Source organism: Triticum urartu, chromosome 2, assembly GCF_003073215.2.
Source record: "Triticum urartu cultivar G1812 chromosome 2, Tu2.1, whole genome shotgun sequence".
Taxonomy (NCBI): domain Eukaryota; kingdom Viridiplantae; phylum Streptophyta; class Magnoliopsida; order Poales; family Poaceae; genus Triticum; species Triticum urartu.
Genome location: NC_053023.1, coordinates 609,393,463 through 609,465,551, shown reverse-complemented (window position 1 = coordinate 609,465,551; position 72,089 = coordinate 609,393,463). Strand labels below are relative to the sequence as shown.

General features: G+C 44.9%; 1 protein-coding gene across 2 annotated transcripts; it reads left to right on the top strand.

The window, feature by feature from the left end:
- The first annotated feature begins 48,853 nt into the window (after positions 1-48,853).
- On the top strand, positions 48,854-57,042 carry LOC125539157 (xyloglucan galactosyltransferase XLT2-like). Of its 2 annotated transcripts, none has more exons than XM_048702528.1 (4): positions 48,854-49,295; positions 50,279-50,359; positions 51,112-56,156; positions 56,390-57,042. In XM_048702528.1, exons 3-4 carry the CDS (start codon positions 54,698-54,700, stop codon positions 56,596-56,598), a joined length of 1,668 nt encoding a protein of 555 aa, XP_048558485.1. In that variant the 5' UTR covers positions 48,854-49,295; positions 50,279-50,359; positions 51,112-54,697; the 3' UTR covers positions 56,599-57,042. The 2 variants fall into 2 exon arrangements, with proteins under 2 accessions (XP_048558485.1, XP_048558484.1); XM_048702527.1 differs by having other exon boundaries at positions 48,854-49,485.
- The last annotated feature ends 15,047 nt before the right edge of the window (positions 57,043-72,089 follow it).

The following is a 72,089-nucleotide window of genomic DNA, read 5'->3' as shown; positions in this document are numbered from 1 at the left end:
GCCCAGCCCATTAATCTCCCAATTGCAAGTACAACCTCTATGTTGTTCCTTGCGTGACTAACGCATGCAGAAAGACGAACTTCAAAGGAAAATAGATAGCTTCCAACTCAACCACGTGAGCATCTACAACAAGTTCAACTACATGATGATGTCAACACCAAAACCCAATGTAAGTGATCACATATTAGAGACGATTTACTCAGAGTCATGAGCTAAAGAAACTTTACAAGATGTGAACACATTGAAATGCTTAAATGAAAAATGGTAACCCCATTTTGAGCTTAACGATGAGTATAAACTATGATTAAGTATTCTTACTTGACTCCTAAGTCAATATACTCTAACATAGGTGACCTAGTCGCCGACCCTTTCCTAAATTAAGTTCTCTAGTGTTTTCTTGTCTTGTAAATTCCCTTGTGTCTTAGTTGATTTGTTTTTTTAAAACAAATTTCATCTAGTTGTTCTTTTCTTGTCTTAGATAGTTTCTATCTTATGTTAATTCCTTGCAAATCTTATCCGACTTCATTGCAAATCCTTCCGAGATCCAATTGCAAAGTGAGCTGAGTTTGATAGATTCTTATTTCTGTTTTGAACTCGGTCCGTGTTGGGGATATAACCCTGTGATATAATCCGCCCTGAGAGGGCCGAGTTAGGTTGCTGGCAACTTAAGACGACGGGCTTTAGACATGCCCAGGTGATCAAGACACAAGGTAAAAGAGGTGACTTGCAAGATGGGCCTGATTGAACACAAGGTTAGAAGACGGCGCATGGCTCAGAAGTGTAAGCCGCCCAATGGCGACTTGCCGTAGAAGGCAAGGCGACTTAGAGCCAGGATCAGTCATGAAGCATAACCCGACCCGGACTCTTGTAAGCCGGAGACCTCGACCTGTATATAAAGGCGAGTTCCCGGTGTAGAATAGACAGGTTACAATCAATCGATAGCTAGGTCAAGCGAATCCGCTCCTTTGTAATCGATACTCAAGCAATAAGCAACAAGAGCAGGAGTATGCTTTTACCTCCACCTTGAGGGGATGAACCTGGGTAAACCCGTGTCTCTCGTCCCGCTCAACCCCGACAAGCTAATCACTGTTGCGATGGCTCCACGCTTAAGTCCTTTCACAAGGAAATCTGTCGTGACAAAACCACGATAATTGACGCCCACCGTGGGGCCAGCGCACGGTGGTTTTGAGTTCTTGAAGGGCACTTTCCCAGGGATCGAGGGGTACGCCATTGGCAGGATGAGCAAGAGTCGTCGTGGCAAGCTCTACATCAACGACGCTAGCTGGGGCCCCGAGGCCGACTCAATCGAGTATGGGTACCGGGTCCCTTCGCCGAAATCCACGTCTTCATCAGCAAGATCGATGGGTCAGAGTCTGAGCCGGACCTCAGCTCCGACAACATTGAGCCAGCTCGGCGCACGCAACCCACCCGGGTCCAAGCCAGGTGGAGGCATGCTTTCGTGGGCTTCACGCAAGGGATGGAACTTGCAAAAAATTCTGCCTCTAGGGGAGAGACTCTCATCTACTCAGGTGATGAGTCCTCAACTGGAGTGACGGAGTCAATCTATCAGTTTCAAGACGGCGGGCTTGGGGCTATTCCGAGGGCCACGGTATTCCGGACCCCTATGAGATTCCATACATGGCTGCTATCTTCATGGCTGGCATAGGTGAGGGAGTCCTGGATTAGGGGGTCCTCGGACAGCCGGACTATGTACTTTGGCCGGACTGTTGGACTATGAAGGTACAAGATTGAAGGCTTCATCCCGTGTCCGGGTGGGACTCTCCTTTGCGTGGAAGGCAAGCATGGCGATTGTAACCGACTCTGTGTAACCCTAGCCCCCTCCGGTGTCTATATAAACCGGAGGGTTTAGTCCGTAGGAGGAGAACAATCATAATCATAGGCTAGCTTCTAGGGTTTAGCCTCTACGATCTCGTGGTAGATCAACTCTTGTAATACTCATATCATCAAGATCAATCAAGCAGGAAGTAGGGTATTACCTCCATCGAGAGGGCCCGAACCTGGGTAAACATTGTGTCCCCCGCCTCCTGTTACCATCAGCCTTAGACGCACAGTTCGAGACCCCCTACCCGAGATCCGCCGGTTTTGACACCGACATTGGTGCTTTCATTGAGAGTTCCACTATGCCATCACGATAAAGGCTTGATGGATCCTTCGATCATCGGCAACGACGCGATCCAGGGTGAGGTTTTTCTCCCCGGACAGATCTTCGTATTCGGCGGCTTCGTACAGCGGGCAAACTCGCTTGGCCATCTGGAGCAGATCGAGAGCTACGCCCCGGGCCATCAACTCAGGTTTGGAAGCTTGAACTATACTGCCGACATCCGCGGAGACTTGGTCTTCGACGGATTCGAGCCCATGTCAGGTGCACCGCACAGTCATGACGAGCATGACTTAGCCCTGCTGTCGGACGGTGTTCGGGAGATCACACCTGCGGCTACTCCGGCCCTCAATCCGGAGCAGATCGTGCCGTCCGAGGACGGGTGGATGGACCCCGCCACGGAGGCAGCACACTCAGCAGCGATAGAGCCGGATACTGACTTCACCTCCTATGAGACCTGTGTCATCGGACCCTTGGATTCGTCCCCGGCCACAGGCTCCGAACCGCTTGCGTCCGTGCCTATCAAATCTGATTGGGCACCGATCATGGAGTTTACCTCCGCGGATATCTTTCAGCACTCGCCCTTGGGCGACGTGCTAAATTCATTGAGGTCTCTCTCCTTGTCAGGAGACCCTTGGCCGAACTATGTCCGGCTTGAGTGGGAAGCGGACGACGAAGAAATTCATTCCCCACCCACCACCCATTTAATAGCCACTTTCGACGACTTAACCGACATGCTTGATTTTGGCTTCGAAGACATCAATGGTATGGACGACGATGCAGGAGAAGAACAGGAACCACCGCCCACAGGGCACTGGACAGCCACCTCATCATATGATATATATATGGTGGACACCCACAAATAAAGCGATGGCAATAAGGCAACAGAGTATAATCCCCTCGAGAAGCAATCTAAGCACCGGCGTCATCGACGCCGCTCTAAGACCCGCCATAGCAAAAGTAGCGATACCGGCACAAGAGACAATAATGCTGCGGATAATCGCCATAACTTGTATAACGGATGCTTTTCAAAGGTTGAGGTAGATGGTTTCCGAAGTTTTTCTTGGTTATGTGTTGAAGGATGGATACAGCTGGATGTAGGATTTTCTACAATTGGGTGAGATATTATGCTTCCCCTGTATCCCCAACACCTGATTGCATAACCGGAAAGGTTCGGGAGTTTCATAGGTGGGAATTCTCGTAGCTCTAGTTCTTCTTCCACGGATATTGGTTTGAGATTGGGATTTCTAACCGATTATTCGTTCTTGACCCGTACCTTGTTGATTTATTTCTCTAACTAAATTCTAAGTGGCTTCTCAATTTATGGATATGTGACCATTTCAAGAGGAATGCATTCGTTCATTTTGTTTGGATGTGAAGACTATATGTTGCAATTTTCATTCTGTTGGATTCAGCTTCAATGTTTGTCTATCAATGTGCTAATGGATGTCAACCTCTTCAGGATGGCTCCTCCAACGCGCACGACTCCGAATCCTGATCCGCCACCACCTCCACCTCCTCCGGAGGCATGGCAAGCTGTGATGGCCGCAACCAATGCAAACACACAGTTGATCATGCAAATTCTCCAAGAGCGCAATCAAGGCAACCAAGGGAACCAAGGCAACTATCAGAATCACTCTGCTACACTCAACCAGTTCCTTGCTAACGGGCCAAAGACTTTCAGCAATTGTGTTGAGGCAACCGATGCTGATGATTGTCTTGTGGATCTGTGCAAGCATTTCGAGTGCAGTAACGTCAGGCCTGAGGACTTTGTCAAGTTCACTTCCTTCCAACTCAAAGATCAAGCTGTAGAGTGGTTCCAGTAGTACAAGGACTCCAGAGGTGGACGTGTTATCACTTGGGATGAATTTCGTCGAGATTTCAGAGCTCACCATATCCCTCAGAGCGTGGTTGAAAGCAAGCCTGAGGAATTCCGCAATCTGAAGCAAGGCTCTTTGTCTGTCTATGACTACAACAAGTTGTTCCAGAAGCTCGCCCGCTTTGCCAAGCAGGACGTCCCTAATGAGAAGAGCATGATATACCAGTTCAGAGGTGGTCTCAGAGAAGAAATCCAGCTCGCTCTTGTTCTCTTTGAGCCCTTGAGGTACGATGAGTTCTACAACATGGCACTGAAGCAAGAGGCTGCTCAGTTGAGGTGTGATGCTTCCAAGAAGCGAGTCAGAGATGCTACTCCTTCTTCCTCTACTCAAGTGGCCAAGCAGCAGAAGTATTGGCTTCCTCCTCCTCCGTTCTGTCAGCCGTATCAGCAGAAGAGCAAAGGTGGCAGTGGATCTTCCCACCCCCCCAACCCTGGCTTTCAGAACAAGACTTCGTCTCAACCTCCAAGATCAAGTGCTCCGTACCACCGTCCGCTTTCAGAGGTCATGTGCAACAAGTGCCAACAGAAGGGTCACTATGCCAACAAGTGTTTCAAACAGAGACGTCTCCCTCCTCCTCCTCCTATCAGATCGGCAAGTACAACTGTGGTCAAGCATAACCCCAAGCACACCAAGGTCAATTTGCTGAACGCAGCTCAGGCAGAGGAATCGCCAGATGTGATTATGGGTAACCTTCCTGTTAACGATGTTCCTGCAAAAGTTCTTTTTGACACTGGTGCATCGCTTTCTTTTATTTCAACTCCATTTGTGGCCAAGCATGATTTTGTGACCGAAAGGATTCCTGTTCCGTTGAAGATTGTGTCTCCAGGCAAGCAAATGACTTCTAACAATTGCGTTCCGGATGTCTCTATCACGTTGGGCGATTACAAGTTTCTCTCTTCTCCGGTGGTTCTTGGCAACTCGGATATTGATCTTATTCTCGGAATGGATTGGCTTTCTAAGCACAAGGCACATCTTGATTGTGCTGCAAGGCAGATTCAACTGACTCATTCGTCTGAGGATGTAATTGTCTTTGCCGCTCGTGATGATACCATCCGTTTGTTTTCTCTCAATGAGAAGGGTGAACTGGATGCTATCTCGCAAATTCCAGTTGTTTGCGAATATCAAGACGTCTTTCCAGAAGAGCTCCAGGAATGCCTCCGCACCGGCCAGTTGAATTCGTCATTGATCTTGAGCCCGGTACGGAACCTGTGTGCAACCGTCCTTACAAGCTCGGACCTGAAGAGTTGAAGGAGCTGAAGAAGCAACTCGATATTCAAGAGAAAATGGGTCTCATCCGGCCTAGTTCTTCTCCGTGGGGTTGTGGTGTTCTTTTCGTGAAGAAGAAGGATGGAACGGACCGACTTTGTGTTGATTACCGTCCATTGAACAAGAAGACCATCAAGAACAAATACCCACTTCCCAACATCAACGAGCTGTTCGAACAACTCAAAGGTGCCCAAGTATTCTCCAAGCTTGATCTCCGTATGGGTTATCATCAGATTCGAATCCGTGAGCAAAATATTCCCAAGACGGCTTTCAGGATAAGCTATGGTTCATATGAATACACTGTCATGTCTTTTGGCCTCGTCAACGCTCCTCCGACTTTCTCTCGCATGATGAACTTCATCTTCAACGCCTACACCAATGACTTCGTTTTGGTCTACCTCGACGACATTCTGGTTTTCTCGAAGAACAAGGAAGATCATGCCAAGCACTTGCGTTTGGTACTCGATAAGCTCAGAGAACATCAGTTCTACGCCAAGTTCTCCAAGTGCGAATTTTGGCTCGATGAGGTTCTTTATCTTGGTCATATCATCTCTGCCAAGGGCATTGCCATGAATCCTGAGAAGGTGTCTGCAATTGTGAATTGGGAACCTCCTCAGAACGTGAAGCAACTCTGTAGCTTCCTCGGTCTCGCAAGCTATTGCCGAAGATTCGTTGAAAACTTTGCTAAGATCGCGAAGCCTCTCTCTAATCTTCTCCAGAAGCACGTCAAGTACGTTTGGTCTCCGGAGTGTGACATTGCTTTCAACACTTTGAAAGAGAAATTGATCACTGCTCCAGTTCTGACTCCGCTTGATGAATCCAAGCCGTACGAGGTCTTTTGTGATGCCTCTCTCCAAGGTCTTGGCGCAGTGTTGATGCAAGAGAAGAAAGTTGTTGCTTATACCTCTCGCCAGTTGAAGCCCAATGAGAAGAACTACCCCACTCATGATCTCGAGTTGGCGGCAGTTATGCATGCTCTTTTGACTTGGAGACATCTTCTATTGGGAAGAAAAGTGGACATCTTCACTGACCACAAGAGTCTCAAGTACATCTTCACTCAGCCTAATCTCAACCTCAGGCAAACTCGATGGGTCGAAATGATTCAAGAGTATAATCCGAGTATCGAGTATACTCCAGGCAAGGCCAATGTGATTGCTGACGCATTGAGCAGAAAGGCTTACTGCAACAGTCTGATTCTCAAGCCTTATCAACCCGAGCTTTGTGAAGCTTTCCGCAAACTTAATCTGCAAGTTGTTCCTCAAGGTTTCCTCGCCAACCTTCAAGTCTCTCCTACCTTAGAAGACCAGATTCGCCAAGCCCAGCTTCTTGATGCTATGGTGAAAAAGGTGAAGATTGGGATTGCCAAGAGTCAACCCAAGTACAAGTGCTACCGTCTTGATGACAAGGACACTCTCTTCTTTGAGGACCGTATTGTTGTGCCCAAAGGTGAACTCCGTAAAGTGATCATGAACGAGGCTCACAATTCTCTCCTCTCCATCCACCCTGGGAGCACAAAGATGTATCAGGACCTTAAGCAGGCTTATTGGTGGACTCGAATGAAGCGCGAGATTGCTCAATTCGTGAATGAATGTGATGTCTGCAGAAGAGTGAAGGCAGAACACCAAAGGCCAGCTGGTCTCCTCCAACCTCTTGCCATTCCAGAATGGAAGTTTGACCACATTGAGATGGACTTCGTGACTGGGTTTCCAAAGTCCAAGCGTGGCAATGATGCTATATTCGTTGTCATCGACAAACTCACCAAAGTGGCTCACTTTCTGCCTATCAAAGAGTCAATCACTGCAGCTCATTTGGCGGAACTCTATACCTCTCGGATTGTCTCTCTACACGGTATTCCACAAGTGATCTCTTAAAACAGTGGCAACATCTTTACCTCCAAGTTTTGGGATTCTTTTCAGAAGGCCATGGGCACCAACATCCGTTTCAGCACAGCTTTCCATCCTCAAACTAGTGGTCAAGTCGAGCATGTCAACCAGATTCTTGAAGATATGCTCAGGGCTTGTGTGATCTCAATGGGAGAATTGTCTTCCTTATGCTGAATTCTCCTACAACAACAGTTTTCAAGCAAGTTCGGGCAAGGCCCCATTTGAAATTCTGTATGGCAGGAAGTGCCGTACCCCTCTCAACTGGTCTGAAACCGGTGAACGTCAACTTTTGGGTAATGACTTAATCACAGAGGCAAAGGAAATGTGCAAAGTCATTCGTGATAACCTTAAAGCAGCCCAATCCCGTCAGAAGAGCTACTATGATAGTAAGCACCGTGATTTGGCTTTCGAGATCGGAGATCATGTTTACCTCCGTGTCTCTCCTATGAAAGGTACTCGTCGCTTCGGTATCAAAGGGAAGCTTGCCCCCAGATACGTGGGACCTTTCAAGATTGTCAGCAAGAGAGGCGATCTCGCCTATCAACTCGAGCTTCCTTCAAACTTTGCAAATGTTCATGATGTGTTCCATGTCTCTCAGCTCCGGAAGTGCTTCAAGACTCCTGACCGCACCGTCAACTTCGAGGACATTGAGCTCCAAGAAGATCTTTCCTATCGTGAGCACCCCATTGCTATTCTTGAAGAGACTGAACGCAAGACTCGCAATAAGTCAATCAAATTCCTCAAAGTCAAGTGGTCACATCATTCCGACCGTGAAGCTACCTGGGAACGCGAGGATCACCTCCGTTCTGAGTACCCGGCGTTCTTTCAGTCCTAGATCTCAGGACGAGATCCTTTTGTAGTGGTGGAGTGTTGTAACACCCCGGATGTAACTTACCCAATTTGTACTCCAACTCTTGCCGTTTCCGGCGTTAAGTTATTTTATTTTCTCGGGTTTGGGTTTTTGTCTCCATGTGTTGTTGTCATTGTCATGCATCTCATATCATGTCATCATGTGCATTGCATTTGCATACGTGTTCATCTCATGCATTCGAGCATTTTCCCCGTTGTCCGTTTTGCATTCCGGCGCTTCATTCTCCTCCGGTGGGCATTTCTACCTTTCTTTCATGTGTGGGGATTAAACATTTCCGGATTGAATCGATACTTGCCAAGCGGCCTTGGTTTACTACCGGTAGACCGCCTGTAAAGTTTCGTATCATTTGGACTTCGTTTGATACTCCAACGGTTAACCGAGGGATCGAAAAGGCCTCATGTGTGTTGCAGCCCAACACCCCTCCAATTTGGCCCAAACCCCACCTAAGCCTTCTCCATCATCTAGATCGTTCGATCACGATCGCGTGGCCGAAAACCGCACCTCATTTGAACTCTCCTAGCTCCCTCTATGCCTATTTAAAGAACCCCCGAAAATCTCCTTCTCCTTCCTCCCGAAAACCCTAGATCCACCCCTCGCGCCGCGCCGGACCTTGTCCGTCCGGACCGGACGCGTCCGTGCCGCCACCGCCGCCCAATCGCGCGCCGCCGCCCACCGCTCCGGCCCGGGAGGCCCGTAGCCGGCCCCCGCGAGCCCATCGCCTTGCCGCCCGAGCGCCCGAGGAGCCGCCGCCACCCTCCTCGCTTCTGGCCACCCGAGGCCATCGGCACCGCCGCCCGCCATCGCCGCCGGCCGGCGACCTCCCGCCGCTCGGGCTGCGCCGCCCCGCCGCCCGGGTCCGCCGCCCCCACCGTCCGGCCTCCTCCCCGCTCCGGCGAGCCCCGTGGGCCACCCCGGCGACCCCTCCGGCCTCTCCCTCAACTTCGGCGAGCTACGGCCGGTCATCCTCGGGAGACGTGCCTCCTGCTACAGTAACTTCCGGCGAACATCGTAAATCGCGCCCGATCTGGATCTGGATCTGAGGGTTGACTTTTTACCCAAACCCTAGCTCATGTGCTCATCTTCATCTTGCTATAACTTTGCATCCGTAGCTCCGATTCATGCATATAGCATATCAAAATGTTCATCTCAGAGAGTACATCATTTCATTCCATTGCATCATTTTCATTTGAGTTCATCTTGAGGCCCGAAATGCTGTTAGAAGAGGGCTACTTGAGTTAATTGTCAGTTCTGCTACTCCATTTGCATATTTGTCATTTTTGCCATGATTATTGTGTGCATGTTATACCCATGAGCTCTACATATGTTTTGTTAAGGGTTTTGCCATCTTTCCATAGGTGCAACCCATGTATTTTTGTGATGTGTGTGGTGACTAGCACAAGCTTGCGAAGTGGGGCACTTGGTAGTGCTGATTTCAGGGACTTAGTAATTTTACCAAGTCCTTGATCTGTTTATCTCATATGGTCATATGTTCTTGTTGTTTCCTAGTGTTCCGTGCCTCTTTTGAGGATGATCAGTAAGGATGTTTTGTTAATCTTGTAGTGCTCTATCCATCCATGTCCTTGTTTGCAATTATGGAGCACCCTAGATTGAGTCAATCGAGCTCTACTTTTGCTACTTTGTGAATCTGGGCAGATTGTCAACTTGTTTGCAATTTTGCCGATGATGTTGTAGTTGATCCGTGCATGCTATGCTATTGTTCTTGCCATGTCTAGCTTGCATTTTGTGTATTCTTGATGGGCGTATGCTTATTTTATCATGACTTGCTCCGTAGTGAGTGCATCGAGCTCGTAAACATGCCTACTTGATATCTGTTTTCAGCATGCTCCAGTTTTCACTAAGTCTGATCTGATTATGTTTTTGCCATGTTCACATGCTTGCAATTGTATTTTATGATCCCTTTTGGCTCAAGGTCATTAAGGGACTTTTGTTAAGCTATTTGAGTAGCTCCATGCCATGCTTTATTTTGCCATGTTCAGGTCATGTAGCATGTAGTTTTGTTGCTCCGAAGAGGGCTACCTGATCTGAAATTCCAGACAAGTGTTAATTTCACTAAGTCTGAGATCTGTTTGCCATATGCATTTTTTCCATGCTTGTTTGAATCTGTTAATGGATGAATTGGCCGTAGTCAGTGCTAGACTTTTGTTAAGCATCTTGAGTGCATCCCTGCCATGTATTGTGTTGTCATGTTTGGGTGCTGTAGCATGTTCATCTCATTGCATTTAGATGGATACTTGCTGTAAATCGCAGACCGGTGTCATATTTGAATCGCTTGCCATTTCCAAACCGTAACTCCGATTCCGACGTTCTTTATATCGTTTTCAAGCGATTTCATCTCATCTTTCCAGTGGCACACTTGGATTCCTAAGTTGAGGCCAGGTTCATGCATTCCTTGTCACTTCTTGCATATGCATCCCGCATCGCATCCCACATAGCATACCATCCTTGCATCGTATTGTTTTATCCTTGCACGTGGTTGATTGTGTCCTTGTTGCTTGTTTGTCTTGTTTGGGTAGAGTCGGGAGACGAGTTCGCTAACGAGGAGCCTGTTGAGTTTGCTTTCGAGGATCTAGTCAACTCTGACAACTATGCAGGCAAGATGATCATACCCTCGAAATCACTACTATCTTTGCTATGCTAGATTTCTCGCTCTTTTGCTATGCCAATGCTACGATGCCTACCACTTGATTTCAAGCCTCCCAAATTGCCATGTCAAACCTCTAACCCACCTTGTCCTAGCAAACCACTGATTGGCTATGTTACCGCTTTGCTCAGCCCCTCTTATAGCGTTGCTAGTTGCAGGTGAAGATTGGAGGCCGTTCCTTGTTGGAACATTTATTTACTTGTTGGGATATCATTATATTAACTTGTTATCTTAATGCATCTATATACTTGGTAAAGGGTGGAAGGCTCGGCCTCTCGCCTAGTGTTTTGTTCCACTCTTGCCACCCTAGTTTCCGTCATATCGGTGTTATGTTCCCGAATTTTGCGTTCCTTACGCGGTTGGGTTATAATGGGAACCCCTTGATAGTTCGCCTTGATTAAAGCTTTTCCAGCCATGCCCAACATTGGTTTTACCATTTGCCACCTAGCCTCTTTTCCCTTGGGTTTCCGGAGCCCGAGGGTCATCTTATTTTAGCCCCCCGGGCCAGTGCTCCTCTGAGTGTTGGTCCAAATAGAGCCACTTGCAGCGCCACCTCGGGGCAACTCGAGGGTTGGTTTTAGTTGTATGTAGTGTTCATCTGAGTGTGCCCTGAGAAAGAGATATGTGCAGCTCCTATCGGGATTTGTCGGCACATTCGGGCGGTGTTGCTGGTCTTGTTTTAACCTGTCAAAGTGTCTTGAAGAACCGAGATACCGAGTCTGATCGGAACGTCTCGGGAGGAGGTCCATTCCTTCGTTGACCGTGAGAGCTTGTCATGGGCTAAGTTGGGACTCCCCTGCAGGGATTTGAACTTTCGAAAGCCGTGCCCGTGGTTATGGGCAGATGGGAATTTGTTAATGTCCGGTTGTAGATAACTTGAACCTTAACTTAATTAAAATGAATCAACTGAGTGTGTTACCGTGATGGCCTCTTCTCAACGGAGTCCGGGAAGTGGACACGGTGTTGGAGTAATGCTTGCGCAGGTTGTCCTCTAGTTTTACTCGCTCGCGCTTTGCCTCCTCTTCTCGCTCTCTTTTGCGAACAGGTTAGCCACCATATTTGCTAGTCTCTTGCTACAGCTCCACTTATATTTTACCTTGCCTTACCTATAAGCTTAAATAGTCTTGATCGCGAGGGTGCAAGATTGCTGAGTCCCTGTGGCTCACAGATTACTATTACACCAGATGCAGGGCCTGATGATTCCACTCCAGGAGATGCGCTCGAGCTCAAGTGGGAGTTCGACGAGGACTCTCAGCGTTATTATGTTTCCTTTCCTGATGATCAGTAGTGGTGCCCAGTTGGGGGTGATCGGGACCGTGTCGCATGTTGGGTTATCTTTTATTTTGGCGCCGTAGTCGGGCGATGAGTGTTTGGTTGATGTAATGTTATTTATGTACCTTGATTGACGTGGCGAGTGTAAGCCAACTATGTTACCTTCCCTTTATTATTATATTACATGGGATGTGTAAAGATTACCTTACTTGCGACATATGCCTTCAATGCGATTATGTCTCCAAGTCGTGCCTCGACACGTGGGAGCTATAGTCGCATCGAGGGTGTTACGAATAGACATACTATCATCCTCGGGAATATCAAGTATAACAAAGTCCGTTAAAATAGTAACATGTGCAACCACGACAGGCACATCCTCACAGATACCGATAGGTATAGCAGTTGATCTATCAGCCATTTGCAAAGATATTTCAGTAGGTGTCAGCTTATTCAAGTCAAGTCTACGATATAAAGAGAGAGGCATAACACTAACTCCGGCTCCAAGATCACATAAAGCAGTTTTAATGTAATTTCTTTTAATGGAGCAAGGTATAGTAGGTACTCCAGGATCTCCAAGTTTCTTTGGTATTCCACCCTTAAAAGTATAATTAGCAAGCATGGTGGAAATTTCAGCTTCCGGTATCTTTCTTTTATTAGTAATGATATCCTTCATATATTTAGCATAAGGATTTGTTTTAAGCACATCAGTCAATCTCATACGCAAAAAGATAGGCCTAATCATTTCAGCAAAGCGCTCAAAATCCTCGTCATCCTTTTTCTTGGATGGTTTTGGAGGAAAAGGCATGGGTTTCTGAACCCAAGGTTCTCTTTCTTTACCATGTTTCCTAGCAACAAAGTCTCTTTTATCATAACGTTGATTCTTTGATTGTGGGTTATCAAGATCAACAACAGGTTCAATTTCTACATCATTATTATTACTAGGTTGAGCATCATCATGAACATCATCATTAATATTTTCATTAGGTTCATGTTCATTACCAGATTGTGTTTCAGCATCAGGCATAGATATATCATTTGGATTATCAGGTGGTTCAACAATAGGTTCACTAGAAGTTTGCACAGTTCTATCATTTTTCTTCTTCTTCTTTTTAGAAGAACTAGGAACATCAATATTATTTCTTTGAGAATCTTACTCGATTCTCTTAGGGTGGCCTTCAGGATACAAAGGTTCCTGAGTCATTCTACCAGTTCTAGTAGCCACTCTAACAACATAATCATTTTTCTTACTATTCATTTCATCAAGCACTTCTTTTTGAGCCTTAAGTACTTGTTCTACTTGAGTGGTAACCATAGAAGCATGTTTGCTAACAAGTTTAAGTTCACCTTTAATATTAGCCATATGATCACCCAAGCGTCTAATCATATAAGCATTTTCTTTTAATTGTCTACCAAAATAAGCATTGAAGTCGTCTTGCTTAAACATAAAGTTATCAAACTCATCCAAGCACTGACTAGCAATTTTAGTAGGAGGAACTTCAGTTTTATCATATCTATAGAGAGAATTTACCTTTACTACCTGTGTCGGGATATTGGGATCAGGAGGTTCTTCAGTAAATAAATAATTAAGATCATATGTTTCTTCAACAGGCGGTATATTAAGACCATGTATTTCTTCAATAGGAGGCAAATTCTTAACGTCTTCAGCTTTAATACCTTTTTCTTTCATAGATTTCTTTGCCTCTTGCATATCTTCGGGACTGAGAAATAGAACACCTCTCTTCTTCGGAATTGGTTTAAGAATGGGCTCAGTAATTGGAGCAGAAGTTGGCTCAGGAGCTGGCTTAGGAGGTGCCCAATTATTTTCATTTGTCAACATATTATTCAATATAATTTCAGCTTCATCCGATGTTATTTCCCTGAAAAGAGAACCAGCACAACTATCCAGGTAATCTCTGGAAGCATCGGTTAGTCCATTATAAAAGATATCAAGTATTTCAGGTTTCTTAAGAGGATGATCAGGCAAAGCATTAAGTAACTTGAGAAGCCTCCCCCAAGCTTGTGGGAGACTCTCTTCTTTAATTTGCACAAAGTTGTATATTTCCCTCAAAGCAGCTTGTTTCTTATGAGCAGGGAAATATTTAGCAGAGAAGTAATAAATCATATCCTGGGGACTACACACACAACCAGGATCAAGAGAATTAAACCATATCTTAGCATCACCCTTTAATGAGAATGGAAATATTTTGAGTATATAAAAGTAACGCGGTCTCTCATCATTAGTGAACATGGCAGCTATATCATTTAACTTAGTAAGACGTGCCACAACAGTTTCAGATTCATAGCCATAAAATGGATCAGATTCAACCAAAGTAGTTATATCTGGATCAACAGAGAATTCATAATCCTTATCAGGAACACATATAGGTGAAGTAGCAAAAGCAGGGTCGGGTTTCATTTTATCTCTAAGTGATTCTTTGTTCCATTTAATCAATAACCTCTTAAGCTCATATCTATATTTGCAAGCTAAAATAGCTAAAGAAGCATCTTGATCAAATAAATAACCCTCAGGAATAACAAGTGATTCTTCATCATCACTTTCATCTTCATAATCAGATTCAATAATTTCTTTTTCTCTAGCCCTAGCAATTTGTTCATCAAGAAATTCACTAAGGGGCACAGTAGTATCAGGCATAGAAGCAGTTTCATCATAAGTATCATGCATAGCAGAAGTGGCATCATCAATAACATGCGACATATCAGAACGAATAGCAGAAGCAGGTGTAGGTGTTGCAAACTTACTCATAACAGAAGGTGAATCAAGTGCAGAGCTAGATGGCAGTTCCTTACCTCCCCTCGTAGTTGAGGGATAGATCTTGGTTTTTGGATCTCTCAAGTTCTTCATAGTGTCCAGCAGATATAAATCCCAAGTGACTCAAAGAATAGAGCTATGCTCCCCTGCAACGGCGCCAGAAATTAGTCTTGATAACCCACAAGTATAGGGGATCGCAACAGCTTTCTAGGGTAGAGTATTCAACCCAAATTTATTGATTCGACACAAGGGGAGCCAAAGAATATTCTCAAGTATTAGCAGCTGAGTTGTCAATTCAACCACACCTGGAAACTTAGTATCTGCAACAAAGTGTTTAGTAGCAAAGTAATATGATAGTGGTGGTAGCGGCAACAAAAGTAAAGACAGCAAAAGTAGTGTTTTTGGTATTTTGTAGTGATTGTAACAGTAGCAGCGGGAAAGTAAATAAGCGAGAACCAGTATATGGAAAACTCGTAGGCACCGGATCAGTGATGGATAATTATGCTGGATGCGGTTCATCATGTAACAGTCATAACATAGGGTGACACAGAACTAGCTCCAATTCATCAATGTAATGTAGGCATGTATTCCGTATATAGTCATACGTGCTTATGGAAAAGAACTTGCATGACATCTTTTGTCCTACCCTCCCGTGGCAGCGGGGTCCTATTGGAAACTAAGGGATATTAAGGCCTCCTTTTAATAGAGAACCGGAACAAAGCATTAGCACATAGTGAATACATGAACTCCTCAAACTATGGTCATCACCGGGAGTGGTCCCGATTATTGTCACTTCGGGGTTGCCGGATCATAACACATAGTAGGTGACTATAGACTTGCAAGATAGGATAAAGAACTCACATATATTCATGAAAACATAATAGGTTCAGATCTGAAATCATGGCACTCGGGCCCTAGTGACAAGCATTAAGCATAGCAAAGTCATAGCAACATCAATCTCAGAACATAATGGATACTAGGGATCAAACCCTAACAAAACTAACTCGATTACATGATAAATCTCATCCAACCCATCACCGTCCAGCAAGCCTATGATGCAATTACTCACGCACGGCGGTGAGCATCATGAAATTGGTGATGGAGGATGGTTGATGATGACAACGGCGACGAATCCCCCTCTCCGGAGCCGCGAATGAACTCTAGATCAGCCCTCCCGAGTGGTTTTAGGGCTTGGCGGCAGCTCCGCATCATAAAACGCGATGATTTCTTCTCTCCTATTTTTTTCTCTCCGAAAGCAAATATATAGAGTTGGAGTTGGCGTCGGAGGGTTTCCAGGGGGCCCACGAGGTAGGGGGGCGCGCCCTAGGGGGGGGGAGCCCCCCACCCTCGTGAGAAGGGTGTGGGCCCCCTGGTTTTCATCTTTGGCGAGGATTTTTTATTGTTTTTTCTAAGATGTTTCGTGGAGTTTCAGGTCATTCCGAGAATATTTGTATTCTGCACATAAAACAACACCATGGCAATTCTGCTGAAAACAGCATCAGTCCGGGTTAGTTCCATTCAAATCATACAAGTTAGAGTCCAAAACAAGGGAAAAAGTGTTTGGAAAAGTAGATACGACGGAGACGTATCAATCGCTCGTGTCAAATTCATGGCACCCCCGATAAACCAGCCAACCACACCAACAAAGAATGCTGGGTGTTCAAACAGGCCGGCAAGTTGAATGCCAAAAACAAGGAAAAGGGGCTGCATAGCGACGAAGAGGAGGAGCCCGGACGCCGAACACAGGAGGACAGAAGAAATTTCCTCCCCAAGTGAAAACGGTGAACACGATATACGCAACCCATATTCCCAAGCGGGAATGGAAGCATGCACTAAGGGACGTCTATGCGATGGAGCTAGTCGCCCCGAAGTTCAACCCATGGTCTTCTTGTCCGATCACTTTCGATCGCAGGGACCACCCTACCAGTATCCGTCATGGCGGTTCTGCCGCATTGGTCCTTGACCCCATCATTGACGGATTTCACCTCACTTGAGTCCTTATGGACGGCGGCAGCAGCCTGAACCTGCTCTATCAGGATACAGTGCGCAAAATGGGTATCGACCCCTCGAGGATCAAACCCACAAAAACCACCTTTAAAGGTGTCATACCAGGTGTAGAGGCCTGTTGCACGGGCTCAATCACACTGGAAGTGGTCTTCGAATCTCCGGACAACTTCCGAAGCGAGGAGTTGATCTTCGATATCGTCCCCTTCCGCAGTGGCTATCACGCACTGTTCGAACGAACCGCATTCGCCAAATTCAATGCAGTACCGCATTATGCATACCTCAAGCTCAAAATGCCAGGACCTCGCGGGGTTATAACAGTTAATGGAAACACAGAACGCTCGCTCCGTACAGAGGAGCACACTACGGCCCATGCAGCAGAAGTACAAAGCAGCGTTCTGAGGCAAACCGCCAATTCGGTGATAAAGCCCACAGACACCTTCAAACGAGTCCGGAGTACCCTACAACAGGATCGCCCGGCACGTTCAGAGCTCGCCTATTAATTCGGTATCCATCCTAGTCCCAGTCAAGTGGAGAAATTTGTGCCGCGCGTACATAATTACGCACTCAAGATACCATGGGCATAGGCAGAGGCATGGCTATGGCACGACCCACAATGCGGCTCAACTGCCTCAGGACCCATATATCTTTACTATTTTCTTCCTTTCAGGACCCTATTCTCTGAAGGCCCTCTCCGATAGCCTAATTATCGGACCCATCACGGGAAGGAAACACCAAGGAAGCAAGAAGCTTCGACGTACAAAGGAATCCCCAGGTGGTCTCTGATAACGATCGCTATACCTGTTTTACATACCCACATGCAGCTTGCCCTTAGATAGGACATGTCAAATAGTCCTATTTTTGCTTATTGCACTACTTGTATACATACGCTTTGATGTATCATTTAAATAACAATGTACATCGTTAGCTTATTATTGAATTTCTTCATCTTTTTTCCCTGTCTGCTTATTTACGACAAGTTGCACCCGTACATTCTGGTACGTCCAGTGCGCTAGGGGCTTCAGTGTACCCCATAACACGACAAGAAAAGTCCGAACACTTTCGACAGTGCGGCACCCCAAACTTATAGCATTATATTCATCAGCTCCGAATCATGTCTTGGGTCAATAGTTGGGTTTGCCCGGCTCCCATGTTTTGGTACCTTACGTTCCGCTATATTGGCTAAGGTAGCACTGGGAGAACTACTGCGATTGTGTCCCGGTTCTTCCGGAGGAGCACCTCAGTAGAGAAAGCCGAAAACTGACTATCATGATGCGGCGAGAGCCGGTCGCTGTTCGAGAGGTCTCAAATCCTTAAAGGGTTTTCCGCTTTGGGCGAGGAATCGGCCTTGTCCGATTTAGGCGTATATAGCGCCCCAAGTTCGGCCTTCCGAATACTAGGGGCTTCGCCAAAATTTAAAATTGTAGACTTCTATGGCTAAGTGAGAGTGTTAAAGATGTATAGTCCGATTTCCTTGTTCGCTGCGCTAAACACCCCCTTAAAGGACCAATTTTTTTATAAAGAGTGTTTAAGATTTATCCCGAACACCTCAGTACTAGTTACATGGGGGCAGAAGCCGACGACTGGCCAACTCTCAGATTTTATAAACGGCCGCGTAGAAGGTAATATTTTAAATCGACAAGCGGTATATAGCGCACATGAACTCGTTTTCATATTACAGGATCACATGAGTACATTCATTCAAATATTACATCCTTAGCACATTCCTCCGCCACAAGGCGGACACCCTTCAGGACACTGTCATAATACTTTTCGGGGTGGTGATGCTCCTTGCTCTCTAGTGGCCCCTCCTTCACCAGCTTTTCGGCATCCATCTTCCCCGAGTGCACTTTCGCACGGGCAAAGGCCCTGTGCACCTTCAACGTAGACGTACCGCTTTATGACTTCAAACCGCGGGCAGACATTCACAAGCCGCTTTACCAGGCCGAAGTAGCTGTTAGGCAGGGGCTCGCCAGGCCACATCCAGACTATGAGACACTTCACGGCCAGTTCGGCCGCCTTGTGAAGCTCGACCAGTTGCTTCAGCTGGTCGCTCAAGGGCATCGAATGTTCGGTCCCAGCATATTGAGACCAGAACAACTTTTCCGTCGAGCTCCCTTCCTTGGCCCGATAGAACTCCGCGGCATCCCATACGCTGCGTGGTAGATCTGCGAACGCTCCTGGAGAGCTCCGAATTCGGGTAAGTAAAAGGAAAGTCTCCTTCACATGCTTGCTTTGCATAATGAATGCCTTACTCGCCGCTATCTCCTTGACCGCCTGAATCTCCTGGAGGGCCTTTTGGGCCTCGACCTTGGCATTTTGTGCATTCTCAAGGGCCTTCGCAAGCTCGGACCCCTGCGTCTTAGAGTCACGCTCCAAGGACTCGTATTTCTTGACAAAATCCGGGAGCTCTTGCTGAACCTCACCAACTCGGACCTCTTGCTTCTCGCGCTCGATGCGCTCCTTGGCCGCTCTGTCTTCGGCCTCGGACAACGCCTTCTTCAGGGCCGCCACTTCGGTCGTGGCCACTAGCAAAATTCAGGATGATCCTATGATCCAATAACCACTTTCTTCTTTATCAATATACAGACGGGGTATCACTTACCTTTGTTCTCTTCGAGCTGCCTCTTGGTAAGGCCGAGATCTTCCTCGGACTGCTCAAGGTCCCGCTTCAGTCCGGAGACCTCCGCAGTACGAGCGGCAGCGGCCAGCAGCAAAGCCTGCTTATTCACATAGACATATTCTGATTAGACTCCTGTGATTGTTATTTGATCCTCTGTCCGGCCTTTCTTTGTGAACACCAAACAGAGCATCAGGGGCTACTGTTTATGCTGTGATATTTTCTCATAATTTGATTACTTGCCTCCTGGAACAGGCTTTGGTCAATCCACTTTTGGCAGACCGAACCTTCTCGACCACCGCACTCATGATGGTGCGGTGCTCTTCGTTAATGGAAGTGCCGCGAAGCGCTTCCAGCAAGTTGTCCAATGCCTCTGGATGGACAAAGGCCATCGGCATAGACGGCTCGCCCCCCCTTAGCGAGGGGTCGCCTGACAGAATCCGAAACCACTGGAGGCTCCGGCGCAATATCCGGCTGGGGGCCAAACTTGCTGCGGCCCCCGTCATTAGAACCCATGGGAGTCTTACCCCCCATGCGCCCGGCATCTGGGATGTCGCCTTGGGGAGCCTCCAGAATTATCTCCCCTTGGTCTGGTGCCCTCTGAGACAACACCTCAATGTCGTCCGTGGGCCGGGGGGAGGTAGCTGTCGGGAGTGAATCGTTGTTCATCGCCGATTGGCCCAAAGACCCATTCGAAGAAGATACTGATACGTCTCCGTCGTATCTACTTTTCCAAACACTTTTGCCCTTGTTTTGGACTCTAACTTGCATGATTTGAATGGAACTAACCCGGACTAACGCTGTTTTCTGCAGAATTACCATGGTGTTATTTATGTGCAGAAACAAACGTTCTCGGAATGACCTGAAACTTCACGGAGCGACTTTTCAGAAAATATGAAAAATACCTGCAAAAGATGAAGGCCAGGGGGCCCAACACCTGTCCACGAGGGTGGGGGACGCGCCTGCCCCCTACCTCATGGGCCCCATGTTGCCTCTCCGACTCCAACTCCAACTCCAACTCCATATATTGTGTTTCGGGGAGAAAAAATCAGAGAGAAGAAATCATCACGTTTTACGATACGGAGCCACCGCCAAGCCCTAAAACCTTTCGGGAGGGCTGATCCGGAGTCCGTTCGGGGCTCCGGAGAGGGGAATCCGTCGCCATCGTCATCATCAACCATCCTCCATCACCAATTTCATGATGCTCACCGCCGTGTGTGAGTAATTCCATCGTAGGCTTGCTGGACGGTGATGGGTTGGATGAGATCTATCATGTAATCGAGTTAGTTTTGTTAGGGTTTGATCCCTAGTGTCCACTATGTTCTGAGATTGATGTTGCTATGACTTTGCTATGCTTAATGCTTGTCACTAGGGCCCGAGTGCCATGATTTCATATCTGAACCTATTATGTTTTCATCAATATATGAGTGTTCTTGATCCTATCTTGCAAGTCTATAGTTACCTATTATGTGTTATGATCCGTTAACCCCGAAGTGACAATAATCGGGATACTTACCGGTGATGACCGTAGTTTGAGGAGTTCATGTATTCACTATGTGTTAATGCTTTGTTCCGGTACTCTATTAAAAGAAGGCCTTAATATCCCTTAGTTTCCGTAAGGACCCCGCTGCCATGGGAGGGTAGGACAAAAGATGTCATGCAAGTTCTTTTCCATAAGCACGTATGACTATATTCAGAATACATGCCTACATTACATTGACGAACTGGAGCTAGTTCTGTGTCACCCTAGGTTATGACTGTTACATGATGAACCGCATCCGGCATAATTCTCCATCACCGATCCATTGCCTACGAGCTTTCCATATATTGTTCTTCTCTTATTTACTTTCCCGTTGTTATTGCTATCATCACTACAAAATACCAAAAACATTGCTTTTACTACCGTTACCTTTTGTTACCATTACCACTATTATCATATTACTTTGCTACTAAATACTTTGCTGCAGATACTAAGTTTCCAGGTGTGGTTGAATTGATAACTCGGTTGCTAATACTTGAGAGTATTCTTTGGCTCCCCTTGTGTCAAATCAATAAATTTGGGTTGAATACTTTACCCTCGAAAACTGTTGTGATCCCCTATACTTGTGGGTTATCAAGACTATTTTCTGGCGCCGTTGCCGGGGAGCATAGCTCTATTCTTTGAGTCACTTGGGATATATATATATCTGCTTATCATTATGAAGAACTTGAAAGATCCAAGAACCAAGATTTATCCCTCAACTACGAGGGGAGGTAAGGAACTGCCATCTAGCTCTGCACTTGATTCACCTTCTGTTTTGAGTAAGCTTGTGACACCTACACCTGCTTCTGCTATTCGTTCTGATATTTCGCATGTTATTGATGATGCCGCTTCTGCTATGCATGATACTTGTGATGAAACTACTTCTATGCTTGATACTACTATGCCACTTGGTGATTTTCTTGATGAACAACTTGCTAGGGCTAGAGAAACTGAAAATATTGAATCTGATGATACTGATGAAAGTGATGATGAAGAATCGCTTGTTATTCCTATTGGTTATGTTTTTGATCAAGAAGCTTCTTTAGCTATTTTAGCTTGCAAAAATAGAAATGAACTCAAAAGGTTATTAGCTAAATGGATTAAGCAATCTCTAAATGCTAGAATGAAACCTGACCCCGCTTTTGCTACTTCACCTATGTTTGTTACTGATAAGGATTATGAATTCTCTGTTGATCCTGATATAATTACTGTTTGTTTGAATCTGATCCTTTTCATGGTTATGAATCTGAAACTATTGTGGCACATCTTACTAAATTGAATGATATAGGCACCCTGTTCACTAAAGTTGAGAGAACTCGTTACTTTTACATCCTTAAAATATTTCCGTTCTCATTAAAGGGTGATGCTAAGATATGGTTTAATTTTCTTGATCCTGGTTGTGTGCGTAGTCCCCAGGATATGATTTATTACTTCTCTGCTAAATATTTCCCTGCTCATAAGAAACAAGCTGCTTTAAGGGATATATATAATTTTGTGCAAATTGAAGAAGAGAGTCTCCCATAAGCTTGGTGGAGGCTTCTCCAATTACTTAATGCTTTGCCTGATCATCCTCTTAAGAAAAATGAAATACTTGATATCTTTTATAATGGACTAACCGATGCTTCCAGAGATTACCTGGATAGTTGTGCTGGCTCTGTTTTCAGGGAAAGAACACCGGATGAAGCTGAAATTCTATTAAATAATATGTTGACAAATGAAAATAATTGGACACCTCCGGAGCCAATTCCTGAGCCTATTCCTAAACCAACTCCGAAGAAGCGGGTTATTCTATTTCTCAGTCCTGAAGATATGCAAGAGGCAAAGAAATCTATGAAAGAAAAAGGTATTAAAGTTGAAGATGTTAAGAATTTACCTCCTATTGAAGAAATACATGGTCTTAATTTACCGCCTGTTGAAGAAGCATTTAATCTTAATCATTTACCTATTGAAGAAACTCATGGTCTTGATAACCTGACATAGGTAGTAAAGGTAAATTCTCTCTACAGATATGATAAAGCTGAAATGCCATTTACTAAATTTGCTAGCCCATGCTTAAATGAGTTTGATAAATTTATGGCTAAGCAAGAAGATTTTAATGTTTATTTTGGTAGACAATTGAAATACAATTCAAATATGCTTGAACACTTGGGTGATTATATGGCTAATGTTAAAGGTGAACTTAAACTTATTAGTAAACATGCTTCTATGGTTACCACTCAAGTAGAACAAGTACTTAAAGCTCAAAATGATTTGCTCAATGAATTGAATAGTAAAGATAATGATAATACTGTTAGAGTGGCTACTAGAACTGGTAAAATGACTCAGGAACCTTTGTATCCTGAAGGCCATCCTAAGAGAATTGAGCAAGGTTCTTAGAGAAAAAATATAGATGCACCTAGTTCGTCTAAAAAGAAGAAAAAGAAAAATGATAGGACTTTGCATGCTTTTAGTGATCGTATTGTTGAAACACCTGAGAATCCAAATGATATTTCTATTTCTGATGCTGTAACACAATCTGGTAATGAACCTGAAACTAGTGGTAATGTTAATGATAATGTTCATGATGATGCTCAACCTAGTAATGATAATGACATAGAAATTGAACCTGCTGTTGATCTTGATAACCCACAATCAAAGAATCAACGTTATGATAAGAAATACTTTGTTGCTAGGAAACATGGTAAAGAAAGAGAACCATGGGTTCAGAAACCGATGCCTTTTCCTCCCAAACCATCCAAGAAACCCATGTCGATATTTGTGAGGATGTGCCTGTTGTAGTTGCAAACGTTACTATTTTAACGGACTTTGTTATTCTTGATATTCCCGAGGACGATAGTATGTCTATTATTCTTGGAAGACCCTTTTTGAATACTGTAGGGGATGTTATTGATTGCACTAAAGGCAATGTCACTTTTCATGTTAATGGTAACGAGCATACGGTACACTTTCCGAGGAAATAACCTCAAGTTCATAGTATCAACTCTATTGGAAAAATTCCATCGATTATATTTGGAGGTTTTGAATTTCCTCTTCCTACTGTCAAGAAGAAATATGATATTCTTATTATTGGGGATGTGCATATTGATACGTCTCCAACGTATCTATAATTTTTGATTGCTCCATGCTATATTATCTACTGTTTTGGACTATATTGGGCTTCATTTTCCACTTTTATATTATTTTTGGGACTAACCTATTAACCGGAGGCCCAGCCCAGAATTTCTGTTTTTTTGCCTATTTCAGTGTTTCGAAGAAACAGAATATCAAACGGAGTCCAAACGGAATGAAACCTTCGAGAACGTGATTTTCTCACCGAACGTGATCCAGGAGACTTGGACCCGACGCCAAGGCATCAGAGAGGTGGTCACGAGGGTGGGCCCCCCCTAGGGTGCGCCCCCTGCCTCGTGGGCCCCTCGATGCTCCACCGACGTACTTCTTCCTCCTAAATATACATACGTACCCCCTAACGAACAAAACAGGAGCCAAAAACCTAATTCCACCGCCGCAACTTTCTGTATCCACGAGATCCCATCTTGGGGCATGTTCCGGAGCTCCGCCGGAGAAGGGTCGTCATCACGGAGGGCTTCTACATCATCATAGCCTCTCCGATGAAGTGTGAGTAGTTTACCTCAGACCTTCGGGTCCATAGTTAGTAGCTAGATGGCTTCTTCTCTCTTTTTGCATCTCAATACAAAGTTCTCCCCCTCTCTTGTGGAGATCTATTCGATGTAATCTTCTTTTTGCGGTGTGTTTGTTGAGACCGATGAATTGTGGGTTTATGATCAAGTCTATCTATGAATAATATTTGAATATTCTCTGAATTCTTTTATGTATGATTGGTTATCTTTGCAAGTCTCTTCGAATTATCTGTTTGGTTTGGCCAACTAGATTGGTAGTTCTTGCCATGGGAGAAGTGCTTAGCTTTGGGTTCGATCTTGCGGTGTCCTTTCCCAGTGACAGAAGGGGCAGCAAGGCACGTATTGCATCGTTGCCATCAAGGATAACAAGATGGGGTTTATTTCATATTGCATGAATTTATCTCTCTACATCATGTCATCTTGCTTAAGGTGTTACTCTGTTTTTAACTTAATACTCTAGATGCATGCTGGATAGCGGTCGATGAGTGGAGTAATAGTAGTAGATGCAGAATCGTTTCGGTCTACTTGTCACGGACGTGATGCCTATATACATGATCATGCCTAGATATTCTCATAACTATGCTCAATTCTGTCAATTGCTCAACAGTAATTTGTTCACCCACCGTAGAATACTTATGCTCTTGAGAGAAGCCACTAGTGAAACCTATGGCCCCCGGGTCTATTCTCATCATATCAATCTCCATCACTTTAATCTTGCTTTGATTTTTTACTTTGCCTTTACTTTTTTACTTTGCATCTTTATACCAAAAATATTATATCTATCAGATCTCACTCTCGTAAGTGACCGTGAAGGGATTGACAACCCCTAATCGCATTGGTTGCGAGTAGCTATCGTTTTGTGCAGGTACGAGGGACTTGAGCGTGGCCTCCTACTAGATTGATACCTTGGTTCTCAAAAACTGAGGGAAATACTTACGCTACTTTACTGCATCATCTCTTCCTCTTCGGGGAAAACCAAGGCAAGCTCAAGACGTAGCAAGAAGGATTTCTGGCGCCGTTGCCGGGGAGTCTACGCAAAAAGTCAACATACCAAGTACCCATCACAATCCCTATCTCTCGCATTACATTATTTGCCATTTGCCTCTCGTTTTCCTCTCCCCCACTTCACCCTTGCCGTTTTATTCGCCCTCTCTCTATATTCTCCCTCTCTATTTGCCCCTTTTCCCTCGCCATGTCAGAACCAAAAAGAGTTGGGGGTTCTCTCCCAAGTTCTAGTGCTTTAGACAATCCTACTATCTTATCTAAACTCATAAATCGGAATGCTATAGAACAACTTGCCGGAGTTATCAATGAGAACCTTAGTAATTTTGATGAAGATGATTCTGGAATTTTTCGTTATTTACTTGATGAATCTTTGAAAGATGCTTGGGATAGGCTGTTGAGGATCCGGGCTAGCTATGTACCCCAATATCAAATTGAGGTTTACTTAAAAAACTTTTATGTTGGGCTACCCGCTTCGTTCAAACAAGTTTTAGATTTTATTTTTGAAGGGGGTTTCCTTGAAGGGGACCCCATAGATACATATGAGAGGATGAAAACTATATTTGGGCACCCCATTAATGAGAAAGTTGAAATCACATCTCTCTTGCTTTCTTACCAAAACGAATCTATTAAAGAGATAAAAGCTAGTCTAGATGCCAATTTCCGCAACATTCTTAATCTTTCTTCTACCATTAATGGAAATGTACTTTGTCAAAATAGAAATATTAATTCCATAGATAACAAGTTTGCTCTCTTTATCTCTAAAACCAAAAATGGCAATACCTAGATCTATCCTCTCTTTTATGCCTAGCTAGGGGCGTTAAACGATAGCGCTTGTTGGGAGGCAACCCAATTTTATTTTTATTCCTTGCTTTTTGCTCCTGCTTAGTAATAAATAAATTATTTAGCCTCTGTTTTGGTTGTGTTTTTTGTGTTTAATTAGTGTTTGTGCCAAGTAGTACCATCGGGATGACTTGGGGAAAGTCTTGTTGAACTTGCTGTAAAAAACAGAAACTTTAGCGCTCACGAGAACTGCTGTAATTTTTATTTGAAGAGTGATATTTAGTTAATTATTTTTGTATATGATTAATATATAAATTCCTCACGTCCAGAAATTTATTTTAGAATTTTTGGGGTTCCAGATCTTGCGCTAGCTACAGATTACTACAGACTGTTCTGTTTTTGACAGATTCTGTTTTTCGTGTGTTGTTTGCTTATTTTGATGAATCTATGGTTAGTAAAATAGTTTATAATCCATAGAGAAGTTGGAATACAGTAGGTTTAACACAAATAGAAATAAATAATGAGTTCATTACAGTATCTTGAAGTGGTCTTTTGTTTTCTTTCGCTAACGGAGCTCGCGAATTTTCTACTTTAAGTTTTATGTTGTGAAGTTTTCAAGTTTTGGGTGAATTCTTTTGATGGATTATGGAACAAGGAGTGGAAAGAGACTAAGCTTGGGGATGCCCATGGCACCCCCAAGATAATCCAAGGACACCAAAAAGTCAAAGCTTGGGGATGCCCCGGAAGGCATCCCCTCTTTCGTCCACTTCCATCGGTAATTTACTTGGAGCTATATTTTTATTCACCAACATGATATGTGTTTTGCTTGGAGCGTCTTGTATTATTTGTGTCTTTGTGTCATAGTATGCCACAATCATCCTTGCTGTACACACCTTTTGAGAGAGCCATACATGAATTAAAATTTGATAGAATACTCTATGTGCTTCACTTAGATCTTTTAGAGCACAGTGGTGGATTTGTTTTAAAGAAACTATTGATCTCTCATGCTTCACTTAAATTATTTTGAGAGTCTCTTAATAGCATGGTAATTTGCTTAATAATAATATGCTTGGTATTCAAGATTTGTGAAACTTTCTTTTGAGTGTGTTGAATACTAAGAAAAGATTGAAGCATGATAATTGTTTTGAGATATGGAGGTGATAATATTAAAGTCATGCTAGTTGAGTAGTTGTGAATTTAAAGAATACTTGTGTTAAAGTTTGTGATTCCCGTAGCATGCACGTATGGTGAACCGTTATGTGATGAAGTCAGAGCATGATTTATTTTTTGATTGTCTTCCTTATGAGTGGCGGTCGGGGATGAGCGATGGTCTTTTCCTACCAATCTATCCCCCTAGGAGCATGTGCGTAATACTTTGCTTTGATAACTTCTAGATTTTTGCAATAAGTATATGAGTTCTTTATGACTAATGTTGAGTCCATGGATTATACGCACTCTTACCATTCCACCTTTGCTAGCCTCTCTAATACCACGCACTTTTCGCCGGTATCATACACCCACCATATACCTTCCTAAAAAAAGCCACCATACCTACCTATTATGGCATTTCCATAGCCATTCCAAGATATATTGCCATGCAACTTTCCACCGTTCCGTTTATTATGACACACTCCATCATTGTCATATTGCATATCCCGGTACACCGCCGGAGGCATTCATATAGAGTCATATTTTGTTCTAAGTATTGAGTTGTAATTGTTGAGTTGTAAGAAAAATAAAAGTGTGATGATCATCATTATTAGAGCATTGTCCCAGTGAGGAAAGAATGATGGAGACTATGATTCCCCCATAAGTCGGGATGACGAAAAATAAAATAAATAATAAAAAAAGAGGCCAAAGAAGCCCAAATAAAAAGAGGCCATAAAAAAGGAGAAAAGGCCCAAATAGAAATTAAAAAATGATAGAAAAAGAGAGAAGGGACAATGTTACTATCCTTTTACCACACTTGTGCTTCAAAGTAGCACCATGATCTTCATAGTAGAGAGTCTCTCATGTTATCACTTTCATATACTAGTGGGAATTTTACATTATAGAACTTGGCCTGTATATTCCAATGATGAGCTTCCTCAAATTGCCCTAGGTCTTCATGAGCAAGCAAGTTGGATGCACACCCACTTAGTTTCTTTTTGAGCTTTCATATACTTATAGCTCTAGTGCATCCGTTGCATGGCAATCCCTACTCACTCACATTGATATCTATTTATGGGCATCTCCATAGCCCGTTGATACACCTAGTTGATGTGAGACTATTTTCTCCTTTTTGCCTTCTCCACAACCACCATTCTATTCCACCTATAGTGCTATATCCATGGCTCACGCTCATGTATTGCGTGAAGATTGAAAAAGTTTTGAAAAAGTTAGAGTATGAAACAATTGCTTGGCTTGTCATCGGGGTTGTGCATGATTTAAATACTTTGTGTGGTGAAGATAGAGCATAGCCAGACTATATGATTTTGTAGGGATAACTTTCTTTGGCCATGTTATTTTGAGAAGACATAATTGCTTTGTTAGTATTCTTGAAGTATTATTATTTTTATGTCAATATAAACTTTTGTCTTGAATCTTTCGAATCTGAATATTCATATCACAATTAAGAAGATTTGCATTGAAATTATGCCAAGTAGCGCTCCGCATCAAAAATTCTCTTTTTATCATTTACCTACTCGAGGACGAGCAGGAATTAAGCTTGGGGATGCCTGATACGTCTCCATCGTATCTATAATTTTTGATTGCTCCATGCTATATTATCTACTGTTTTGGACTATATTGGGCTTTATTTACCACTCTTATATTATTTTTGGGACTAACCTATTAACCGAAGGCCCAGCCCAGAATTGCTATTTTTTTGCCTATTTCAGTGTTTCGAAGAAACGGAATATCAAACGGAGTCCAAACGGAATGAAACCTTCGGGAACGTGATTTTCTCACCGAACGTGATCCAGGAGACTTGGACCCTACGCCAAGGCATCAGAGAGGCGGTCACGAGGGTGGGGGGCGCCCCCCTAGGGTGCGCCCCCTGCCTTGTGGGCCCCTCCATGCTCCACCAACGTACTTCTTCCTCCTATATATACATACGTACCCCCAAACGAACAGAACAGGAGCCAAAAACCTAATTCCACCGCCGCAACTTTCTGTATCCACGAGATCCCATCTTGAGGCCTGTTCCGGAGCTCCGTCGGAGAAGGGCAGTCATCACGGAGGGCTTCTACATCATCATAGCCTCTCCGATGAAGTGTGAGTAGTTTACCTCAGACCTTCGGGTCCATAGTTAGTAGCTATATGGCTTCTTCTCTCTTTTTGGATCTCAATACAAAGTTCTCCCCCTCTTGTGGAGATCTATTCGATGTAATCTTCTTTTTGCAGTGTGTTTGTTGAGACCGATGAATTGTGGGTTTATGATCAAGTCTATCTATGAATAATATTTGAATCTTCTCTGAATTCTTTTATGTATGATTGGTTATCTTTGCAAGTCTCTTCGAATTATATGTTTGGTTTGGCCAACTAGATTGGTAGTTCTTGCCATGGGAGAAGTGCTTAGCTTTGGGTTCGATCTTGCGGTGTCCTTTCCCAGTGACAGAAGGGGCAGCAAGGCACGTATTGCATCGTTGCCATCGAGGATAACAAAATGGGGTTTATTTCATATTGCATGAATTTATCTCTCTACATCATGTCATCTTGCTTAAGGCGTTACTCTGTTTTTAACTTAATACTCTAGATGCATGCTGGATAGCGGTCGATGAGTGGAGTAATAGTAGTAGATGCAGAATCGTTTCGGTCTACTTATCACGGACGTGATGCCTATATACATGATCATGCCTAGATATTCACATAACTATGCTCAATTCTGTCAATTGCTCAACAGTAATTTGTTCACCCACCGTAGAATACTTATGCTCTTCAGAGAAGCCACTAGTGAAACCTATGGCCCCCGGGTCTATTCTCATCATATCAATCTCCATCACTTTAATCTTGATTTGCTTTTTTACTTTGCCTTTACTTTTTACTTTGCATCTTTATACCAAAAATACCAAAAATATTATATCTATCAGATCTCACTCTCATAAGTGACCGTGAAGGGATTGACAACCCCTAATCGCGTTGGTTGCGAGTAGCTATCGTTTTGTGCAGGTACGAGGGACTTGAGCGTGGCCTCCTACTGGATTGATACCTTGGTTCTCAAAAACTGAGGGAAATACTTACGCTACTTTGTTGCATCATCCCTTCCTCTTCGGGGAAAACCAACACAGGCTCAAGACGTAGCACATATCCCCGTTGAGGTAACATAGTGTTATTCGAAATTTCTCCAGTTCCATGTTATTCGGAATGAGTTCGTTAACAAGACTTGATCAACCTTGTTATTGGATTCCCTTTGATGATCATGAGATGGATGAAACTAGAAGGCACAACCTTTTGTACCACACTTTTACTTTTTGTTATTTATATTAATAAAATAAAAATAAATATTTTTCTGTCTGTTATCTGATTATCCATGCAATATAAAAAACCTTGAAAATAAAAGTTCTCCAAATGCCCTGAAATTTAAATATGATTTTTTCTAGAATATTTGAGAATATTTGGCACTAAGAACACAGCAGGGGGGTCAACCACCTGCCCACGAGGGTGGAGGGCGCGCTCCCTTCCTCATGGGCCCACGGCGGCCCTCCTCCACTTATCCTTTCACCCATACACTTCTTCTTCCTCCCACAAACACGAATAACCAGCTCAAACCCGAGTCCAAGCTCGTTTTGCTGCCATTTTCGATCACCTTGCTCAAAGCACCTCTCACAAAACTGCTTGGGGAGATTGTTCCTTGGTATGCGACTCCTCTATTGGTCCAATTAGTTTTTTTCTAGTGCTTTATTCATTGCAAATTTTTGCTGGTTAGGTGACCCTGTTCTTGAGCTTGCATGTGAAATTTATATGGTCAAAACTAGTTTTGATGCATGATATAGGCTCTAGGTACTTGTAGGAGTAGTTGCTATCAATATTATTGAGTTTGGTTTACTTTTATTTTGAAGTTACTAAAAATTTCAGAATTTTTCAGAAAATGGTGAGGAGACTTTTGAGGGGCTCATCGAGCCAAAGCTCGAAGGAAAAGGCACCGAAGCCTAAGTATAATCTGCCGCGCACCGCGGAGGTTCGGGCGTGTGAATGGCCTTCCGAGGATTTCTTGAGAGCAGTCGGGATTTATGAAGATTTTCATGAATTGGCTAAGAATGCAGGCCTCACCACTTTCCTCCACGACCAATGCGATCAGTATCTCTTACTCACAAATATCTTTGTGCAAAACTTTCATTTCCATTCTAGGAGCTCACCACCTACGGTGGAGTTTTATTTATATGACGAGCATAAGGAGATGTCACTTTATGATTTTTGTTGGGTTTGTTTAGTCCCTTTTGAGGGCAAGATAGAAGAACCACATCATGATGATGTGGAGGGGTTTATTGATACTATCACTGTAGGGGATACAAGGAAGGTTTCCGATGCACGAATCACTAGCATACATTTTCCTGTTTTACATTATTTTGCATTATTTGCTAGTCGTTGCTTAATTGGTCACGGAAACTGTGGAAACCTTAGTATCCCTGATATTATTATTTTGCTCCACGGTTTATATGGTGATAACTCTGTTAGTATGGGCGGCATTATTGCCAAACGGTTAAGTCTCAACCGTACAAAGGGCCCCATCTTTGGAGTCATCTATGCTTCACGCCTAGCTGCACATTTTAACATACCTATTAGGCATTATGAGAAGGAAGAAAAAGTGCTGTCTCATGTTTATCTAGATTATAAAAGTATGGTGGCACATGATTTTATTGTTAAGAATAGGGAAGGAGAGTTTAAATATCAATTGCTCTTTAATAAACATCATCCTGAGACTATCACCCTGCCTGCTCCTTCTTTGTTTGATTTATCTGTAGGCCAATACCTTGTTCTGTTGAAGGCTATTCACGCCTACCGGAACCCTTCACTAGCTATGGAGCCAGAGCCGGAACCACAAGTTGATCCTTCACGACAGTCTAATTACCAGTGGGATCCGGAGATGATTGTCAGCCAGTGGCAATCGGAGTCTTCCTCTTCTTCTTCTTCTTCTTCTTCTTCTTCTTCTTCTCAGTATGACCCCAACTATTATTATGTATATCCGCCAGGCCAGCCGTGGCCATAGACCAACTTAGGCCAAAAGCCTAAGCTTGGGGGAGTACGTATTTCCCACCGACATTACATTTATGCTCACACATTCATTGCTAGATGTCGGTGCTCATACTTTTTCATTGTATCATCCATTCTAGTTTATTTTCCTTTTTATGCTTTCTTCTTGCGTGTTTAATAAACCTTAATAAAAACCAAAAAAAATTAGTTGTAGCTTTTAATCAGTTTAATTTCCTTGCTTGTAGTAGTAATTAAAAAGAAAACCCAAAAAGATTTCTTGTTCTTCTTTTGCTTGTTGGGAGCTTTCCTGTGTAAATAGTTTTATTTCTTTTCTTTTCTTTGGGGTCGATAGGAGAAGACCATAATTAAATTGTTGAAGTGGCTCTTATATGCATTATTGTTGATCTGACAAAAGAGCCCGTATTGCCTTGTATTCTCCTGTTTATTGAATGCTTGCAGATTCTAGCTTAGTCTAATGCACGCGCACTATTATTATTATTCACATCGTTCGGTCGTGCAACTGAAAGGCAATTATGACAATATATGATGGACTGACTGAGATGAGAAAAGCTGGTATGAACTCGACCTCTTTTGTTTTTGTAAATATGATTAGTTCATCGTTCCTGATTCAGCCTATTATGAATAAACATGTTTGCAATGACAATTAGAGATCGTAGTTTCTTGTGCCATGCTTGATTAGCTATGAGTTATTATGGTTTACCTTGCGTGCCAACATGCTATTAAAATGGTTGTGATGTGGTATGATAGGGTGGTATCCTCCTCTGAATGATTTAAGTGACTTGACTTGGCGCATGTTCACGCATGTAGTCGAAACAAAATCAACATAGCCTTCACGATATTCATGTTCATGGTGGATTATATCCTACTCATGCTTGCATTTGGTGTTGATTAATTTTAATGCATGTGCATGACTGTTGTCGCTCTCTAGCTGGTCGCTTCCCAGTCTTTTGCTAGCCTTCACCTGTACTAAGTGGGAATACTGCTTTTGCATCCAATCCCTTAAACGCCAAAGTTATTCCACATGAGTCCACTATACCTACCTATATACGGTATCTACCTGCCGTTCCAAGTAAATTTGTATGTGCCAAACTCTAAACCTTCAAATAAATATCCTGTTTTGTATGCTCGAATAGCTCATGTATCAACTAGGGCTATCCGTATCTTCCATGTTAGGCGGGTTATTCTCAAGAGGAGTGGACTCCGCTCCTCACTCACGAGATAAATGGCTGGTCACCGGGATGCCCAGTCCCATGCTTTATGCAAACTAAATCAAAATAATTGCAAACAAAACTACCCCTAGGACTCTTGTTAGTTGGAGGCACTCGTTGTTTCGAGCAAGCCATGGATTGATGCTTGTTGGTGGAAGGGGGAGTATAAACTTTACCATTCTGTTTGGGAACCGCCTATAATGTGTGTAGCATGGAAGATATCGCCATCTCTTGGTTGTTATGTTGACAATGAAATATACCAATCAAACTATTATTCACCTCTGTTTCAAAATCGAGCTCTGGCACCTCTACAAATCCCTGCTTCCCTCTGCGAAGGGCCTATCTATTTACTTTTATGCTGAGTCATCATCCTCTAATTAAAAAGCACCAGTTGGAGAGCACCACTGTCATTTGCATTCATTACTGTTAGTTTACATTGAGTATGACTTGACTGGATCTCTTTTAACATGAATTACAATGTCTAGTCAGTCCTTGGTCTTTAAAGGTGCTCTGCATTTATGTTTTGCGGTCTCAGAAAGGGCTAGTGAGATACCACCTTGTTATATCATATTATGATTGTTTTGAGAAAGTGCTGTCATCCGAGATTTATTATTATGGCTCGCTAGTTGATTATGCTATTGATATGAGTAAACTTGAGACCTATGCGTTATTGCAAATGTGGTTAGTTATAATCTTTGCTGAAAACTTGAATGCTGGCTTTACATATTTACAACAACAAGAGCAAACAGAGTTTGTAAAAGTTTTTCTTTATCACTTTTAGTTTGTCAACTGAATTGCTTGAGGACAAGCAAAGGTTTAAGCTTGGGGGAGTTGATACGTCTCTGTTGTATCTACATTTCCAAACACTTTTGCCCTTGTTTTGGACTCTAACTTGCATGATTTGAATGGAACTAACCCGGACTGACGCTGTTTTCAGCAGAATTACCATGGTGTTATTTATGTGCAGAAACAAACGTTCTCGGAATGACCTGAAACTTCACGAAGCAACTTTTCAGAAAATATGAAAAATACCTGCAAAAGATGAAGGCCAGGGGCCCACCACCTGTCCACGAGGGTGGGGGGCGCGCCTGCCCCCCTACCTCATGGGCCCCCTGTTGCCTCTCCGACTCCAACTCCATATATTGTGTTACGGGGAGAAAAAAATCAGAGAGAAGAAATCATCGCGTTTTACAATACGGAGCCGCCGCCAAGCCCTAAAAGCTCTCGGGAGGGCTGATCTGGAGTCTGTTCGGGGCTCCGGAGAGGGGAATCCGTCGCCATCATCATCATCAACCATCCTCCATCACCAATTTCATGATGCTCACCGCCGTGTGTGAGTAATTCCATCGTAGGCTTGCTGGACGGTGATGGGTTGGATGAGATCTATCATGTAATCGAGTTAGTTTTGTTAGGGTTTGATCCCTAGTGTCCACTATGTTCTGAGATTGATGTTGCTATGACTTTGCTATGCTTAATGCTTGTCACTAGGGCCCAAGTGCCATGATTTCATATCTGAACCTATTATGTTTTCATCAATATATGAGTGTTCTTGATCCTATCTTGCAAGTCTATAGTTACCTATTATGTGTTATGATCCGTTAACCCCGAAGTGACAATAATCGGGATACTTACCAGTGATGACCGTAGTTTGAGGAGTTCATGTATTCACTATGTGTTAATGCTTTGTTCCAGTACTCTATTAAAAGAAGGCCTTAATATCCCTTAGTTTCTGTAAGGACCCCGCTGCCACGGGAGGGTAGGACAAAAGATGTCATGCAAGTTCTTTTCCATAAGCACGTATGACTATATTCAGAATACATGCCTACATTACATTGACGAACTAGAGCTAGTTCTGTGTCACCCTAGGTTATGACTGTTACATGATGAACCGCATCCGGCATAATTATCCATCACCGATCCATTGCCTACGAGCTTTCCATATATTGTTCTTCTCTTATTTACTTTCCCGTTGTTATTGCTATCATCACTACAAAATACCAAAAACATTGCTTTTACTACCGTTACCTTTTGTTACCATTACCACTATTATCATATTACTTTGCTACTAAATACTTTGCTGCAGATACTAAGTTTCCAGGTGTGGTTGAATTGATAACTCGGCTGCTAATACTTGAGAGTATTCTTTGGCTCCCCTTGTGTCGAATCAATAAATTTGGGTTGAATACTTTACCCTCGAAAACTGTTGTGATCCCCTATACTTGTGGGTTATCAGATACGTTAAAGTGGGCTTTGGATGGATTGCACGATCATGTTTGACATGATAAGAAGCAATAAAACAAAACATACGAGAACTATTATAGTATCCGGATACTTACGACTTCGCTAGGGGCTTGTCCCTGGGCAACCACTCCTCGTCGCTGTAAGCGGCTGTTGTGGAGTGGTCCGGAAGGCGGGTCCTTCCCTTCTTGGACCCTTCGACCTCCCCAGATGGGGCGGCCTTCCTTTTCTTGTCCCCCCCGGTTGGGGGTGGAGAACTTTCCTCTTCCTCCTCCTTGTTTTCGTGGGAGGAGTGCGCCTCGGTGTTTTTGGACGATGAGTCCGATATAACCTTGCGCCGGAGACCTTTCCTGGTCCCCGCGGCCTTCTTCTCCGGCGCCTCATAGGGCGCCGGAACCAGCATCTCCGTTAAGAGAGCCTTTGCTGGATCTTCGGGTAGTGGGTCCGGACAATCGATCCGCTCCGCTGTCGCTACCCAGTCCTGTTAAAATGGTGTGGAGGCTCAGATCCCTCACATGATTATACTGGGGAAAGGAACATCTTGTGAGATATAAAGAGCTTACCGGATTGGTAGGGTGCTTTGCGCTGAGTCTGCGATCCTCGGTAAGGGGAGGAGGTACCTCGGCGGCCTTGAACAGCACCTTCTAGACATCTTTATGCGTCGTGTCGAAAAGCTATCGCAGCGTCTGGTGCTTGGCTGGGTCGGACTCCCACATATTGAATGCCTGTCTTTGACACAGAAGGATCCGGCGGAAGAGCATGACATGGACCATGTTGACAAGCTTGATTTTCTTGCTTATCATATTTTTAACACAGCTCTAGAGTCCGGTTAGCTCCACCGATGAACCCCAGGATAGGCCCTTCTCTTTCCAGGAGGTGAGCCGCATGGGGATGCCGGATCGAAGTTCAGGGGCCGCCACCTAGTTGGTGTCGCGCAGCTCGGTGATGTGGAACCACCCCGATTGCCACCCCTTCACGGTCTCCACATAGGAGCCTTCGAGCCAGGTGACGTTGGGCATTTTGCCCACCATGGCACCTCCGCACTCCGCTTGCTGGCCGACCACCACCTTTGGTTTCACGTTGAAGGTCTTCAGCCACAGGCCGAAGTGGGGCTTGATGCGGAGGAAGGCCTCGCACACGATGATAAACGCCGAGATGTTGAGGATGAAATTGGAGGCCAGATCATGGAAGTCCAGCCCGTAGTAGAACATGAGCCCGCAGACAAATGGGTGGAGGGGAAATCCCAGTCCGCGGATGAAGTGGGTGAGGAATACAACCCTCTCATGGGGTTCTGGAGTAGGGACAATCTGCCCCGCGTCTGGGAGCCGGTGTGCGATGTCTGCGGCTAGGTATCCGGCTTCCTGGAGCTTCGTAATGTCCTCCTCCGTAATGGAGGAGACCATCCACTTGACTCCCGCTTCGGACATGTTTGGAATGGCTTTGCGGAGAAGATGAGCACTTGGGCACTGGAGCTCGAGTGCGCAAGAATGGATGGGCAGGGGAAGAAGAAGGCGTGGGTGAAAAAGAGGAATCCTTGTCCCTTCATAAAGGCAGTAGAAACTGTGCGCCTCCCCACTTGCCCCATAAAATCGCTTATTCCTCAAGCGCCGCGATTGATGACACGGTTGGGTTACCCATACCCGTATTGATGAGAATCCCGTGATAAGGGGACATGATCTCTGCTTCGATAAGACGTGCCAAGGAAATCGCCTCGCAACATGTGCATCAGCTGGCTGAGGAAAACGGTTTGAATAAAGACCGGGTCGTGGCGTGATGTCACGTTATGAAAAGTTGTCAGCAGATTGGATTTGTGGAATATTGCAATCTCTACGGTGGTATGTGGAATTTGTTTCACAGAGCCGGACACAATCCTTGTGTTCAAAATCTTCTATGGAGTATTCGGAGAAGGAACCATCCTTGCAATGCCGAAGACAATTTGTGCGCCGGACTCATCGACATTGAAGCCTGTTTCAGGGGCTACTGAGGGAGTCCTGGATTAGGGGGTCCTCGGACAACCGGACTATGTACTTTGGCCGGACTATTGGACTATGAAGGTACAAGATTGAAGGCTTCGTCCCGTGTCCGGGTGGGACTCTCCTTTGCATGGAAGACAAGCTTGGCGATTCGGATATGTAGATCTCCTTCTCTGTAACCGACTCTGTGTAACCCTAGCCCCCTCCGATGTCTATATAAACCAGAGGGTTTAGTCCGTAGGAGGAGAACAATCATAATCATAGGCTAGCTTCTAGGGTTTAGCCTCTACGATCTCGTGGTAGATCAACTCTTATAATACTCATATCATCAAGATCAATCAAGCAGGAAGTAGGGTATTACCTCCATCGAGAGGGCCCGAACCTGGGTAAACATTGTGTCCCCCGCCTTCTGTTACCATTAGCCTTAAACACACAGTTCTGGACCCCCTACCCGAGATCTGCCAGTTTTGACACCGACAATAGGTCCGGCTCTCAATTATTCAATAGCGGCTGCAACGACCTCTGATCCGGCTGCCACAAGGGTTGAGGTTTCTGGTTCAACAAGGCCGCTGACTCAGGTACTGCTGGATCTCATAGGTACCTTGACAGCTTTGTTGGTTACAGAGGTCACGGCGGCAAATTAGGTAGAGCGCAACGCAGAGATTGCAAAGATTCACGAGGAGATAACCAAGGCCCAAGAGGATATCTTAGCCGAGAACGTTTAGACAGCTGCGCTGAAGGCTCAAATTGACGCAGAGGCAGAGCGTGTGAGGATAGAGGCTTGGCGTTTAAATCTGGACCAAAACACATCCAATGTTGTGTTCCAGAGAAGGCATCCGAGTCGCCTACCATTGACGTATGACCCAAGGCGCTTGTTTGGCACTCCCGGAGCAGGACCAAGTACTCCAGATGCCCGGTGAATCCCCAGTTCAACCTGGATTTGTCGGGAAATCGAGCGGTGGCTCAACCCCGTCAGACTGAGCCGATATGGAGGGAAGAACCAATGCCTAACCCGCCCCTAATCAGATGCCGCCACAATGTTTCCTGATGCCGCCTAGACACTTCTCTAACCTAGTAGATAACATGGTAGCGGCGGCGACCCGGCTTGCAGTGATTCCAATGACTGGCGGCTCACCGGCAGTGGTGGAAACCCGGAACGCAGTCGAGCTCCTACAAACAGCCCTGGTGCAGCATGCCACCTACTCATACAGTCGTGAAAGGATGCATTCAACTCCCCGTCCGAGTCGAAGTTACAGCCGGCGTATCGACTCGCCCGCAGTCTCCAGCAGTGAGCGGCGCCGAAACCCACCCCATGTTAACCCGCCCGATCCCCGGGGCGCGTCTCAAGCACACATGGATGGCGGGCGAAACCGCTGCGAGGAGGCCGTAAACCAGGGGGCTTATGAGCTGCCCCCTATGGTTCCTTCTACTGTAGTAGGAGCTCAGTTAAGTGCTAGAACTCTTGGAGTGTCGTGTTTAATACCGGCTTTGCGCAATGAGCGTATGCCTAAGGATTTAAAAGGTCCTCGAAAGGTGCCCAATTACACGGCAGATCTTGAGCTAGCAGCTTGGGTTGAGAGCTATGAGTTAGCCAAGTACATGCTGGAAGTCAACGACGCAGTTTGCGCCAAATATTTCACTATGATGTTGGAAGGGCCGGCTCGTACATGGTTGAAAGGCCTGCCTCCTAATTCTATCAACTCATGGGCGGAGTTGAAGGCGTGTTTTATCAAGAATTTTCAAGGGACATGCAAGCAGCCGTTGAAAATTGTTAATTTAGATCATTGTGTGCAACAGGAGGATGAGTCGGCCCATCATTGGGTTTGGTGGGTCTCTGCTATCATCCACTCTTCAGATAACATTTCGGTGGGTCAAGTGATGTCTACTACACAACCTTCTTCTTCTAGACTCGTGTTGGGCCTCCAAGCGCAGAGTTTTGTAGGACAGTAGCAATTTTCCCTCAAGTGGATGACCTAAGGTTTATCAATCCATGGGAGGCATAGGATGAAGATGGTCTCTCTCAAACAACCTTGCAACCAAATAACAAAGAGTCTCTTGTGTCCTAAACACACCCAATACAACGCTAAATTGTATAGGTGCACTAGTTTGGCGAAGAGATGGTGATACAAGTGTAGTATGGATAGTAGATATAGGTTTTTGTAATATGAAAATATAAAAACATCAAGGTAACAAGTAGTAAAATGGAGCACAAACAATATTGCATTGCTTGAAAACAAGGCCAAGGGTTCATACTTTCACTAGTGCAAATTCTCTCAACAATGATGACATAATTGGATCATATAACAATCCCTGAACGTGCAACAAAGAATCACTCCAAAGCGTCTTTCAGAGAATGTAGGACGAAAACGTGCATCAACCCGTATGCATAAATTACCCCAATGTCACCTCGAGAATCCGCGGGTTGAGTGCCAAAACATACATCAAGTGAATCAATAGAACGTCCCATTGTCACCACAGATATCCCATCGCAAGACATACATCAAGTGTTCTCAAATCCAATACTCAATCCAACATAACGAAACCACAAAGAGCAAGACTCAATTCATCACAAGAAGGTAGAGGGGGAGAAACACCATATGATCTAACTATAGTAACAAAGCTCGCAGTACATCAATATCGTGCCAAATCAATAACACGAGAGAGAGAGAGGGAGAGAGAGAGATCAAACACATAGCTACTGGTACATACCCTCAGACCCGAGGGTGAACTACTCCCTCCTCGTCATGGAGACCGCCAAGATGACGAAGATAGCCTCCAGCGATGGTTTCCTCTCCGGCAGGGTGCCGGAACGGGCTCCCGATTGGTTTTTCATGGCTATAGAGGCTTTCGGCGGCGAAACTTCTGATCCAGGGTTCTTTTCGGAGGTTTGGATATTTATAAGAATTTTTGGCGTCGGTCTCACGTCAAGGGGGTGCCCGAGGTGCCCGCAAGCCTGGAGCCCCCTCCCGGGGGGTAGGGCGCGCCAAGAGGTCTTGTGGACTCCTCGTCCACTTCCTGGCCCAGCTCTTGTGCTTCGGGGGTCTCTTTTGGTCCATAAAAAATCACCGTAAATTTTTAGCCCATTCCGAGAACTTTTATTTCTGCACAAAAAATGACACCACGGTAGTTCTGTTGAAAACAACGTCATTTCGGGTTAGTTCTAATCAAATCATACCAAAACCATATAAAATTGTTGTAAACATGGCGTCCAGCTTTGCCTTGGTCTGGGTTAACACCTCAGAGAGGCTCTTGTTTTCCTCCCGAGCGGTCTGTGGAATAAAACATTATTACATATATTCAACCCTTAATACGGTCACCGGACTCCAAATTAAGGTCCGGGGGCTACATGGTCTCTCATTTAATCAATGTTACTACCACTACGAGTCCACTCGTTGGATGACCCATCCGACAAGTGCTGTAGGGGCTACTGCCATACACAGCAGACGTTCACCTCTTTGGAAGTCCTTGGAAATACTCCCTCCGTTTTTATTTAGTTCGCATATTAGCTTTGGTCAAAGTCAAGCTTTACAAACTTTGACCAAGTTTATATACAAAAATATTAAGATATACAATAACAAATCAACAACATTAGATTTATTATTAAATGTATTTCACATCGTATAGATTTATTATGATAAATGTCTGTATTGTTTTCTATAAACTTGGTCAAACTTTACGAAGTTTGACTTCAGTCAACTCCAATATGCAGAGTAAATAAAAATGGAGGGAGTACCAAAAGTATTCTTGAGATGAGATGGCTTGTTTCCATTTAGAGGAACAAGTACTGATTCATCTTGAGGACTATTGAGGCTATATGTAATGTACTGTTAAAGTAATCGGGGGAGAAAGGTTTTTTTACCTACAAACCCTTGGATAAAACATCCACCGCCTTCTCCAAGCCAGATTGGGCCGCGCTGATCTAGACATCCACCAAACTGAGGGCGTTGAATTCTTGGTTGGAGAAGACAGTATTGCTTAAAGAAACCTTCCTCCGCCGATGATTCATGGCGCTGTTCACCTCATAGTTGGTGGCAGAACAAGTTCCCAAAGCTTCTAGTTGAGGTACTTCAGGAATATCTCCCGGAGTGGGTATTAGTTGAGTGGTGGTCCTTGGCACTGAAGCACCCATGATGCCCGCCTCCTCGGGTAGCGATGCATGGATGGGTCACCTATATAAGAGCTCGGGCAGTAAAAAACACAACGTCGTAGTAATTTTAAAAGTTGCTACCAATAAAACCTACCTATTTGGGGGAGGAGCGGCATGCTCTACCTCCACAGTGGCCAGTTGTGGAATGGCACCTCGGACGCCCGCCGGCTGGCGCTCTCGAGGGGTCGGATCAGTTCGCTGGCGCTTTGAGCGGCGACCCTTAGGAAGAGAAGTCAGGGTGCCCGGGGCCTTGCAGGTAGAGGATCTCTTTCGAGGAGAGGTTGGAGGAGACCTTACCGTTGAAGACGGTAGGGCCCCGGCAGGTCAGGAACAATAGCCACTTTAGAGCCATCAAGGCTATCTTGCTAAAAAAGCTCGTCAGCAAAAAAATGGGTAGCTCAGCCTCGTGGAAGTCGGGGTCGTTGAAACGTCTCCGTCGTATCTATAATTTTTGATTGTTCCATGCCAATATTCTACAACTTTTATATACTTTTGGCAACTTTTTATACTATTTTTGGGACTAACATATTGATCCAGTGCCTAGTGCCAATTCCTGTCTGTTGCATGTTTTATGTTTCGTAGAATGTCCATATCAAACGGAATCCAAACGGGATAAAAACGGACGGAGCTTATTTTTGGAATATTTGGAAAATTTTGAAAGAAAAATCCACGCGAGACGGTGCCCGAGATGGCCATGAGGCAGGGGGCGCGCCCCTGACCCTCGTGGGCCACCCGTAAGGCGATTGATGCCCTTCTTCGGCCGCAAGAAAGCTAATTTTTGGTAAAAAATCACGACGAAGGTTTCAGTCCAATCGGAGTTACGGATCTCCATATATATACGAAACGGTGAAAGGGCAGCAGAACAGAACACAGAAATAGGGAGAGACAGAGAGACAGATCCAATCTCGGATGGGCTCTCGCCCCTCCCATGCCATGGAGGCCAAGGACCAGAGGGGAAACCCTTCTCCCATCTAGGGAGGAGGTCAAGGAAGAAGAAGACGAAGGTCCCCCCTCTTCCCTTCTCTTCCGGTGGCGCCGGAACGCTGCCGTGGCCATCATCATCAGCACCGCAATCTACACCAACACCTCCGCCATATTCACCAACATCTCCATCACCTTCCCCCCTCTATTTACAGCGGTCCACTCTCCCGCAACTCGATGTACCCTCTACTTGAACATGGTGCTTTATGCTTCATATTATTATCCAATGATGTGTTGCCATCCTATGATGTCTGAGTAGATTTTCGTTGTCCTATCGGTGGTTGATGAATTGCTATGATTGATTTAATTTGCTTGTGGTTATGTTGCTGTCCTTTGGTTCCCATCATATGATTGCGCGTGTGGATCACACCCTAGGGTTAGTTGTATGTTGATAGGACTATGTATTGGAGGGCAAGAGTGACAGAAGCTTCAACCTAGCATAGAAATTGATGCATACGGGATTAAAGGGGGACCAATATATCTTAATGCTATGGTTGGGTTTTACCTTAATGAATGTTAGTAGTTCCGGATGCTTGCTAATAGTTCCAATCATAAGTGCATAGAATTCCAAGTCAGGGATGGCATGCTAGCAGTGGCCTCTCCCACATAAGACTTGCTATCGGTCTAGTAAAGTAGTCAATTGCTTAAAGGACAATTTCGCAACTCCTACCACCACTTTTCCACACTCGCTATATTTACTTTATTGCTTATTTACCTAAACAACCCCTACTTTTTATTTACGTAATCTTTATTATCTTGCAAACCTATCCAACAACACCTACAAAGTACTTCTAGTTTCATACTTGTTCTAGGTAAAGCGAACGTCAAGCGTGCATAGAGTTGTATCGGTGGTTGACAGAACCTGAGGGAATATTTGTTCTACCTTTAGCTCCTCGTTGGGTTCGACACTCTTACTTACCGAAAGAGGCTACAATTGATCCCCTGTACTTGTGGGTTATCAGTCGTCATCGCGATAATACACCCCTGGCTCAGGCGTTGGGTAGCTTATTGTCTCAATCCAACATTTCCACCTCTGTTCGGATATGTTGAACAGCTATTCAGAAATATAAAGGTACTGCTCGGATGGACGAGATAGTTTGAGAAGACTTACCGCTTCGATGGGTCTATAGTACGAGAAGTCGTCCATAAACTTCCACCTGGAAAAATCCACCGTCTCAACTTTTATATACTGGCCAGAGCGGCGCCCATGGCCTTCTGTTCCTTCAAACCTTCCTGGATAGATCGGGTGGCATCATTGGTTCCATTGTACACCCAAAGTGGGTGCATGCGTTGCTGAAGGGGTTGGACTCTTCGGTCAATTGTCATCGCCACTACGTCGACAATGGTAAGCTCGTTGTGTGTCAAACACCTCACTTGAGTGGCTAGGCGGGCTACATCGGAGTCATACTTTTGCAAGGAGCTCCTCGGCCTCCAGTTGAAATGCTTCCTCGAGGGTTCGAGGGAGAAGATTGGTAGCTCGGGACGAGTAGGCTCATACAGCAGAACATCAGCGATGTAGAACCACTCATTGGCCCACGTATCGGTATCCTCTCTAGGGCTGCCCACTGGGTAGCCGGTTCCAGCGATACTGCATACCTCGGCTGCGCCCACCTCGTGAAGTTTCCTACCCCAGGAACAACACATCTCATAGAAGTACTTCTTCCATAGCGCGAAGTGTGCCTCACATCCGAGGTACATCTCACAGAGGGCGACGAACCCCGTGACATGTAAGATGGAGTTGGACGTGAGGTGGTGGAGTTGGCTCCCATAGAATTCAAGTAAACCCCGGAGGAAGGGATGGATGGGAAATCCATGACCCGCAGTAAAAAAAGGGACAAAGCAAACTCGCTCCTCCCTGTGCGGGATAGGATGGCTATACGCACGCGCTTGCCCATCCACGGATATTAAGCCAGGGTGGGTGAAGCTAGATCTGGGTCCGGCAGGTAACCTTGAGTGGCAAGCTGGTCGAGTTGGAGATGGGTGATGGAGCATCTCCCCCAGTCGCCTTTGAGGGGAGCCATGGGGGCGCTTCGATGAACTCGCGTCGTTCGCCATTGCTGAAGGTCTCAGACTAAACTTCTGAGGGAAGATTTCGTGCTTGGTCAAGGAGGGAGAAAGCTGGGATGCGTTTTTCGCCGTAGCTTTGGGTTAAATACCCGTTAAATAAAGCGAGGGGCGACACTTCGACACATAGCCATAAAGCGGCCAGTTCCCAAGGTGGCTCAACGATCAAGAAAGGATTATTTTAAATAAAAGGACCACACATGGTGGGAGTCACGACTAGGTCACCAGGAAAGTACTCGGGCTGGGAGGACCGCATCCTCCCGATGAGTGGGGACCGAAGATATGTTACGAGCCTGGAGGCTGAGTTGAGACTAATAAGAGGAACTCGCCTGTCAAGCCAAAGACTCCAAGTCAAAGACATTAGTCCGAGGAAGATTCCTATCCCTGGCTTCGAAGACAAGTTCAAGGGCTACTGACGGTGTCCTGGACTAAGGGGTTACAACCTAGTTGGCCCACGGTCCATGGGCCGAGCTTATGGCCCGCCGATCTCGCAAGGAAGGACTCCAGAAGCCTCGAACTCAAACATGATCAAGACGGACACTGCCGAAGACTTGGCGTGAACTTCAAGGACTACTTCAGTTGTCGTCGTGTACATCCCTAGTTGGTAACCGACCATGTGTATGTTGGAAATATGCCCTAGAGGCAATAATAAAAGTATTATTATTATATTTCTTTGTTCATGATAATTGTCTTTATTCATGCTATAACTGTATTATCCGGAAATCGTAATACACGTGTGAATACATAGACCATAATATGTCCCTAGTAAGCCTCTAGTTGACTAGCTCGTTGATCAACAGATAGTCATGGTTTCCTGGCTATGGACATTGGATGTCATTGATAACGGGATCACATCATTAGGAGAATGATGTGATGGACAAGACCTAATCCTAAGCATAGCACAAGATCGTGTAGTTCGTTTGCTAGAGCTTTTCCAATGTCAAGTATCTTTTCCTTTGACCATGAGATCGTGTAACTCCCGGATACCGTAAGAGTGCTTTGGGTGTATCAAACGTCACAACGTAACTGGGTGACTATAAAGGTGCACTACAGGTATTTCCGAAAGTGTCTGTTGGGTTGACACGGATCGAGACTGGGATTTGTCACTCCATATAACGGAGAGGTATCACTGGGCCCACTCGGTAATGCATCATCATTATGAGCTCAAGGTGACCAAGTGGTTGATCACGGGATCATGCATTACGGTACGAGTAAAGTGACTTGCCGGTAACGAGACTGAACAAGGTATTGGGATACCGACGATCGAGTCTCGGGTAAGTAACATACCGATTGACAAAGGGAATTGTATACGGGGTTGTTTAATCCTCGACATCGTGGTTCATCCGATGAGATCATCGTGGAGCATGTGGGAGCCAACATGGGTATCCAGATCCCGCTGTTGGTTATTGACCGGAGAGTCGTCCCGGTCATGTCTGCATGTCTCCCGAACCCGTAGGGTCTACACACTTAAGGTTCAGTGACGCTAGGGTTGTGAAGATATGTGTATGCAGTAACCCGAATGTTGTTCGGAGTCCCGGATGAGATCCCGGATGTCACGAGGAGTTCCGGAATGGTCCGGAGGTAAAGAATTATATATAGGAAGTGCTGTTTCGGCCATCGGGACAAGTTTCGGGGTTATCGGTATTGTATCGGGACCACCGGAGGGGTCCCAGGGGCCCACCGGGTGGGGCTACCTGTCCCGGGGGGCCACATGGGCTGTAGGGGGTGCGCCTTGGCCTAGATGGGCCAAGGGCACCAGCCCCAAAAGCCCATGCGCCTAGGGTTCCACTTAAGGGAAGAGTCCCAATGGTGGAAGGCACCTCTAGGTGCCTTGGGGGGGAGGGAAACCTCCCCTTGGCTGCCGCACCTAGGAGATTGGATCTCCAAGGCTGGCGCACCAGCCCCCTTGGCCCTCCTATATATAGTTGAGGAGAGGGAGGACTTCATACCTCAGCCTTTGGTGCTTCCCTCTCCCCTGTTACATCTCTCCCTCGTAGTACACGGCGAAGCCCTGCTACTGTGACGCCCTGCATCCACCACCACGCCGTCGCGCTGCTGGATCTTCATCAACCTCTCCTCCCCCCTTGCTGGATCAAGAAAGGAGGAGACGTCATCCGCTCCGTACGTGTGTTGAACGCGGAGGTACCGTCCGTTCGGTGCTAGGATCTCCGGTGATTTGAATCACGTCGTGTTCGACTACATCAACCCCGTTCTTCGAACGCTTCCGCTCGCGATCTACAAAGGTATGTAGATGCATCCAATCACTCGCTGCTAGATGAACTCATAGATGGATCTTGGTGAAACCGTAGGAAATTTTTTGTTTTCTGCAACGTTCCCCATCAGTGTAACCCTAGATATCCCCGATGCCTATATAAACTGTGGGTTTAGTCCATAGAGACACAAGCACAATCACTAGCCTTAGGGTTTAGGACATAACATACGATCTTGAGGTAGATCAACCTATACTCGATACTCCATCATCGATATAATCAAGCAGGGCATACGATTTTACCTCTTCGAGAGGGCCCGAACCTGGCTAAAATATCGTGCCCATTTGTCTCCTGTTCACCATCATCCCTAGATCCACAGCTCGGGACCCCCTACCTGAGATCCATCAGTTTTAATACTGACACTCGGCATCCATGGCGGCGGCTCCTTCGATAAGGAAGTTAACGAGCCGAACTATCGAACGCTCATTAAGCTCACGAGCTATGAGCTTTTGCTCTAGCCCTAGAGGAGATCGTCATCTCCTCCGGCGACGAGGAGGACTAGGCGTCGCCATAGGAGCAGCAGTCGCGCCTCCTCGCGGAGGCCGCTCTGACGGACGAGGAATTCATCCACCAGATGGAGCTCATGATAGATGGGCCTGCTCCCGTTTGCGGTGGTCAAGGAGGAGCTGCCGCGCTATCCCGTGAAGCGAGAGCAGGTGTCCCCTCTCCGGGGGGAGGGGGTGAAGGAGGAGCTCCCTCCTCCCGTGCGCAATCTCGGCGGCGTCCAGATCAGACGCCGTGTCAAGAAGGAGCCATCGTCCCGCCATGAAACAACGTCGTTCAGATCGGGCGCCCGTGGAGGAGGAGACGGAGCACAACCACTATGCCCGTATTGATGGGCTTGCGTTGCAGCAACCGCAGCGGGCAGTTCGTCAAGGGCGATCCGCGGCCTTGATCACCAAGGCGCTAGGTCGCATCCTCCACTACCTCAGAGGCAGCGGTGGCGGCGGCCCCTAGGGCTCAAGGCTCGACGTGTCCGAGGAGGAACCGGCAGCGAGGCAACATGTGTGATACGAGTGGCACAATGCCGTCCGCTGCTCCGCGTTCGCCAAGTCACACGCCACACCGGAATGTAATTTTAGTAGTTAGAAATGAACCACCATTTGTTTACTAGATAGGACTCAAACAATGTTTATTTGGTACTGCACATGTAGTGTAATGTGTGGTAAAATCACCATTAGTGAGGACATGACTACAACATAGACCATGCATAATCAAACGTCATGTTTTGCACATGAACAACCATAACCCAGACTAATTGTCAACCAAACATCACGTATGAAACTGCTCAGTGATGCCCTGCAGACTACAAAACTATGTCCAAAACATGGTTTTTTTTGCTTGTATTCACTCAACGGGACACAACTCGGCCACATTTGCAAATCGACAAAGCTAAATTCCTGCCGACTAGAAATCTGCGACAGGTCCGAACACCTCGCGCACCGTCGGATCCGCATCCTGCGGCCACCTTCTCCACCGCATCTATCCCTTTCCCCACCATATCTCTCCCTTCTCCCCACCAGTCTCCCCTTCCCCCATGCTAGATCCACTTCCTTCCCGCGACGAATCCACCTTCTCCAGCTCCCCAAGATCTTCCATCCACACCATGAAGGAAATGGAGGAGGTTGACCTCACCATGGTCGGGTGGTGGTGATGATGGAGTAGCCATCAGAAGCTGTAGTGCCTCCCGTTCTTCAATGGCATGAGCGAACCCATGGGACATCGATAGGGGCGATGTTTTTCTGCACGGGCAGGTGGTGCATGTAGTCATCGGGATTTATCATTCCCGCAGCCCTCAACACCCACGGCGGAGGCACCTTCTCCTCGAACCTCCGGCGCGCCCTTCAACGGAGCCCGACTCGTACATCCACAACGCCTCTATCGTCGCCCGCTTCCTCCCCGACCTGCTGCTCCCAGGCGAGCCTCTCAGGTGCGTGTGTGGTGTTCGTCTCAATTCTTCAGCGTGGGGGAGGTGTTGCGGTGAAGCACGAGTATCAACAGGGAGCCGTGTGTGCGTGTGCGGCTCTCCATTGTCAGGCGCGGGGATGATGGGCAGAAATGACATCGAATAGCTGCTCTCTATGACCCCTTCCTCGACCTCTCATTGATGTTGGTCACTAGTGAGTCTCAATCCATCTTTTTTTGCAAGAACATATGTGCACTGAACATGCTTGTTGAAATGACCAGTGTTCATGACTACCCAATTATCACTTCCTTTGTTGCTTCACGTTGTGTGGTTGTGACTGTTGAAGCCTCAGTCTGTTACATCAGAAAATAGAGGATGTTTCATACATGCCTTTGAGCTAATCAGCGACATACACAAACAGAAAATTTTAATCAGTTATAGTGATGTCCACCATATGTAGCAATAGCTTGCTTGTCATCCACTGTGTCTTCCTATTTTCCTTAGTTTGTTGAGGAAGAAGAGAAACCCGGTCCTTTGAAGAAAGTGATTTATTTTGTGGGATTAGTGTGTATGATGTATCCAGTGCTTGGTATTTGATAGTGTAGCGACACACAAAAATAGTTACCATCTTGTTTTAGGTTTATAGTTTCCACCATGGCACCGGTGTGTTTATCAACATGGTTTAGCAGTGACCACGGTCAACGGGGCATCTTGTGTGCTATGATATATTTTTTAGCAGTGTTGAAGATCATGTGTGTTTGCGAAAATAATGTTTCTTAGGTGTAGATTTTTTTGTGTGGCTCAGTGCATGCCCAATGCACTAGGTTCTGAAAGACATGAAGATGAAGCAAGCTTGCTTCACAATCTGATTTGTTTAACTATTTCTTTGTAGTTGTACAAACATTTTTTGGTAACTCTCATATAATATGATGAGTCACTCTATTTCTCTTTCATTGGCACATACATCAATTTCGACTAGATCACAATCATGTACCGTGCATTTCCAGATCCCAATGGCCAAACAAAGGAAATTGATGGCTGTTGCAAACATGGATGAATCAGAAAAGAAGGGCAAGGGACCAGCGGTGGTGAGTGTATAACTCATGTTATGTTAGCCTGTTTAACTCATTTATTTACGACATGGTAGCTCAAACTGTCTTTCTTGATAAGTTATATTGCTTTGGCCTGATAACTTATGGTGTGTCAGCATGTTTAACTCGACTGCTTCAACACTCATATTTTACTTCAACTTGATAGCTTATACAACTTGAGCCAGATAACCTATGCTATGTCAGCCTGATAACTTTTAGTGTGTCAGTATGGGGATATTCGCTTTGTTGACCTGTTTAACTCATTCTGTGTTTAATATGGTGACTTAAACGTTGTTTCTACCTCATAATCCATACTGATTTAGCCTGATAAGTTATAACATGTCAGCATGTTTGATTCGAACCACTTTCAACCTGATAACTTATGCAACTTGATCCTGATAATATTTTTTAGCATGTCAGCATGATAACATTCACTTTCTTAGCATGTTTAACTCATTCTATTTTTAGTATGGTAACTTAAATTGCTTCTACTTGATAATCCATACAGCCTGGTAAATTATACTGTTTCAGCAGGTTCAACTCGAACCGCTTTCAACACTTTTATTTTACTTCAACCCGATAACTTATGTTACTTGGGCCTAATAACTTATAGTATGTAAGTGATAACTTATAGTGTGTCTGCACGACAACTCACATTTTGTTAGCCTTTTTTTCAACATGGTAATTTAATTGTTTCTACCTGATAATTCATGCTACAATTGCGTGTGTGGGTGGTGCTCCATTTCTAGGCGTAGTAGTGGTGGGCGGAGGAGAAGCTGTTCTCTGAAGGAGGGAATCAACAGCATGCTCAACACCCACGTCTCCATCCTTGACCTCTCTCTCAGGTTTTTGTCACCAGTGAGACTTGATCCTTTCTGCAAGGGCATTTTATGCACCACAAATGCTTCCTGAAATGATGAAGTGAGCATGACTACTTGGCAATCACTTCTCCTTTGCTAATTTTTTCACCTCACATGGATGTGGCTGTGCCAAAAGCTCAAATCGTTTCAACAAAAAAAATAGGGGGGTTGTTCCTTTGACAACCGCCTTGACTTACTCGACAAACCGTATAAATCGGAAATTGACGACACGACGCAATAACTTGGTTGTGATCATTGTTTTGTTTAGTTTGTTTAGGAAGAAGAGGCATCCCACTGTTTGGTAGTGTTTTTTTTGCAAGATGGACCATGTACAAGTGTCCATGATCCATTAGAAGTGTAGGATTTACGACCTCCACTGATTATGATTAACAAACACCATTTATATTTATATTCCCTATTGTCGTATGATACTTTTGTTTTGTGTTATTGGAAATTAGGGGTATGGAGTGAGGTTGGGGAAAATGATTATATGAGGTTTCTTTCTGGACCAGCTGTGTTGTTCTTTGTTGCCTGATTTTGTGGTAATGTTTTAGCCTGTTAACTTATACTATGTTTAGCCTGGTGGCTTCCAGTGTGCCAGCGTGATAACACTCAACATGTATTGAACTTCGCATCACTTTGCTTAGCAAAATCTGTATGATTTTGTTTGTAATGTGTTAGCCTGTTTGGCTCTTTTTTCAACATGGCATCTAAACTGTTTATCTTGACAATTCATATTTTTTAACTCGAATTTGTTTCAACTCAGCTTGAGCCCGATAACTTATTCGATGTTAGTCTGGTAGCTTTCTACTGTGTCAGCATAATAACACTCACTTTGATAGCATGTTTTAACTCATTTTATTTTTCAGCATGGTAATTCAATTGTTTCTACCTGATAATTTATAGGTTTTTGGCCTGATAATTATACCATGTGTAGTAGTTTAACTTGATCTGCTTCGAACACTTTAACTTTACGTTCAACCTAATAACTTATGCAACTTGATGCTGATAAATTATAATATGTCAGCATGATAGGTCGTGATGTGTCAGAATGGTTAACCCGGACTGCTTTTTTCAGCAATCATATTTTTTTACTTCATCTTGATGACTTATGCAGCTTGAGCATGATAACTTATAATATACTCCGTATCACCCTGATAAGTTCAAGTATGTGGGCATGATAACAACCAATTTTGTTAGCTTGGTTAATTCATTTTTTTCAGAATGGTACCCTAAACAATTTCTACCTGATAATTCATACTTTTTAGCCTGATAATTCATACGTTTTTGGCCTGATATATTATACTGTGTGTAGCAATTTAACTTGTTCCGCTTTCAACACTTAATTTTTTTTACTTTCAATCTGATAACTTATGTAACTTGAGGCTGATAGTTATAATATGTCAGCCTGATAAGTTGCGATGTGTACGAATGATTAACTTGAACTACTTTTCAACACTCATGTTTTTACTTCCACTTGATTACTCCTAGGGTGTCATGATAACAATCACTTTTATTTTCCTATTTAACTCGTTTTGTTTTTTAGTGTGGCAACTCCAATTTTGTTTCCACCTGATAATTCATATTGATTTAGCTTGATAAATTACATTGTGTCAGCATGTATAACTCTAACCGCTTTCAACACTTATAATTTTACCTCAACCAAATAACTTATGTAACTTGAGCCTGATAAATACAAAATGTCAGCGTGATAACTTGTGATGTGTTACAATGTTTAACTCGGACCGCTTTCAACACTCATGTTTTACTTCATCTTGATGACATAGGCAACTAGAGCCTGATAACTTCAAGTATTTCAGCATGATAACAACCATTTTTTTGTTAGCTTGGTTAATTGAATCCATGTTTTTCGGCATGGTATACTACCTGGTAATTCATATTGTTTTAGCCTGATAAATTATACCGTGTGTACAGTTTAATTTGATCTTCTTTCAACACTTTATTTTTACATTCAACATGAGAGAGCTTTATGCAACTTGATAACTTATATAGTGCCAGAATGTTTAACTCACACTCTCTTAGCTTGTTCAACTCATTCTTTTTTTCCAGCATGGTAAGTTAAATTGGTTCTACCTGATAATTCATACTGCTTTGGCCTCATAACTCACACTGCTTCGGCCTGATAATAGTATGTCAGCATGCTTAACTCTACCCTTGTGATTTTGTGGTGACATGCATATGTGATCATATCTCTAGGTTTAGGTAGAATGTTACATAGTTAACAGATTGATTATGCTAAATTATCGCCATGGCATGACGCAGGTTACCCAGCTTGCTAGGTAGTAGCAAAAACACTACAGTAGTGATGTTGTTACGTGGGTGGTTGCGGTAATATCTAGTATTCGAATTGATAATTGTCCATGATAGTTCAAACAACCGATGTAATGTTGCCAGTAAAAAAACATATGAACAATATGGGTAACTCTTTACAGAATCAAGTGATAACATTCGACCTATAGAAGTCATTGAAACGTTGCCGAAAACTTCCAGTTTAATTTGATGCCTGATAAGTCCGGTGTGAATAGATTGATAACTTATGTAGCTTATGCATATGCATGGTAACTTTTGACAAAAAAAATCATTGGAACATACCAACATGGGATCTAGTTTCGAAGATCTCGTCGTGACAATTTTTTTACGTGAAAACAATTTTTCAATCGGATCAACGGTCTGAGCTACAAAACATTTTGAAATCTGAATTTGAGAGGAATCTTAGCTGACGTCAGCAATATTGTCCTGTTTATAACTAGTACTGGTGAGAGCAACCGTATGCATGCAAACCTGCCCTGGAAATGGCATCGCATGCTGGCAGGGGGCAATCGTTCGGTAATGAAACAAAAGACCAGGTTTACGATCGTGTGGATCGTGTGAATCTGATCCTTAGCGTACAGTCGACTGTTTGTTAGTCACGTCCTTTGCAAATACCCCAAAACGATGCAACCTACTGAGCGCCATGGAGTCGATGGCGTGATACGCCCTGCACGTGTGAGCATCGACGCTGCACATCTTCCACTGGTCCTGGATCTCACGGATACGTCCGGGTGCAGCGTGATGTGCATGTCCGGACGATTGATGTAGCCGATGGCGTGGTAGTCCCGGATCGTACGCGATGAAGAGAAGTACTAGTAGTCCTTTCTTCTAAAGAAAGAATCAAAATATATATGTACAAGCAAGGCTTTGTGGTACGAAATGCTCCTACTATAATGGATCGCCAAAAGCCTCTTGCCGGCTTCCTCATTCTGTCTCTTCCTTCTTCGTACCATTTGCATAGCCTGGTCAGATACGTTGCTTTGGATCCACTGCTACGCAGCACCTATTCCTGCCTCCACCGCTCCACCAATCCTACCCCTTTTTTGCGTCTTCCTCAGGTTAGAGCCGATACCTTGGATCTCCTAGTTACAGTCCAGCTCTCGCATGCACCAGTGCCCCCTCCCACTTCCTTGGCGTGCTCCCAATGCCGGAGTCACCAACGTCCCCCTCGCCGCCGGGATCGCCGGCCAATACAGCCACGCCGTCCGCGGCGTCGGCGCTGCTGCGAATCGCCGTGCTGGCCGTCGCTTTCCTAGCGGTCCAGCTCATGCTCTTCAAGAACCTCCACAGATTCCCGACCACGCGGTTCCTCCCGCCCCCGGTACGCTGCAACCGCACCTGGGCTAACGGCGAGGTTGAGCCCGGCGCGTGCGAGGCCGGGATCATCTACGTCTACGACCTCCCGCTGGAGTTCAACCATGACCTGGTCACGCACTGCGAGCGCCTCTGTCCGTGGTACTCGTTCTGCCCGTATCTGACCAACGGCGGCTTGGGCCGGCCGGCCGCCACGGTGCCGGGCTTCTCCGCCATCGTGCCCAACGCGTCGATGCCCAGCTGGTACAACACCGACCAGTTCCCTCTGGAGGTCACCATCCACCGCCGCCTCCTCTCCCACCGGTGCCGCACCATCGACCCGTCGCTCGCGGACGCGTTCTACGTGCCGTTCTACGCCGGCCTCGACGTCGGCAGCCACCTGTGGGGCCTCAACGCCACCGTCGCCGACCGTGACCGCGCCGGCACACGGCTCCTCGAGTGGCTCACGAACCAGACGTCCTTCAAGAAATCCGGCGGGTGGGATCACTTCATCACGCTGGGGCGCATCACGTGGGACTTCCGTCGGTACTACGACGACGGGTGGGGCACCAACTTCGTGATCAGGCCCGGGATGGCCAACGTCACCCGCCTCGTCATCGAGGCCGACCGGCTTGATCCCCTGGACGTCGGCGTCCCGTACCCGACTGGCTTCCACCCGCGCGCCGCCGCCGACGTGCGCGCGTGGCAGCGGCACGTGCTGTCTCTCAACCGCACCAACCTCTTCGGGTTCGCCGGCGCGCAGCGGTCCGGGTTCAAGGACGACTTCAGGGATGTGCTGTTGGAGGAGTGCGAGGACGCCGGGAGAGCGCACTGCCGCTCCGTGGACTGCAGCGGCACCAAGTGCAACGACAATGCCACGACGGTGATGAAGCTGTTCCTCGATTCCAGGTTCTGCCTGCAGCCGCGCGGGGACAGCTACACGCGGCGGTCCCTGTTCGACTGCATGGTGGCCGGGGCCGTGCCGGTGCTGTTCTGGCGGCGGACGGCGTACGACCAGTACCGGTGGTTCCTGCCGGTTGGCGAGCGGGGGAAGGAGAGGGAGTGGTCGGTGTTCATGGACCGGCAGGCGCTGCGTGTGGGCAACGTAAGCGTGCTGGACGTTCTGCGGGGGTTCAGCGAGCAGCGGGTCCGGCGGATGCGGGAGCGCGTCGTGGAGATGATCCCCAGGCTGGTGTACGGTTCGTCGTCCGACGGGCTCGGCGACGGCATGGAAGACGCGCTAGACGTGGCGCTGGGTGGCGTGCTCAAGCGGTTCCGCCGCCGCCGGCGGAGCATTGCGCGTGAAGAAGGTGCGTGGCCTCGATCGGTTCTCTTCTCACCGCCTTCTACGTTCTTGTTTTCTTCCGCTTCTTCATTTACATATGCGGCTATGACTGTGAGCCGATTTCTAATGTTACTATGTTCTTAAATTGTTTTTACTAAGTACAATTTCTGTTTCTTTTATGTCCAAGCTATATCCATGCCCCATCTAAAACACATCGCCATTGATCGACTGACCACCACCTTTGCAAATCTTCTACAGACGGCCCACCAGCTCCTCTGGTCGCTCGACGCGTCAACGGCACGTCGACGGCGCCTCCTGCTTCCAGCGGCAACAATAGGCCGGTGATCCGGCGGGGCCGGCGCCGATACGTCTCACGGGACAGATCGAGGAGGGCGTTTTGGCCACACATAAGAACCGTCATCCCCCCAGCACCGGCATCAGGACGCCAAAGCTTGCAAACATCATGACCGAGCCAACAATACTTGTTTTCGATCACCAGGTGAACAAGACTTGAAGCATGCATTTAAAAATGCTTGGAGGCATCGCCGAAATTTCGGATCGTGGAGCAGTCTTGGGGTCAAACCTGCGAGAGGTGATTTGCGGAGTGGCTGTTCATACTAGTACTATACAACGTGGTAAGCACATCGATCGGAAGTACTGCTGCTAGCCCATGGTTAGCTCTCGCAGATTAGTTTACTGTGACAGTGCTACGGCCGATGCATCGGTGTTTATTGCAGTTGACCATGAGATGGATTCGTTGCAGGTTCTAGACGGTGGGGGGCAGGACCTGACTGACAGTAATGTAATTTTATACTTAGCACACATCTTGAGGAAAAGTATACTCTGTTAATTTCCTTTTTGAATTCGAAATATACTCAGTTAAGATAATAGTGTTACTCCCTCCGTTTTTATGTACTTCCCATATTAGTTTTGTTTCGAGTCAAACTATCTAAACATCGATCAAGTTTATAAAAAAAATATTTAACATCCACAATACCAAGTCAATGCCATTGTAATCATCATTCAATATGTTTTCATATCATATATATATTTTGTTGTGAATGTTTAGGTCAAAGCTAATATGCGAAGTAATAAAAATGGAGGGAGTACTATCTCCAACTCCTTTCGGAAAAAGTTACCATCTCTACAAGTTGACTGCACTTGTTTATCGGAGCATTTGGCTTTCTAGGGCATCTCTGATTTACGACTTCTTTTCAATGCGGCGTTCATAAAACACGGAAATAGAAAAATGCAAGAAGAAAATAGGAATGTATGCATGAAACAAAGAACTCATAAACGTAAGTTTGTGAACATTAGTGTTTGGTTCACATGATTTTTTTCAAAATGAATATAAAAGATTTGCATCGTCGGTTAATTAAGAAGAAGATAATTATCCAGTTAATTTAGGGAAAAACGAACAAACATCGATAATCAGACAATGACCAAACTGCTCACAAAGTATGAATCTCCACAACCGCACATGCAGCCCAACAAACACTACCAACACAGAACAACCACAATCTCCAACATGTGTACAACGCAACGGGACCCTTGACGACAACCTCTCAACAAAAGACAAAGTGCAACACCTAAAACACATTAACAACCCAAACCATGAGGACAAGTCAAGAGACCGACGGCCATACATTGACAATGCATAAACCCGTCGGTACCCTCGGTATGGTAGCGAACATGGCCAGAAGTACCAGATCGGAGGGCACATGAAGAGTTTACCTAGCTTTGGGCCTCCAGGAAGGAGTAATACCCTACGTCCTCCTTTGTGTTTGTATTCATGGTGGGATACCTCGTGCGAGGGTTACAATTAGGGATGAAGTATGAGTCTACCAAGAGTATGGTTCTACGAATGTAGATGGTAATGGGAGCCCCTTAGCCCCCACCTTATATAGGTGATGGGGGCTAGGGTTTTAAATGCGGTAGATCCAATCTGACCGCTGTCATATTGACTTGGGGACCAAGATGGCCTCTAGTTGCATATCTGATCCTCTGGGCTACTTCATGTTGCTAGATCCCTGGTGGGCCTCCTAGCCCCCGTGGCAAGCCTGCTGTCGGGATCCCTTCTGAGAAGCCACCCCTCGTGTATTACACCAAAAGTAGCCCCGAGCGTATCTAGATTTGGAGTTGGTTGGTCTTCGATAACCCACACAGGCTCCTCGTCTTCTTGCTGGTCATCAACACTGTTCCCTGGGAGCTCCACCTAGAAGGATCCCACAGGCCTACTGACACATCTCCATCGTATCTATAATTTTTGATTGTTCCATGCCAATATTCTACAACTTTCATATACTTTTGGCAACCTTTTATACTATTTTTGGGACTAACATATTGATCCAGTGCCCAGTGCCAGTTCCTGTTTGTTGCATTTTTTTGTTTCGCAGAAAATCCATATCAAACGGAGTCCAAACGGGATAAAAACTAACGGGGATTTTTTTTGGAATATATGTGATTTTTGGGAAGAAGAATCAACGCGAGACGATGCCCGAGGGGGCCATGAGGCAGGGGGCGCGCCCTGGGCCCTCGTGGGCATCCCGTAAGGCGGTTGTTGCCCTTCTTTTGCCGCAAGAAAGCCAATATCCGGATAGAAATCGTGTTAAAATTTCAGCCCAATCGGAGTTACGGATCTCCATGAATATAAGAAACGGTGAAAGGCCAGAATCTGAAACGCAGAAACAGATAGAGACAGAGAGACAGATCCAATCTCGGAGGGGCTCTCGCCCCTCCGCCGCCATGGAGGCCATGGACCAGAGGGGAAACCATTCTCCCATCTAGGGACAAGGTCAAGGAAGGAGAAGAAGAAGAAGAAGAAGAAGAAGGGGGCCCTCTCCCCCTCTCTCCTGGTGGCGCCGGAACGCCGCCGGGGCCATCATCGTGTGACGGCGATCTACACCAACACCTCCCTCATCTTCACCAACATCTTCATCATCTTCCCCCATCTATCTACAGCGGTCCACTCTCCCGCAACCCGCTGTACTCTTTACTTGAACATGGTGCTTTATGCTTCATATTATTATCCAATGATGTGTTAACATCCTATGATGTCTGAGTAGATTTTCGTTGTCCTATCGGTAATTGGTTGATTGCTATGATTGGTTTAATTTTTTGTGGTTACATTGTTGTCCTTTGGTGCCCATCATATGAGCGCACGCGTGGATCACACCATAGGGTTAGTTGTATGTTGATAGGACTATGTATTGGAGGGCAAGAGTGACAGAAGCTTCAACATAGCATAGAAATTGATGCATACGGGATTGAAGGGGGACCAATATATCTTAATGCTATGGTTGGGTTTTACCTCAATGAACGTTAGTAGTTGCAGATGCTTGCTAATAGTTCCAATCATAAGTGCATAGGATTCCAAGTCAGGGATGACATGCTAGCAGTGGCCTCTCCCACATAAAACTTGCTATCGGTCTAGTAAAGTAGTCAATTGCTTAGGGACAATTCGCAACTCCTACCACCACTTTTCCACACTCGCTATACTAACTTTATTGCTTCTTTACCTAAAACAGCCCCTAGTTTTTATTTACGTGCTCTTTGTATTCTTGCAAAATTATCCCGTTACACCTACAAAGTACTTCTAGTTTCATACTTGTTCTAGGTAAAGCGAACGTTAAGCGTGCGTAGAGTTGTATCGGTGGTCGATAGAACTTGAGGGAATATTTGTTCTACCTTTAGCTCTTCGTTGGGTTCGACACTCTTAATTATCGAAAGAGGATACAATTGATCCCCTATACTTGTGGGTTATCACCTACCCGCCATGAGGTCTCATGGGATGTCATTTTCGTTGCTGGAGGCCGAACAGAGAGAGGCTCCAGGGGTTCAGAGCCCTTTGCTGAGATCTGCGCTGATTCAAGTCCTTGGGTTTGATTCCATCTACTGGGCTCGCCTAAGACGGTGCAGCCCTGACGTGTTGTACCATAAGGGGTTCCTTAGAAATTGCTGCTTCGCAGATTGGTGTCTGACGGTAGGCCTAAGGTGAATGAGATGCGACGACCCAGCCCCTTCATGTCTTGTTATATCGGGCTGGAGGACCGTTGGGGCACCCATTGATTTCAAAGTGGACTGGGGATGGTGCCTGGATCCCCACACTCAAATCCCGTGAAATGGGAAACCACAAAGAACCTGGGGCACTCATGCATCTCCAACGTATCTATAATTTTTGATTGTTTCATGCTATTATATTCTCAATCTTGTGCTTTATATGCAATTTTATATCATTTTTGGGAACTAACCCATTAACCTAGTGCCAAGTGCACGTTGTTGTTTTCTGCTTGTTTTTGGTTTTACAGACAATCCCTACCAAATGGAGTCCAAACACAACGAAACCTTTTGACGATTTTTGCTGGACCAGGAGGGACCCTAGAAGCTTCAGGGGAAGACTAGAAGACCTACGAGGAGATGGCAAGACAATAGGGCACGCCCTGGGGGAGGCGCACCCTGATGTCTTGTGGAACCCTCATGGCTCCGTCTGACCTAGTTCTAGCGATATAATTTCCCAAATATTCCAAAACCCCAGAGCGAGACCTGAAACAATTATTCCGCTGCCGCTAGTCTCTGATCTTCCGCGATCCCATCTGGAGGCCTTCGTCGGTACTCTGCCGGAGGGGGAGTCGATCACGGAGGGCTTCTATATCAACCTTGTCGCACCTCCAATGATGTGTGAGTAGTTCCCACATGACCTGTGGGTCCATAGTGATTAGCTAGGTGGGTCTCTCTATCTCTCTTTGATCTTCAATGGAATGTTCTCCTCGGTGTTCTATTCGATGTAATCTTCTTTTGCGGTGCGCTTGCTGGGATCCGATGAATTGTGGGTTTATGATCAGATTATTCATTAAAAGTAATTGAGTCCTTTCTGAACTTTATTATGTGTGATTGTTATAGTTTTGTATTTCTCTCTAATATATTTGTTTGGTTTGGCCAACTAGATTGATTTATCTTCAGTGGGAGAGGTGCTTTGTAGTAGGTTCAATCTTGCGGTGTCCTCACTCTGTGACAGGAGGGGTAGCAAGGCATGTATTTGTATTGTTGCTACTATAAGGGTAAAACGACAAGGTTTAATCATATTGCTTGATTTTATTTTATCTATATTATTTCATCATACTTCATGCATTACTCTGTTTATCATGAACTTAATACCTAGAGAGGCAAGCATAGAAGCGCTCTCGAAGTGTTGTAATAGTAGTAGGCGTCAGTAAGTTTAACGGTCTACTCGTGGGTTGTGTTTCAGCCATCAGCCCATGACCCTCCCCCACACGTGGAATTGCATGTCGGGTGACCGTGTTTCTGCCGATGTGTGAGGCAGGCTCATATCGGCGGCTACGCGGGCGTTGGATTCAACCTAGTCAGGCATGTGCCGCCTACGGAGTTCAATCTGCCTTGGCCTAGCCGAAGGATCCGCTGCTGGCGGCTACTACAGGGTTGCTGCTGGAATTCCGTGGTGGCACCGGCCAACCTTCAATTTGCGGGTTGCGGTGGACACCGAGGTGAAGGATCCTCTACCCAGAATCGGTGGTTACTATTGGTAGCTAGTACAAACGTGGTTGTGGGATGCGGCCGGAAGGATCCTGTGTGAGTTCTGGCGGCTCTCACTTCGGCAAGATGCAGCGGTGGCTTAATATAGAGGTATGGGTGTGCAACGGTGGTGTTGGGTTTTCCGGCCTAGCACATGTAGCTGCTGGGGTCATGGAAAACTGATGGTGACAACGCACTTGAATTCAATTTGGTGGTGCTTCTTGAGTACCCAGTCTGGAGCTATGTGGAGAAAACCAACGTTTGAATCAAGATGGTTTTTACCTGGCAATGGCGATGTTTTTGCGTCATTACCTTGTTGAAGGCATTGCTCGAATATGCTTGGACTTGTTCTTCAGGGTGAAAACTTAGAACTTGGCCTTTGTAGTTGGATACGATGATGGCGGCACTTGAGTGTCCTTCCCTTCATGAAGACGTTGTTGTTGAAGAACCTTTCTCATCGTCCTTGTGCTATCAAACGATGGTTGGTGCAGATATGGTTACAACTATAGTTTGTCGATCGTTGTCTTGATCCCTTCAACAAGGTATGGTTACAACTGTAGTTTGTCGATTGCAGTTTCCATGGTCACAATATTGATCTCTTCATTCATAGGGAACCATATTGGTGATTGCTACCTCTTGAGCATCCGTTGGTTTTCCCTTGAAGAGGAAAGGGTGATGCAGCAAAGAAGCGTAAGTATTTCCCTCGGTTTTTGAGAACCAAGGTATCAATCCAGTAGGAGACCACGTGCGAGTCACCTCGTACCTACACAAACAAATAAGAACCTCGCAACCAACGCGATAAAGGGGTTGTCAATCCATTCACGGCCACTTGCAAGAGTGATATCTGATAGAGATAATAATAATACGATAAATATTTTTGGTATTTTTATGATATAAATTGAGAGTAAAGATTGCAAAATAAAATAGATTGGAAACTTGTATGATGGAAAATAGACCCGGGGGCCATAGGTTTCACTAGTGGCTTCTCTCAAGATAGCATAAGTATTACGGTGGGTGAACAAATTACTGTCGAGCAATTGATAGAATTAAGCATAGTTATGAGAATATCTAGGTATGATCATGTATATAGGCATCACGTCCGTGACAAGTAGACCGACTCCTGCCTGCATCTACTACTATTACTCCACACATCGACCGCTATCTAGCATGCATCTAGAGTATTAAGTTCATAAAAACGGAGTAACGCTTTAAGCAAGATGACATGATGTAGAGGGATAAACTCATGCAATATCATATAAACCCCATCTTTTTATCCTCGATGGCAACAATACAATATGTGTCGTTTCCCCTATTGTCACTGGGATCGAGCACCGCAAGATTGAACCCAAAGCTAAGCACTGCTCCCATTGCAAGAAAGATCAATCTAGTAGGCCAAACCAAACTGATAATTCGAAGAGACTTGCAAAGATAACCAATCATACATAAAAGAATTTAGAGAAGATTCAAATATTGTTCATAGATAGTCTTGATCATAAACCCAAAATTCATTGGATCTCGACAAACACACCGCAAAAGAGGATTACATCGAATAGATATCCAAGAGAATTGAGGAGAACTTTGTATTGAGATCCAAAGGGAGAGAAGAAGCCATCTAGCTAATAACTATGGACCCGAAGGTCTGTGGTAAACTACTCACACATCATCGGAGGGGCCATGGAGTTGATGTAGAGGCCCTCCGTGATCAATGCCCCCTCCGGCGGAGCTCCGGAAAAGGCCCCAAGATGGGATCTCTTGGGTGCAGAAGGTTGCGGTGGTGGAAATAGGTTTCATGGTTCTCCTGGATGTTTTCAGGGTACGTAGGTATATATAGGAGGAAGAAGTAGGTCGGTGGAGCCACGAGGGGCCCACGAGGGGGAGGGCACACCCAGGGGGGTAGGCGCGCCCCCTGCCTCGTGGCTACCTCGTTGGTTGCTTGACGTCCACTCCAAATCCTCTGGATCACGTTTGTTCCAAACATCACGCTCCCGAAGGTTTCATTCCGTTTGGACTCCGTTTGATATTCCTTTTCTGCGAAACACTGAAATAGGCAAAAAAAACTACAACTTGGGTTGGGCCTCTGATAACCCACAAGTATAGGGGATTGCAACAGTTTTCGATAAGTAAGAGTGTCGGACCCAACGAGGAGCTAAAGGTAGAACAAATATTCTCTCAAGTTCTATCGACCACCGATACAACTCTACGCACGCTTAACGTTCGCTTTACCTAGAACAAGTATGAAACTAGAAGTACTTTGTAGGTGTTTTTGGATAGGTTTGCAAGATAATAATGAGAGCGTAAATAAAAATTAGGGGTTGTTTAGATAAAGACACAACTAAGTTAGTTTTAGTAAAGAGCTTTTTGGTTACGAGAAAGTTATTTGTCCCTAGGAAATCGATAACTAAACCGGTAATCATTATTGCAATTTTATATGAGGGAGAGGCATAAGCTAACATACTTTCTCTACTTGGATCATATGCACTTATGATTGGAACTCTAGCAAGCATCCGCAACTACTAAAGATCATTAAGGTAAAACTCAACCATAGCATTAAAGTATCAAGTCCTGTTTATCCCATACGCAAACAACCTACTTACTCGGGTCTGTGCTTCTGTCACTCACGCCACCCACCATAAGCAAATCATGAACATATTGCAAACCCTACAGCGGGAATCCCTCACGCTTGCGCGACACGGAGAGCACCATAGGACAGCACCAATAATAAAACATGCAACTCAAACCAATCACGATCATCAAATAACCCATAGGACAAAACGGATCTACTCAAACATCATAGGATAGCCATACATCATTGGGAAATAATATATAGCGTTGAGCACCATGTTTAAGTAGAGATTACAGCGGGTAAAAGAGGGGTTACATCGCTGCATAGAGGGGGAAGAGTTGGTGGTGATGGTTGTGAAGTTGTTGGTAAAGATTGCGGTGATGATGATGGCCCCGGTGGCACTCCGGTGCCACCGGAAGCGAGGGGGAGAGAGCCCCCTCCTTCCTCTTCTTCCTTGATCTCCTCCCTAGATGGGAGAAGGTTTTCCCCTCTGGTCCTTGGTCTCCATGGCATGGGAGGGGCGAGATCCCCTCCGAGATTGGATCTGTCTCTCTGTCTCTCTCTATTTCTGCGTTCCCAGATTCTACCCTTTCACCGTTTCTTATATTCCCGGAGATCCGTAACTCCGATTGGGCTGAAATTTTAACACAATCTCTATCCGGATATTAGCTTTCTTGTGGCAAAAGAAGGGCACCAACCGCCTTATAGGGTGGCCACGAGGGTCAGGGGCGCGCCCCTGCCTCCTGCCCCACTCGGGAACCGTCTCGCGTGGATTTTTCTTCCCATATTCTCCGAATATTCCAAAAATAATCTCCGTCCGTTTTTATCTCGTTTGGACTTCGTTTGATATGGATATTCTGTGAAACAAAAAAACATGCAACAAACAGGAACTGGCACTGGGCACTGGATCAATATGTTAGTCCCAAAAATAGTATAAAAAGTTGCCAAAAGTATATGAAAGCTGTAAAATATTGGCATGGAACAATAAAAAATTATCGATACGACGGAGACGTATCAGCATCGCCAAGCTTAATTCATGCTTGTCCTTGAGTAGGTAAATGATAAAAAAGATAATTTTTGATGTGGAATGCTACCTAGCATAATCTTGATCACATATCTAATCATGTCATGAATATTAAGATACGAGTGATTCAAAGCAATAGTCTATCATTTGACATAAAAACAATAATACTTCAAGCCTACTAATAAAGCAATCATGTCTTTTCAAAATAACATGGCCAAAGAAAGTTATCCCTACAGAATCATATGGTCTGGCTATGCTCCATCTTCACCACACAAAATATTCAAATCATGCACAACCCCGATGACAAGCTAAGCAATTGTTTCATACTTTTGATGTTCTCAAACCTTTTCAACTTTCACGCAATACATGAGCGTGAGCCATGGATATAGCACTATAGTGAAGGAAATATGCCCTAGAGGCAATAATAAAGTTATTATTTATTTCCTTATATCATGATAAATGTTTATTATTCATGCTAGAATTGTATTAACCGGAAACATAATACATGTGTGAATACATAGACAAATAGAGTGTCACTAGTATGCCTCTACTTAACTAGCTCGTTGATCAAAGATGGTTATGTTTCCTAACCATAGACATGAGTTGTCATTTGATTAACGGGATCACATCATTAGGAGAATGATGTGATTGACTTGACCCATTCCGTTAGCATAGCACTTGATCGTTTAGTTTGTTGCTATTACTTTCTTCATGACTTATACATGTTCCTATGACTATGAGATTATGCAACTCCCGTTTACCGGAGGAACACTTTGTGTGCTACCAAACATCACGACATAACTGGGTGATTATAAAGGTGCTCTACAGGTGTCTCCGAAGGTACTTGTTGGGTTGGCGTATTTCGAGATTAGGATTTGTCATTCCGATTGTCGGAGAGGTATCTCTGGGCCCTCTCGGTAATGCACATCACTTAAGCCTTGCAAGCATTGTAACTAATAAGTTAGTTGCAGGATGATGTATTACGGAACGAATAAAGAGACTTGCCGGTAACGAGATTGAACTAGGTATTGAGATACCGACGATCGAATATCGGGCAAGTAACATACCAATGACAAAGGGAACAACGTATGTTGTTATGCGGTCTGACCGATAAAGATCTTCGTAGAATATGTGGGAGCCAATATGAGCATCCAGGTTCCGCTATTGGTTATTGATCGGAGACGTGTCTCGGTCATGTCTACATTGTTCTCGAACCCGTAGGGTCCGCACGCTTAAGGTTTCGATGACAGTTATATTATGAGTTGATGAGTTTTGATGTACCGAAGGAGTTCGTAGTCCCGGATGAGATCGGGGACATGACGAGGAGTCTCGAAATGGCCGAGACGTAAAGATCGATATATTGGACGACTATATTCGGACATCGGAAAGGTTCCGAGTGATTCGGGTATTTTTCGGAGTACCAAAGAGTTACGGGAATTCGCCGGGGAGTATATGGGCCTTATTGGGCCATACGGGAATAGAGGAGAGAGGCCAAAAGGAAGGAGGCGCGCGCCCCCCTCTGGTCCGAATTGGACAAGGGGTGCAGCCCACTTTTCCTTGTTCCTCTCCCCCTCTTTCCTTCTCTCCTACTCCAACAAGGGAAGGAGGAGTCCTACTCCCCCCTTGGCGCGTCCTCCTCCTAGGCCGGCCGCCTCCCTCCCTTGCTCCTTTATATACGGGGGCAGGGGCACCCCATAGACACAACAATTGATCATTGATCTCTTAGCCGTGTGCGGTGCCCCCCTCCACCATAATCCTCGATAATATTGTAGCGGTGCTTAGGCCAAGCCCTGGGACGGTAGAACATCAAGATCGTCACCACGCCGTCGTGCTGACGGAAATCTTCCCCGACATTCTGCTGGATCGGAGTCCGGGGATCGTCATCGAGCTGAACGTGTGCTAGAACTCGGAGGTGCAGTAGTTTCGGTGCTTGATCGGTCGGGCCGTGAAGACGTACGACTACATCAACCGCGTTGTTATAACGCTTCCGCTTCCGGTCTACGAGGGTACGTAGACAACACTCTCCCCTCTCATTGCTATGCATCACCATGATCTGGCGTATGCGCAGGAATTTTTTTGAAATTACTACGTTCCCCTACAGTGGCATCTGAGCCTAGGTTTTATGTGTTGATGTTGTGCACGAGTAGAACACAAGTGAGTTGTGGGCGATATAAGTCATACTGCTTACCAGCATGTCACACTTTGGTTCGGCGGTATTGTTGGATAAAGCGGCCCGGACCGACATTACGCGTACGCTTACGTGAGACTGGTTCTACCAACGTGCTTTGCACATAGGTGGCTGACGGGTGTCAGTTTCTCCAACTTTAGTTGAACCGAGTGTGGCTACGCCCGGTCCTTGCGAAGGCTAAAACAACAAAAACTTGACAAACTATCGTTGTGGTTTTGATGCGTAGGTAAGAATGGTTCTTGCTCAGCCCGTAGCAGCCACGTAAAACTTGCAACAACAAAGTAGAGGACGTCTAACTTGTTTTTGCAGGGCATGTTGTGATGTGATATGGTCAAGACATGATGCTAAATTTTATTGTATGAGATGATCATGTTTTGTAACCGAGTTATCGGCAACTGGCAGGAGCCATATGGTTGTCGCTTTATTGTATACAATGCAATTGCGCTGTAATGCTTTACTTTATCACTAAGCGGTAGCGATAGTCGTGGAAGCATAAGATTGGCGAGACGACAACGATGCTACGATGGTGATCAAGGTGTCGCGCCGGTGACGATGGTGATCATGACGGTGCTTCAGAGATGGAGATCACAAGCACAAGATGATGATGGCCATATCATATCACTTATATTGATTGCATGTGATGTTTATCTTTTATGCATCTCATCTTGCTTTGTTTCACGGTAGCATTATAAGATGATCTCTCACTAAATTTCAAGATAAAAGTGTTCTCCCTGAGTATGCACCGTTGCCAAAGTTCGTCATGCCCAGACACCACGTGATGATCGGGTGTGATAAGCTCTACGTCCATCTACAACGGGTGCAAGCCAGTTTTGCACACGCAGAATACTTAGGTTAAACTTGACGAGCCTAGCATATGCAGATATGGCCTCGGAACACTGAGACCGAAAGGTCGAGCGTGAATCATATAGTAGATATGATCAACATAATGGTGTTCACCATTGAAAGCTATTCCATTTCACGTGATGATCGGTTATGGTTTAGTTGATTTGGATCACGTGATCACTTAGATGATTAGAGGGATGTCTATCTAAGTGGGACTTCTTAACTAATATGATTAATTGAACTTTAATTTATCATGAACTTAGTCCTGGTAGTATTAGCATATCTATGTTGTAGATCAATAGCTCGCGATGTTGCTCCCCGTTTAATTTTATATGTTCCTAGAGAAAACTAAGTTGAAAGATGTTAGTAGCAATGATGTGGATTGGATCCGTGATCTGAGGTTTATCCTCATTGTTGCACAGAAGAATTATGTTCTTGATGCACCGCTAGGTGACAGACATATTGCAGGAGCAGATACAGACGTTATGAACGTTTGGCTAGCTCAATATGATGACTACTTGATAGTTTAGTGCACCATGCTTAACAGCTTAGAATCGGGACAGCAAAGACGTTTTGAACGTCATGGACCATATGAGATGTTCCAGGAGTTGAAGTTAATATTTCAAGTAAAAACCCGAGTTGAGAGATATGAAGTCTCCAACAGGTTCTATAGCTAAAAGATGGAGGAGAATAGCTCAAGCAGTGAGCATGTGCTCAGATTGTCTGGGTACAACAATCGCTTGAATCAAGTGGGAGTTAATCTTCCAGATAAAATAGTGATTGACAGAATTCTCTAGTCACCATCACCAAGTTAGTAGAACTTCGTGATGAACTATAATATGCAAGGGATAACGGAAACGATTCCCAAGCTCTTCGTGATGTAAAAATCGGTGAAGGTAGAAATCTAGAAAAACATCAAGTGTTGATGGTTGACAAGACCACTAGTTTCAAGAGAAAGGGCAAAGGAAAGAAGGGGAACTTCAAGAAGAACGGCAAACAATTTGCTGCTCTAATGAAGAAACCCAAGTCTGGACCTAAGCTTGAGACTAAGTGCTTCTAATGCAAAGGAACTAGTCACTAGAAGCGGAACTACCACAAGTATTTGGTGGATAAGAAGGATGGCAAAGTGAACAAAGCTATATTTGATATACATGTTATTGATGTGTACTTTACTAGTGTTTATAGCAACCCCTCGGTATTTTATACTGGTTCAGTTGCTAAGAGTAGTAACTCGAAATGGGAGTTGCAAAATAAACAGAGACTAGTTAAGGGTGAAGTGACGATGTGTGTTGGAAGTGGTTCCAAGATTGATATGATCATCATCGCACACTCCCTATACTTTCGGGATTAGTGTTGAACCTAAATAAATGTTATTTGGTGTTTGCGTTGAGCATAAATATGATTGGATCATGTTTATTGCAATACAGTTATTCATGTAAATTAGAGAATAATTGTTGTTCTGTTTACATGAATAAAACCTTCTATGGTCATACACCCAATGAAAATGGTTTGTTGGATCTCGATCATGGTGATACACATTTTCATAATATTGAAGCCAAAAGATGCAAAGTTAATAATGATAGTGCAACTTATTTGTGGCACTGCCGTTTAGGTCATATTGGTGTAAAGCGCATGAAGAAAATCCATGCTGATGGGCTTTTGGAATCACTTGATTATGAATCAGTTGATGCTTGCGAACCATGCCTCATGGAAAGATGACTAAGACTCCGTTCTCCGGAACAATGGAGCGAGCAACAAACTTGATTGGAAATAATACATACTGATGTATGCAGTCCAATGAGTGTTGAGGCTCGCGGCGGGTATCGTTATTTTTTGACCTTCACAGATGATTTGAGCAGATATGGGTATATCTACTTGATGAAACACAAGTGTGAAACATTTGAAAAGTTCAAAGAATTTCAGAGTGAAGTGGAGAATCATCGTAACAAAAATAAAAGTTTCTACGATATGGTCACAGAAGTAAAATATTTGAGTTACGAGTTTGGGCTTTAGTTAAAACAATGTGAAATAGTTTCACTACTCACGCCACCTGGAACACCACAGTGTAATGGTGTGTTCGAACGTCGTAACCGTACTTTATTAGATATGGTGCGATCTATGATGTCTCTTACCGATTTACGACTATCGTCTTGGGGTTATGCATTAGAGACAGCTACATTCACATTAATTAGGGCACCATCTAAATCCGTCGAGATGACACCGTATGAACTATGGTTTGGCAAGAAACCTAAGCTGTCGTTTTTTAAAGTTTGAGGTTGCAATGCTTATGTAAAAAAGTTTCAACCTGATAAGCTCAAACCCAAATCGGAGAAGTGCGTCTTCATAGGATACCCAAAAGAAAATGTTGGGTACACCTTCTATCACAGATCCGAAGGCAAGATATTCGTTGCTGAGAATGGATCCTTTCTAGAGAAGGAGTTTCTCTCGAAAGAAGTGAGTGGGAGGAAAGTAGAACTTGATGAGGTAACTGTACCTGCTCCCTTATTGGAAAGTAGTTCATCATCGAAATCTGTTCCTGTGACTACTACACCAATTAGTGAGGAAGCTAATGATGATGATCATGTAACTTCAGATCAAGTTACTACCGAAACCTCGTAGGTAAACCAGAGTGAGATTCGCACCAGAGTGGTACGGTAATCCTGTTCTAGAGGTCATGTTACTTGACCATGACGAGCCTACGAACTATGATGAAGCAATGATGAGCCCAGATTCCGTGAAATGGCTTGAGGCCATGAAATCTGAGATGAGATCCATGTATGAGAACAAAGTATTGACTTTGATTGACTTGCCCATTGATCGGCGAGCCATTGATATTAAATGGATCTTCAAGAGGAAGACGGACACTAATAGTAGTGTCACTATCTACAAAGCTAGAATTATCGCAAAAAGGTTTTTGACAAGTTCAAGGTGTTGACTACGATGAGAGTTTCTCACTCGTATCTATGCTTAAGTCTATCCGAATCATGTTAGCAATTGCCACATTTTATGAAATCTGGCAAATGGATAAACAAAACTGCATTCCTTAATGGATTTATTAAAGAAGAGTTGTATATGATGCAACCAGAAGGTTTTGTCAATCCTAAAGGTACTAACAAAATATGCAAGCTCCAGCGATCCATCTATGGACTGGTGCAAGCATCTCGGAGTTGGAATATACACTTTGATAAGTTGATCAAAGCATATAGTTTTACACAGACTTGCGGTGAAGCTTGTATTTACAAGAAAGTGAGTGGGAGCAGTACAACATTTCTGATAAGTATATGTGAATGCCATATTGTTGATCGGAGATAATGTAGAATTATTCTGCAAAGCATAAAGGAATGTTTGAAAGGAGTTTTTCAAAGAAAGACCTCGGTGAAGTTGCTTACATATTGAGCATCAAGATCTATAGAGATAGATCAAGACACTTGATAAGTTTTTCAATGAGTACATACCTTGACAAGATTTTGAAGTAGTTCAAAATGGAACAGTCAAAGAAGGAGTTCTTGCATGTGTTACAAGGTGTGAAGTTGAGTAAGACTCAAAACCCAACCATGGCAGAAGATAGAGAGAAAATGAAAGTCATTCCCTATGCCTCAGCCATAGGTTCTATAAAGTATGCCATGCTGTGTACCAGACCTATTGTATACCCTGCCCTGAGTTTGGCAAGGGAGTACAATAGTGATCTAGGAGTAGATCACTAGACAACGGTCAAAATTATCCTTAGTGGAATAAGGATATGTTTCTCGATTATGGAGGTGACGAAAAGGTTTGTCGTAAAGGGTTACGTCGATGCAAATTTTGACACTGA

What these genes read in the sequence shown, in the direction of transcription:
- LOC125539157 (XM_048702528.1), top strand. Translation starts at nt 54,698, where the DNA reads ATGCCGGAGTCACCAACGTCCCCCTCGCCGCCGGGATCGCCGGCCAAT. An exon ending in GAGCATTGCGCGTGAAGAAG is followed by an intron (nt 56,157 to 56,389) that starts GTGCGTGGCCTC and finishes AATCTTCTACAG; the next exon opens with ACGGCCCACCAGCTCCTCTG.